The sequence below is a fragment of the Chiloscyllium punctatum genome, chromosome 11, assembly GCF_047496795.1.
Source record: "Chiloscyllium punctatum isolate Juve2018m chromosome 11, sChiPun1.3, whole genome shotgun sequence".
NCBI lineage: Eukaryota > Metazoa > Chordata > Chondrichthyes > Orectolobiformes > Hemiscylliidae > Chiloscyllium > Chiloscyllium punctatum.
Genome location: NC_092749.1, coordinates 42,443,442 through 42,515,530, shown reverse-complemented (window position 1 = coordinate 42,515,530; position 72,089 = coordinate 42,443,442). Strand labels below are relative to the sequence as shown.

The 72,089-nt window shown below is 39.9% G+C and overlaps 1 long non-coding RNA gene across 1 annotated transcript; it reads right to left on the bottom strand.

Moving 5' to 3' along the window:
* Positions 1–27,241: 27,241 nt before the first annotated feature.
* Positions 27,242–70,861, bottom strand: LOC140482932 (uncharacterized). Its single transcript, XR_011961827.1, has 3 exons — positions 70,672–70,861; positions 54,952–55,099; positions 27,242–30,008 (listed from the first exon to the last, which is right to left on the bottom strand). It is a non-coding gene; the product is annotated as an uncharacterized lncRNA (long non-coding RNA).
* Between the last annotated feature and the right edge of the window lie 1,228 nt (positions 70,862–72,089).

Genomic DNA, 72,089 nt, shown 5'->3' with positions numbered 1-72,089 from the left:
AATACTGGTCTTGCTAGCGATGTCCACACCATAAAAGAATTGCGAAAAGGATAGCTGTGATCTTATTGAATGATGGAGAAGGGTTGATGGGCCATATAGCCTGCTTATGCTGCTATTATCTATTGTCCCTGGCTTTTTAAATTTGCCTCCCCCCTTCACAAAACACCTCCAAAAATTACCTCTTCAATCAAGCCATTGATTATTTATTATCTCCTTTAGTAACTCAGAGCCATACTTGTTTTTATAATGTTCCTGTGAAACACCTTGTCATGTTTTATTGCATTAAAATTGTCATTGATCTAAAGGCGATGGAAAAGATCAAGTTTACAGTGCTCACCATGAGATGCACCCATCCAGTGCAATTAAGATTTTCTGACATATTGGTCCACATCCTTCGAAATTCTGAGGCAGCAATTCCCTTCCCTGCCTCTGGTTTAAAAGATCACTTGGGCTTAATGTGTAGAGGTTAAATGAGTAGGGAACAATGGCATTTAAAAGGTGGCCCATTCTCCTCAAAGTGTTGTGCCCAGGCTTACCAATTCAACCGGTCACAATGATGGGATAGTTGTCTAGAATTCACCACACTAGCCCACTTTGTAATGCACATCTGTTTCTCATTTTTCCAATACATAGGGAGCTAAAAGGAATTCCTTCTCTAATGCTCATTTTATAGTTCTCAAAAATCTTTACGGAGATCCGATTCTTTTTTTTAAAAACCTACAGCTCCTCGGAACCTGTTATAAAGCAGTCTGACATTAAGCTGCAATACACCCAAGTTCAAAAGTACATTGATCCAATCCCTGCAGCTGCAGAGGACATCATCAAACAACAACAAACAAACAACAGTCAATGTGCAACGGTGACAAACTGGCACATCGCACTCGAATCACCGAGGACTCAAACCTACAACTGTCTGATGCGTTATCCATTATGCCACTGGCCCAACAGGCCAGAGAGCCTATTCTACTTGGATGGTAATAAACAAACTGCAGCTGTATCCTTTTAAGGATAATTGCAGTCTACAGAATAATTAAACTCATTAAATTATTAACTAGCTGTTCTTACTCCAACCAAATTTAGAATAGCAAGACTAAACTGATGTCACCATTTCTGTGTTGCCTTTAAATTGTTGCTGCAATCATTTTGAAGTAAAAAGTAAAGGCACACAGGAGACGGCTTCACCCTCTGTCATGAGGTAGTTTGGCTAATGAAAGTGAGACCACTTTCCTTGCATGGATTCTTATAATCATCTTAACTGTCTTACAGTACTACAGTTTTCAAGGATCTAATCATCTGGCTGTGACATTGCACCAGGCTTCAATATATCACCTCTGGCTATTGCAAAATTAATTTTTGGCAAGTGTCAATTTTTATATTAGCATTTTATTGCTTTCCTGGTAAATTACATCTTACTTATGCAAGTAGAGATTTATCAATGTCATCTCAGGAGATAATAAAGATGATTTTATATTTTGCCAGGAATGGGCATAACATTGGCAAACCATCTGCTTAAAGTTGTTGTCAGGAGGCTGGTGCCAGTGTGGGGATCAGACTTCATTTAGATGCTGCCAGACGTGCTGCACGTAGTGTATGTATTGAGATATCAGCTGGTTCTAAAACTTAGCTGAAAGGCAGGCCTTGGGTCTTAATGCTGATGTCCCTGATGGTAGAGTCTGTGCATGGATCAGTTGGGGTTGGAGGTACTTTCTGGGCTTGGAAGGAAAACTCTACCTTTAAAATACTTTGGTTGATTGGATTGACCACGAGATGCCTCTTTAAGAACCACAGGTGACATTGATGCATGCCTAATACACATGAGTGGAATGAACATGTTATACATTCCTTGCATTTTGATTTTCATTTTATTGTCACGTACCCAAGTATAAAAGTATGAAAGTACAAAAGTACAGTGAAAAGTATATAACGCCGCTACACAAGGAGCTATCTGAGGTACCAGGTACCTAGACACAGAACCTTAAGAACAAGGTAGAAAGAAAAAACAAAGTGAAAAGTTAAACATTGCAGTGATACCTTCAATGATACCTTCTTAGCTTTAAGTGGAAAATAAAGAAATAAAGCTGAAAGTTCAAACATTACAGTCTTTCTTAAGTGCTTAGCCACGGTGGAACTGCACTTCGAGGAATCACCTCGAGACCGCGGGTCCACGCTGAGGTCACGCTGGGCCGAGAGGCCATCACACTGGGCCACTGAGAGCTGATCACACTGGGCCGCTAGTCTGCCACGCCAGGCCAGGAAATTACCATGCTGGACTGAGAGGTCATCACGCCAGGCTGAGGGGTTTCTGCACCGGGCTGGCAGATCACTACGACAGGCCGGGGATCACCATGCCAGGCCAAGAGGTCACCACTCCGGGACAGGGGATCAACATGCCAGGTCAAGGGGTCACCACGCCAGCCGAGAGATTACCACGCCGGGCTGAGAGGTCACTACGCCAGGCCAGGAGATCATCATGCCGGGCCAAGAGTTCACCATGCCAAGCCAAGAGGTCACCACGCTGGGCTGAGAGGTCACTACACAAACCAAGAGGTCACCACACCAGATCAGGGGATCACCACACCGGGCCAGGGGATCACCAAGCTAACTGAGAAGACCCCACACCAGGCTGGGGGATCACCATGTCGGGCCGGGCGATTGCCACACCAGGTCGTGAGATCCCCACACCAGGCCGAGAAGTTCCCACACACTGGGCTAGAATATCACCACACCGGGCTGGGAGATCACCACACCAGGCCAGGAGATCACCACACCGGGCCGAGAAGTCCCCACACCAGGCCGGGAGATCACGACGCCGGGCTGGGAGATCACCACACTGGGCCGAGAAATCTCCACACCAGACCGGGAGATTGCCACATCAGGCTGGGAAATCGCCACACCGGGCCAGGAGATTGCCACACCAGGCAGGAGATTGCCACATCATGCCGAGAAGTCACCAGGGGATCACCACCCTAAAAATAAACACATTCTACTAAATACGTCAATTTTCTGAGAAGGTACCAATACAATGGTTCCTCTGGAAAAATGGTGCACTGACTGAACTCAGTTCCTTGTATTTATCAGAGCTCTTTCTTTCTTGTTGATTATATTACCTTCTACACCATGATTAAATTCCCATTGGAAAGACAAGCAGCAATTGAATCACTGCAGGCTCAAAAAGAGTGAATTCAATAGCATCTAGACAAGTAATGTAGACCTCTCAGCCTGAGAGAAACAAATCAAAACCTGATCACCATTCACTCAGCGTGATCTAGCTTTCTTCTGTTACAAGTATTTTGTATTACTAATAATATTCAAGCCACATACAACAAGTAAAACAAGATCTGATGAAGGAAATACTATCCCGACATGGCTGATCCTACTTATCGTAATTAATAACGTCAATCCTTGCACTACCACGTGGGGGCGAATTGGAAAACATGTGGGACAAGCAGGTTTTTTTTTCTGAACTTTGCATCATAGAGTCAGTGCAATTCCAATCGGTGTGAAAAAGAAATTGTTCAGGCTTACTCCAGATGGGATACCCCAAACATCACCTCCCAAGTGAGGAGGGATTGAGCTGGCTCCCTTCTTCATTTCATGGTTGGTCACAAGAAGGTTATCCCTTCCTTATGGATACCTTCAAGAAGCCAATTTAAATAGATTTTCTTGGGTTAACAAAATAAGGAGTTTATTAATTAATAAATGCAAAATTAAATAATGCAACACATATACAAATAGATAAGAAACGAGAAGTGCATCCAAAACCTTCTGCAAGTTAATATATGTATGAATCAGTCTCTGGGTCATTCATTAAGAGCAGTTATTGGAACGTTGATAAGTGAATAGTCAATTTTGAGATCCTTAGCTTTGCATGTTGAATGAAAATCTTTTATCCTGGTCCTTTTGACTGGCTTACGAGCTATTTGGCTTCAAAATAGTGAAGATAGTTGCAGATAGTGACTTATCTACAAGACACGGTATGATTGTTCAAGTGTGATCTTCACAGCACACTAATGCACAAACCCAAATTAGTACTCATGAGTACCTCAGCTTGCCAGCATACTTCCTTCCACTGGTACACACAGACCAGGGTTAAACTGACTTTTGAAACTTGTTCTTCTGTAGTCTGGAATAAAGAAGACAAAAGTCATGTTTCATGCCCAGACTGCTGTATTTTCTCCCATCATGTTCACATGAATAACCTAGAAGATTGGAGTTTGGGTTCTCCCTTGTAAGTCCAGCCTTTTGAAGCTTCTTTGAAACCTCATCAAGCATAATATTTAGGGTTTCTTTCTCCAGACAGCCACTGAGTTTATATTGTTGTCATCTTTTGCTTGTACGTCTTCTTTTAAGAAAAATAAAGTTTGGTATGTGTGTAAGTGATCCAGGGTTATAATCCATGGTCATGCCAAGTGCCAGACTTTCCAGAGATGGCTGATAACAGGAGAGATCAGATCCAGCAGGCCACTAAGATCATGCATACTTCTGACTGGCAGCCAGAGCACAGGATCTCTTTGTGAGAGGAATTTCAGGCCTAATATGCCATTTGCATTATTGAGGGACAGCAGATACATCAGTGATTATATGTTGCTCTCTTTTTATAATTTGTAAATTAAACATTTGTAATAGGAACCGGGCATTAACATAAAGTCATTATACACTGCAGTCATAATCCATGTTGAAGTGTAATGATGAGTATGCTTTGAAATACAGCTGAGCAATAAATTTTCAGAGAATACATAATATTTGGGTCAAACAGCAGATAGTCAATGCTAATTCAGCACATAGATCACTCCTCCAGAAATATTATATGTGCATCACCATCAGGCACTTCACATTCTTATTTGAAATTGGGAGTACTGCATCTTAATGAAATTTAGTTCCCTAAGGTATGGTATAATTTAATTAGTTATGCAAACACAGAAGGAAACTTTCAGTGACCCAAATGTTACATGTCCCTGTCCCCATTTCTGTTTGGATTCCAAGCACTGTTATATTTCCCAAGAACAAGGCTGGGCAGCCTAATCACCTACTTAAATTGGGAATTTCAATATTGTGTGAAAATCATGGTTTTATGGCTTACATATTCCCCTAATGCAATCTTGAGGGACAGCTGAATAGAACATGCACTGGATGCTGAAGCATTAAAGGCCTGTGATGATAAAATCTATTATTTTTGTGGGTTTAAGCGTGCAGGTTTATTCTGCCTCCCTCCAGATTTACCAGCCTGTTTATCCTCTAGTCTACTGAAAAGTGCACTATCCCAGACATGGGAAGCTATAGCCGAGTGCCCAATGGAGTGAGAAGTCTGCCATCAGCATGGTAATGTGGCTCAGTCCTCCTCAGTGGCAGGAAAGAACACACATTCCATCTGCTTCCTGCTTCCTGCCAGTTTCATGCATGGAGTCTACTCCATTGATATTTGATAACATTATAGGTTAAAACATATTTGCAACACTCTTTCTGTTCCTCAGAGATACAAGCTGAAATTAGGTTAGAATACTGGCAGAAATATGACAGTGTAAATTCATATTAGATTTACGACAGCTGGACGTTTGAGGCATCAGTGTTTACAAAGTTTCTGTGTTTTTCCAAGTCTTCTTGTGCATGCTCAACTTCTTTTACCCCACCAGTGATTTATTCAGTACTTGTATTCAGTTTCCTAACTCCTAAACTCACGTAATTTCTTTCCCAAATATGCCTGCCTTACTACCTACCCTTGTTTAAGGCAATCTTTAAGATTTACATTTTCAACCAAGCTTTACCTCGCCCAATATCTCATTATAACGTGACATGGTGACAAATTGTGTTTGATAATAACACCTGTGAAACACACCAGGCTGTTCTGCGACATTACAGGTGCTACACAAGTACACATTATAGTGGTAGAACTCATTCTCACTTATCGCTAAGAATAAACGTGACGTACTTCATTGAGCTGCATTCTAGAACAGCTGGGCACTCTGTACCTGCATTAACACATTTTGACTTTTTATGTTTCAGTCTCTCATTAGTTGCTGAGCAACATTAAAGGATTATTACGGCAGTTTCATCATGACTGTCTGAATTTCTCCCTTGCTACCTATGGAATCACTTTCTTGTGTTTCAGATATCACTGGAATTTCGGTGACACTTTATTCATTCTGGCAGAAAGAGCATTTGCCATTTCTTAGAGAAAATAGAGATGTCAGCTTCTATGGGCCTATAAACTACTTCCAGGGATGCAATTAGGAGCTCAAATAGAAAATCCCTTTGGAATGGAATATTGTTACTATTCTTCGATATGCCATCATGCAGAAGCTGCTCTTTTGGGGGTTTGAGGAATTTAGCAAGTTTAAAGATTGCTAAAACAAAAAGTAAGTACATCACATGTGGTGAAACTGGCTTTGTGTCAGATCAAACTATGTTGGCGACTTATTAACCTCCCTTTAAATCACAACGCGAAGCAAATTAGGTAGCTTTTCCAATGCAGTTGTAATTTACCTCTCTGTAGTTATTAAGTGGTGTAACACTTAGTTCAAGTGAAGGTTGCCTTTTGCATACAATGTTACCTCAATGGAGGACATACAATTCCGTTTCAGATTTGGATTTGTGCGTGGGGAGCAACCAATTAGATGCAGGTGAAATTCAGAGAGGCATCATTGACAATATCTCCCAATGCCAATATCTTAGCTTGTCTGTGTTTCTGGCCTCTCTGACCCATATTAACCTTTGGCCCAGCAATTTCCTGAAGTTAAAATTCCAGTCCCTGTAATCACCTTCAGCCCTCCAATCCTCTGAGGTTTTTCTGCCTTTCCATTTGTTCGTCCACAATTTCTTTCGGCAACAATTGGCAACCACACCTTCAGATACCTACACCCTAATTTCTGCAACTATTTATCTTTAGTTCATTGTTTCCCAAACTCTCTTTTCTAACACGTAACATGTCCTTTATAATCTAAATTTTTGTCGTGATGTTTCTTTTTGTGATTCATGTCAACTTTTCTTTGATACATTGTGTTTGTTTAGTCATCCAACATGGGCGTTGTTGACTGCGCCAGTTTTTATTGCCCAGCTCTGGTTGCCCTTGAGAAGGTGATGGTGAGCTCTCTTATTAAACCACTGAGGTTTGTATGCTGTAAGTAGACCCACAATTCCACTAAGGAGGGAATTCCAGGAATTTGAACCAGCAACAATGAAGGAATGGCAATATATTTCTGAGTCAGGATGGTGAGTGGCTTTGAGAGAACCTTCTAGGTGGTGCTGTTCCCATGTATTTGCTGCCCTTGTTCTTCTAGAATGAAGTGGTTGTGAGTTTAGAAAGTGCTGTCTCAAGAGCGTTGTTAAATTCCTGAAGTGCACGTTGTAGATATTGCTCACTGCTGTTACTGAGCATCAGTCATGGTGGGAGTGGATGTGGCACCAATCAAGTGGGCAGCTTTGTGATGGATCGTGTCAAGCTTCTTGAGTGTTGTTGGAGCCACACCCATTCAGGCAAGTGGGAAGTTTTCCATCACACTGCTGACTTGTGCCTTGTAGATGGTGGACAGGCTTTGGAGAATAATGAGGTGAGTTACTCACTGCAGTATTCCTGGCCTTTGACCTGCTCTTAAAACCACTGTGTTTTTAAGGTGAGTCCAGTTGAGTTTTTAGTCAATGGTAACCCAGATGATATTGATAATGGGGAATTCAGTGATGGCAATGCCTTTGAATCTCAAGAGGTGTTGGTTTGATTGTCTCTCATTGGAGATGGTTATTGCCTGGCATTTATGTGGTGCAAATTGTTACTTGGAACTTTTCAGACCAAGCCTGGATATTCTCCAGATCTTGTTGCATTTAAACATGGACTGCTTCAGTATTTGAAGAGCCATGAGTGGTGCTGAACATTGTGCAATCATCGGGGAGCATCCCACTTCTGATTTTATGATGGAGGGAAGATCATTGACAATAGAGCTGAAGATGGTCAGGCCTAGGACATTACCTGAGGAACTCTCACAGAGATAATCTGGGAGCTGAGATGATTGACTGCTAACAAACAAAACCATCTTCCGATGTGCCAGGTATGACTCCAATCAACAGAGTTTTCTCTTCATTTGCAAAAACTTAGTATGTGAAGGATGTTATATAAGTTCTGGTTGAATAAGGTAATGATTCTGAAAGCATTCATGCTGGGGATTATATCAAACTAATGATGCCAAGTAGTAAGCTGTAAGAATACCTCTAGATCTTGGAAGGGAAAGATGGCCCATTCATGTCTTCTAATAGTCTTTAGTAACAGTGTCGAACTAGCTAACACAACTTGTTGCTAGCATGGAATAAACTATCTTAGATTAAGAGCATCTTCTTGTTAAGACTCCCTAATTACTGCTCCTCTACCACTGAAAGCCTATGCAATATGTTTAAATTGCAATCACTACTGTGGTGTCAAAATTGTGGCAATCTATTTGAGCACAGTAAGGTTCCACAGCAATATGAAAATAACCAAATAATCTGTTCTTGTTGTTTGAGGAAAGCTGATCTGCACTTCTTCAGTCTAACACCATCTTACTTTCCATGTGTGGATACAGCAAAGAATCCAAGTTGAGATCACCTGTCATTCTTCGACATTTTAGAGAATGTAGACACAATTTACTCAGTTTTTCCTTTTAGCCAGTGTCTGCTGACACCCAACGTCACGTGTGGAGTCAATTCTGGAAATGTTACGTCACCATGTCGAATTCTGAAAGGAACTGCCCACGTACGGAAACCTAACTCATTATTGAAACGGAGTTCAGTGGAAGGAACGAGGGAATGAGAGAGGAGTGAAGATTGGGGAAAGAGGAGAGACAGGACAGGAATGGGGAAGGATAATGGTGAGGGGAATGAAGACAGTGGAAGGGGATAGTAGTGATGGGGGAGGAGGGGAATAAGGATGGAGGAAAGGGGCGTTACGATGAGAGGGGTGTGTGAGTATGAGAATGTGAGAAGACAGAGTGAGGATGGAGAGGGAGGAGTGAGGAAGGGAGGTGTGTTTAAACTTAAATACCAGGTTTAAAGCCTAATGTCCTTCCATGCACATGAGCAAATTCCAGCAGTGCATACATGTGATGACAATAGACACAGCCATTTTTAGGTATTTTTCATGTTAATGTGATTGAATGTCAAAGTTTTGTGAGGTGCAAATGAGATAGTAAAGAGCAGCAGTGAGCTGTGCGGCCACAGGTGACAGATCTCTGAGTTAGATAAAAGGAAAAGTGAGTAATGCAACTCACTTTGTTCATGATGCAGGAAGGCAAGCTGTGGAGAGGGCACAAAGAAGGATGCATAGACATTTACACTTTGTTATAGATGAGTGGGAAACAAGGTGACAGATGGACAAGGATGTGAAGAAAATAGGAGAATCACCTCATAGCGGGGACCAATCTAGTGAACCTTCATGCATTGGCACAAAAGCAAGGATATCCTTAAATGTAAATGTTTAAATATGGAGATGAAAGCTGCACATAATATTCCAAATATGGTTTCACTAACGCCTTATCATGACCAGACGTTTTATTCCTCTACTCCAATCCTCTTGCAATAAAGACCAACATATCATTTTCCTTCCTAATTTATTGCTGTATCTGCAGACTAACATTTGGTGTTCCTTCTAACAAGTCCACACAAGTTTTTATGAACATAAACATTTACAAGTTGTAAGCCTTTTAAGAGTATTCCAGTTTTCTATACATTGTATCAAAGTAAATAACGTTGTACTTCCCCAAAGTATATTCGATCTATGCAGCCTGCAGCTCCAACAAGTTGCTTCGTGCCACTTCCCCAATGACTATAGTGTTCATTTTCTGAGTTTCTCATTCCTTTCTACTTCTTGACTCCCATCTGGAATATTTCTTGCATCCTCTACAGTGAAGGTCAATGCAAAATTCCTGTTCAAATTATCTGATATTTCTTCATTTTCAACTATTAATTGCCAGACTCACTTTCTATGGGACCAACAATTACTTTGTAAACTCTTTTCTTTTAAAATATCTAAAGAAACATTTACTATCTATTTTTCCCTGCTTAGCTAGTTTTCTTTCATACTCAGAAATTTCCCTCATTTTTAGTCATCTTGTAATATTCAGTCCAATATTTTGGCCTGCCAGTCACTTTTGTATGATGATACACTTTTTCTTTTAAGTTTTTATGACATTTAATTTGTTTTTTGTTTAACCACAGATGGTGGGTCCTGCCTTTAACATTTTCCTTTGCCCTGGCATGTATTCTGTATACATATTCTATATACATATTCTGTGTACATATTCTGCGTACATATTCTGCATACATATTCTGCGTACATATTCTGCGTACATATTCTGTATACATATTCTGTATACATATTCTGTATACATATTCTGCGTACATATTCTGCGTACATATTCTGCATACATATTCTGTGTACATATTCTGTATACATATTCTGTGTACATATTCTGCGTACATATTCTGTATACATATTCTGCGTACATATTCTGCGTACATATTCTGTGTATACATATTCTGTATACATATTCTGCGTACATATTCTGTGTACATATTCTGTATACATATTCTGTGTATACATATTCTGTATACATATTCTGCGTACATATTCTGCGTACATATTCTGTGTACATATTCTGGATACATATTCTGTGTATACATATTCTGTGTATACATATTCTGTGTACATATTCTGTATACATATTCTGTGTATACATATTCTGTGTATACATATTCTGTGTACATATTCTGTATACATATTCTGCATACATGTTCTGCATACTTATTCTGCGTACATATTCTGCGTACATATTCTGTGTACATATTCTGTATACATATTCTGTATACATATTCCGTATACATATTCCGTATACATATTCTGCGTACATATTCTGCGTACATATTCTGTGTACATATTCTGCGTACATATTCTGTGTACATATTCTGTGTACATATTCTGTGTACATATTCTGTGTACATATTCTGTATACATATTCTGTGTATTTATTCTGTGTATTTATTCTGTGTACATATTCTGTATACATATTCTGTATACATATTCTGTATATATATTCTGTATACATATTCTGAAATATCCATTTCAATGTCTGCCACTGTATTGCCACTTTCTTAAATGTAAAGTAAGTCTTCTCTCCTTCAAACTGAACGCAAAATTCAAATATATTGTGCCTACTGTATCCTAGAGATTCCTTCTCTATGAGGCAATTAGTTAATAAACCCAATAGGTATGGTAAAGTCCCAGAGGACCATTGGTCTGCTCTCTCATTACAGAGAAACAACCAGTGGTGGTTTAACCTGAAGGTCGCCAATGCTTCAAGTGAGGGACAAGGTTGCAAAGGTTTGATTTTTGATGAAACTTCAGCTAGGACAGGTATGGAACCCACACTCTTGGTGTCAATTTGCATGACAATCCAGCCTAATGATCTAATGAGGCCCCCAGTTGAGATTAAGTTTTCTCTTTGTAGATGCAGGTTATTTCTTTATCACACCATCAGGATGGAGTTCCAGATTTCATCTTAATTAATAACCCACTAATAAAATCATAGAAATTCAAGCATCTGTTTTCTGAAAATACGGTTTTATGAACAACGATGAATTTAAAACAAAGTCACAATATCCATGCAATAGTCACCCGTCATGTTCTCAACAGCTAATGAATGAGTTAAATGGTACAAACCTACAAGATTCTTTCATATAGAGCTGTGGTAAGTGGAACCTTTGTGGATATTGACTGAATACCAATTGAGAAAAGTTTGCTTTCCTAATTCGGTTCCTTGGTCTGTTGCTCCTCTGCTATACAGAAGTGCAACCAAATCGTTGGTGGTGGAAAACGAGAACTAAATGTCTAAGAAAGCCCGAAGCATAGTAACATGTCACTGAAGGATTCAATAAGTTGTCAATTAAATGGAAGCATAGCTGGAATTCTGGGAAATTGCCTAACAAAGAGTCACACATGAATATTATCACTAAATAGCATGGATCAACCTGCATTGTGGAAGGAATTTTGGCTCATTTTATCAATATAAATTGACATACTCTAATCATAATAGTGTCCAAATATGATGAATTCAATTATGCCAGGTCTCTACTCATTAAGTACTAAGGGTTTCCAGTGGTAAGAGATGCCATCTTTCAGATAAGACTTAAAGCAACACTCAGGTCAAGGTAAAAGATTCCATACCACTATATTGAACAAGAACAGTTCAGTTCACTGCAGCTTCAGGGCAATAAAACATGTTATCTGACCATTTCACAATACTGAGGAATCTTGCAGTGTGCAAGTTATAACCACCTTGGTTATTACAACAATGGCCAAACTTATAAAATACTTAATTGATTGTAAAGCAGTTTAGAATTAGAATTAGAATTAGAACCCCTACAGTATGGAAACAAGCCCTTTGGCTCAACAAGTCCATATCGACCCTCCGAAGAGTAACCCAACCAGACCCATTTCCCAACCCTATCACTCTACATTTCCCCCTGACTAATGCACCTAACCTACACATCCCTGAACTCTATGGACAATTTAGCATGGCCAATTCACCCTAGCCTGCACATTGGATTGTGGAAGGAAACCCACGTTGTCACATTTTCAGGTGCTGAGGTCAGTAGCTCTGGAATTCCCTCCTTAAATCTCTCTAACCTCCTTTAAGACATGCAAGATAAAAGTGACCTCTGCAATCGATCATCTGTGAGCACCTTGAGGGGGTTTAATATGTGCAAGCTTCCACATAACTGTAAGTTGCTATTAATGTCTTAAATTGAGAGAAGCAGTAATGTCACATGAACAATTTAAATCCTCATGTTAAAACGATAGTAGTCATTATCAGACAGAAAACTTAAACCTGCCCTTTCACTTTCAGCCAGGAACACATCCAAGTTTGACTCCAATCTCTGATTGCAGCATTCCCCGTTGATCTTATTGACTCTAACTGACCCCATTTGCAAAGAAGCTTGTGTCCCATGTCTAGGAACTCTGAACCATTGGGATATTATAAAACATCCCTTATAAATACAATTTTTTTTCATATTACACACTGCTAATTGGTATCCTGAATGGTTTTGTCAAAATGTTGCTTTAAGGAATATGATGCCATTTAATGCAACATTTTTGCAGTTCTGAATTTATTAATGAAAACAGTTAGTCACATCTGCTGTCTAGGATTGTACAGGAATGTTTAGAGGAAATTTGCAATTTCACACCCATCAATGTTTGTGTTCGCTTCATTATCTGATGGTCATTGTTCAGCTGACAAGCAGACTGAAAGCAAAATACTGCTGATGCTGCAAATCTGAACCAAATACGGAGAATAGGGTTTGTTGGTCCATTTTGATAGGTAACACTTTATGCCATAAATATATAAGTTGTTAAATTTTGCAAAGTTTGGAGTGGAGCCTCTTTCACCTTTCTCTCAGGTTTGATTCTTTCTTCAATTTATCAATCTCAGGAAATATTTTTAACTAACGATAGTGATAGTACAAGATGTTCAAGAGGTTGTCTATGTTGGGTTGATAGGCCATGAGTGCTCTTATGTCTTATGGCCTAATGAGAAAAGTCTCAATGTCAACACTCTACAAGTTACAAGTGAAAAAGTGATTGAAGATATGCGTGCATTTAGCAGGATGTGGCTTCATTCTCAACACAGTGTCGAAGGAAGTGTCAGCAAGTTTGAAAAGAGGGCAGAGGGCAGAGAGCAGTAAGGGGTTACATTATGAACACAGTGCTGAGAAAGGGAGAACCAAGATTGTAAAAAGCGTGGAGTTTAGGGAGTGAATTCATTCTGAACACAGCTCTGAGAGAAGGGGCAACAACTTGAAAAAGACTGCAGTGAGTGGGGAATCTGAACACAGAGCAGAGACAGTCTGAGTGTGATGTCACAGAAAACCTCTAACTTTATTCATTGGTGAGAAGTTGCTGTTTTGGAGTCAGTCCAAAACTAAAAGTTGTGTCAATAATTATGGAGAGAGATACAAGGATTTCAGGAAGGACCACTAGAGAAAAAAAAGTAAAACTAAATTAAATCAAAGTACAATAAAATAAGTAGAAAAGCAGGAAAAAATGTTATTGTAAGTGAAGTAATGTTGAATTACCAGTATGAGGGGTTTATAATAATGCTAAAGGCAATAAATAGATTTCTGAATGAAGGGATGCTGTATTAACAAAGGCAAGTGAGGTGTCCATCCACCATTATGTGTGAAGAAATGCATCTAAATGTCCTAAATGAACCCATCTGCAGGAAGTGTCACCAGCTGCACAAGCTTGAGGTCCAGGTTTCCGGAATCTGAGCAGTGGCTGGGATCACTGCTGTGCATCCACAAAGCTGACCTCTGTGTGATAGCACATACAGAACAGTGGTCACACTGCAGGTTAGAAGCTAACTGTCAGAAAGGGAATGATTAACTATCAGGCAGTCGATGAAAACTAGGCAGGTAAGGCAGGAGTGCCCTGAGACAATTGAGCTTGACACTTGGAATTCCATTTTGGAAACCAGTGAAAGGCAATGGTTCTTTGGAGAGTGGATCCTGTGCATTGTGAGGTAAATCCATGGCATCAAGGGCATCTCATGTATGTGGAGAGGAGAGGGGGTTGGAGTGGGATGGGGGGGGGGGGGGTGGTGGTGGGAATCGGTGGTGGGCAGGGGGATAAGAAAGAAGAATGGAAGTGCAATGATCTTGGGGTATTCTATGGTCAGGAAATGCAGCAGGCATTTCTGTGGCATGAAACGTGACCCCAGGATAGGATGATGCCTCCCTGATGCCAGGGGAGATCAAGGAGCCACATGGTGCCAACAATGTAGGCTGGAAGAGGTTATGAAAGCATAAACGAGGGAGTTAGGATGGAAATTAAAAAGCAAAATCTGACAAGAAATAATCTCTGGATTACTCCCAGCTTCACACATGAGTGACCATAAGAACAGGAGGATTCATACAATTGAACATTTGGATGTAGACTTGGTTTAGTGGGGATGGCAGCAGATTTTAGAGGCAGTTGGACCAGTCCTAGCTCAGGTGAGACCTGTACAAGCTAAACAGGTTATATCTTAACAGTACTAGGACTGATATCCTCACAAGGAGGTTTATTCTTTCCGTAGGAGTTAGTTTGAATGAACATGCCAGGAGGATGGAAACCTGAGGAAGGGAATTAAACTGGTTACAGAAAGTAGAACAGCTGTGAGGGAGACAAGGAAATAGGAAAACCTAAGCTGAGAATCAGTTATGACCTGCATATGCGTATTCCCAAAAACACGCAGACAAGTTCACAGCATCTGAATGCATGCAGCATTTACAATAAGATCAATGATCTAAAGTCATGAATAGATATCATGAATAGGTTGAATTTGAATGCAGAATACAGGGTTAAAGGCGGGATTCTTGGCGGTGTGGAGGAACTGAGGGAGTTTGGGGTCCACGTCCATAGATCCCTCAAAGTTGCGACCCAAGTTGATAGGGTTGTTAAGAAAGCATATGGTGTGTTGACTTTCATTAGCTGGGGGATTGAGTTTAAGAGCTGCGAAGTTATACTACAGCTCTATAAAGCCCTGGTTAGACTACACTTAGAATACTGTGTTCAGTTCTGGTTGCCTCATTATAGGAAGGATGTGGAAACTTCAGATAAGGTGCAGAGGAGATTTACTAGGATGCTGTCTGAACTGGAATAAAGGTTTTATGAAGAAAGATTGAGGGAGCTAGGGCTTTTCTCATTGGAGCAAAGAAGGATGAGAGGGAACTTGATAGATGTGTACAAGATGATGAAAGGCATAGATGAGGTGGATAGCCAGAGACTTTTTCCCAAAGTAGAAATGGCTATCATGAGGGGGCATTATTTTAAGGTGATTGGAGGAAGGTTTAGGGGAGATGTCAGAGGTAGGTTCTTTACACAGAAATGGTGGGTGCGTGGAATGCACTGCCAGCAGTGGTTGTAGAGTCAGATACATTTGAGACATTTAAGCAACTCTTGGATAGGCACATGAATGATAGTTAAATGTAGGATATGTACATTAGTTTGGTCTTAGAGTAGGATAAAAGGTTAGCACAACATCGAGGACCAAAGGGCCTATATTGTGCCGTTCTACATTCTATGTTCTATGTTCTAAATGGTTATGGTACAATTGCCATTGCAGAAACATCCAGGATTGAGAACTGTATATTTCAGGATATATGATATTTGGGAAGGATAGATGAGAAGGAAAGGAGGTGGAGTTGAACTGATAAAAAAGGTGCAATTGATACATTAGAAGGGGAGGATCTCAGATTGGAAGAACAATGTGTGGGATCTCTTTGGGCTAAACTAAGAAAAAGGAAAGGGTGGAAGACATTGTTTGGAGTTATTTATAGGCCACAAAATAGTAGTCATTGTGTGAGCGTGGTGTGAGGTAAGATGAGGAGATCATGTCCTGTACAGGCACAGAGGGAAACTTGTTCAAGTCAGTAATTTATGTATAGACTGGATTAACCAATTGAGCATTAAACTGTGGAGGACTAGTTTCTATATTGCCTTGGGGTGGTTTTCTAGAGTAGCATGTGAAGACTGATTAGAGGACAGGATGAAGTATTATGTAAGAAAAAGGGCTAATTAATAACCTACTTGTAAAAGAATCTTCAGGGATGAGTGATCATGATATAATAGAGATTTTCATTTTGTTTGAAAGTAACATAGTTCAATCTGAAGCAAAAATGTTAAATTTGAAAAGGAGAAATAGTGAAAGCTTAAGCTGGGTCCACTATTTTTCATCATTTATATAAATGATTTAGATGTGAGCATAAGAGGTACAGTTAGTAAGTTTGCAGATGACACCAAAATGGGAGGTGTAGTGGACAGCGACGAAGGTTACCTCAGATTACAACAGGATCTTGATTAGATAGGCCAATGAGCCGAGAAGTGGCAGATGGAGTTTAATTCAGATAAATGTGAGGTGCTGCATTTTGGGAAAGCAAATCTTAGCAGGACTCATACACTTAATGGTAAGGTCCTCGGGAGTGTTGCTGAACAAAGAGACTTTGGAGTGCATGTTCATAGCTTCTTGAAAGTGGAGTTGCAGGTAGATAAGATAGTGAAAAAGGCATTTGATATGTTTCCTTTATTGGTCAGAGTATTGAATACAGGAGTTGGGAGGTCATGTTGCAGCTGTACAAGACATTGGTTCGGCCACTTTTGGAATATTGCATGCAGTTTTGGTCTCCTTCCTATTGGAAGAATGTTGTGAAACTTAAAAGGGTTCAAACATGATTTACAAGGATGTTGCCAGGGTTGGAGGATTTGAGGTATAGGGGGAGGTTGAACAAGTTGGGCTGTTTTCCCTGGAGCGTCGCAAGCTGAGGGGTAACCTTATAGAGGTTTATAAAATCATGAGGGGCATGGATAGGATAAATAGACAAAGTCTCTTCCCTGGTGTGGGGGAAGTCCAGAACTAAAGGGCATAGGGTGAGAGGGAAAAGACATAAAAGAGACCTAAGGGGCAACTTTTTCATGCAGAAGGTGGTACATGTATGGAATGAGCTGCCAGAGAAAGTGGTGGAGCTTAGTACAATTGCAACATTAAAAGGCATCTGGATGGGTATATGAATATGAAAGGTTTGGAGAGATGTGGACTGGGTGCTGGTAGGTGGGACTCGATTGGGTTGGGATATCTGGTTGGCATGGACAAATTGGATAGAAGGGTGTGTTCCATGCTGTATGACACTAAAACTATAACTCTATAAGTTGGCTGAGTTGGATTGGGAAAATACATTAAAAAGCATGACTATACATTGGCAGCAGACAGATAGTGTTTAAAGAACTATTACATGGCTAACAACAACTGTGCACTCCTTCAAGGAAAGTTACTCAAAAAATGTCAACTAACCAAGGCTGACAAAGGAAGTTGAGGATTATATCAGATTTTTTTAAAAAGCCAATAAAGTGGCCAGAAATAGTAATAAATCTGAAGATTAGGATTTTTTGTTTAGAATATAGTAAAGAAGGTTCAAGAAACTAAAAGGGAAAGAAAAAGTAGAATACAAATACAGTCTGGCAAAAAAACCCATAAAAACATACTGTAACATCTTTCACAGGGTCATGGAAAGAACACAATTGGCTAAGATGTATGTGGATCCATTAAAATTATAATCAGAAGAATTTATAATGGGGAATAGAAAAATAGTGGAGAATCTAAATGATTGCGTTGTATTGGTTTTTATCGAGGAAGAGACAAGAAATCTCCCATAATTAGAGATCCAAGTGATTAGGGGAAATTAGGAGTTGAAGAAAGTTAGCAATAGTAAGAAAGTTGTGTTGGAGAAATTAATGGGTTTGGGAGTTCCTGGGACCTTTATTAAATTTAAATTTAATTCCCTACAGTGTGAAAACAGGCCCTTTGGCCCAACTACTCCACAGCAACCCTTCAAAGAGTAACCCACCCAGACGCATTCCTCCTAACTAATGCACCTAACCCAACAGGCAATTTTAGCATGACCAATTCACCTGACCAGGACATCTTTGGAAACCAGAGCACCCAGAGGAAACCTACACAGATGCAGGGGCATTGTGACAGTCACCCGAGGCTGGGATCAAACCTGGGTCCCTGGTGCTGTGAGGCAGCAGTGCTAACCACTGAGCCACTGTGCCACCCTGTTAGAACAAATTCCAGAGTGTTGAAGGAAGTGGCTAGTTGATGCATTGCTAATCACCTTCCAAATTCCTTAGATGCTGCAGTAATTCCTTCAGATTGCAATAAAGCAAATATTACATCATTACTTAAAAAAAGGAGGAGCAACAGAAAAAAATAGACCTGAGTGTGCATGGAGAAGAGAAGACCTCAATTGTTTCCCCAAAAGATCATTGGGTTGGCTTTAAGGCAAGATAGCAGGCAGGAAAACAACAGAGCTGAACAGCTGCTATGAAGGAAAAGAAATCCTTGAACAGAAAATGCCTGAAATAATTATATATCTGAGTAGTTGTACATCTAAATAAAAGCCTAAACAGTCTATATAGGGAAACAAGCCCCCAAAAGCAGCAAGAGCATTAAAAGCCTAATACTGGCCAAGGAAATAAATCTGGATTCAGCACCCATGAAGAGGCTGATTACTTTTGCCCAAAACAGATATGATCTATTGACCATAATAAAAAAAATGTTTCAACTTGGAAGTTAGGCTGGGAAACAGAGTAAAGACTCCAACAAGTGTTTTAATGATTACTGAACTGTTTACTTGATGACAAAGTTAACAACCAACAAGTAAGAAACATGTTTCAAAACAGACTTAAAGTAAATCAAGTGAAAAGATCAGGAAGAAAAATCATTTATTGGAATTATTTTGACAAATTGAGAAAAACGCAACTTTTATAGAGCAACTAAGGAGCTTGATTGATTTTAATAGTTTTACAAATATCAGAAATAAAGAAAATCAGCATGAATCTGATTAAGCAGTGTCAAATTTGGCCTGAGAACACCTCATAAAAAAATAATTTGAATGACATCATTGTAGCCCATCTTTGACACGGTAAATCAATAATGACATTTTGAGAATATTTCTAACCACAGATCATTTAGAAACCCCTAAGTCATCTTGGAAAAGAACCATCTTCAATCATCTCCATGTAGATACCATATTGGCAAAGGAATACCAAATTTAGCTTTGAAAACAGCATTTAGAATAGCAAGGACTTTAACAACTTTCAGTTTTAGCAGTACAACATTAATTTTTACAACACCAGAAATTCAGCAACTTTAATCAACTGTGAATGCCACAAGGCAACTAAACAACCATGATGTAAGGAGATCAAGATCCTAACAAGGATCATCGAGATCAAGACAACAATCAAAAAATTTCAAATGCCTATCAACCATCAGCCAAAGGCAACAAACTTTCCACCAAAAAATTCAAACTATCAAATCCATTTCATAGTTCAATAAATTAGCAAATTTGGGAAGCACAATTCCTAATATTTTGCACAACTTCAGGGTTGGATATTAAATCAGATTAGAACAACCTAGCGCACGTCTCAACTACATGGGAAGAGCATTAGATCATGGGCTATATAGATATTAGCTCAAGAAACAAACTGCATTTTACAACCTCTTAACTCTTTCACTTTAAGGACAACTGGACACTAGTGAAATCCTGCTTCAATAACTTACCAAGCCCAAAAGAGTGTCTGTGGATAGCTTAATTAACTATCTATATATACACTAGGAACTGAGCAACTTGATTTCAATACCAATCCCCTCTTTTAGAGGCAACTCAAGCTCTTACCTGTTGCAACTACTAGCACTTTATCTCAGTGTTCCAACCTACTCATTTATCATCTTTGCCACAGGAATCTCCCATTCAACTGAACAAAATTAAGCACCAATCGTATGCTACAAAGTACCACTGCCTTTTACCAATTGCCTTGGTTCGTAATACCTGTCTAAGTGTGTGGTTAAACATTGCTAGATCTTTGATTTAACAGAATTCAGTAGACAGTAAAAAAAACTGACTAACTTGACATCTCTGAGCAGATTGAAAAGAAAATATATAACTACTCATTGTTAGTATGAGTAAATGAGTCAGTATTTCTATGATTCCTAGCCATTATTTCATCTGATCTGCAGCAAGTCTCTTCCTCAGTCCCCAACTAGTTTCTCTCTGTTCTCTAGATGAGTCTGTCACCACATTCCCTGCCGGTCTTTTCCCTTCAACTCACCAAGTCTGTCTCTGATCTTCAGCCAGTTTCTACACCAGATCACCAGTCTAATCCCCAATCTCAGGGCTTTCCCTCATCACCTATCCCATCCCCTCTCAGTCCCTTCCCTTGATCACCAGCCAGTATCTCCACCTGAATCCCAGCAGGGCAATGCAGGGCAGGGATGAGGTAAAAACAATGACTGCAGATGCTGGAAACTAGATTCTGGATTAGTGGTGCTGGAAGAGCACAGCAGTTCAGGCAGCATCCAAGTAGCTTCGAAATCGACGTTACCCAGGGCAGGGATGAGACAATGTACTTGATGAGAGCAGAGGGAAAATGGGACAAGAGTGAGCAACGAATAGAGTAGGAGCAGAAGGGAAGGGGGTGTGGGAGTGAGGCAGTAAACAGCATGGGAGTAAACTTGAAATATGAGTGAGGCAGTGAGAAGGGTGGGAGTAGATTGGAAGCTGCAATGAGCCAACAAGGAGGTCAAAAGCACAGCAGAAAAGGGGCAAGAGTGAGGCAGTAAGCAGAACAGGAAGGAAGCAGAGCTGAAAGAAAGTGGCAGTTAGCAGGGCAAGGGCAGAATGGAAGCAGGAGTAAGGTATGCATGGAATGGATGCAGGGCTGATTTGGGAATCTCTTGAACCAATCCCTAAGGATACAGAAAAACTTTCCTGACCCACCTACCAACACAGATGACTTGGGGAGGAGCTGGAGATGGAAGGAAAATAAATATGGTAAATGTTGTAAAAAGAAGCAATATATGCAACTCTCTGAGACCATGGATAAATGTTAATCAATATTCATGAAGATGGAGGAGTGGGGTTGGGGAAGGATGTTGTGTAAGGGCTTTAGAAATCCTGAAGAAACCTTGTGATGATGTCACAGAGCTGCTTCTCACCAGGCATAATTAGTACAGTGTGGGTGGAGTTAAAAGAAGGGGAAACAGGAAAAATAGGGAGAGCTGAAGTCAAGCCATGTGAGAACATGCACAGAGAGAGTAGACCAACTAACATTTGGTGATCGAGCTTATGGAATGGTCTTTCAAAAATTGCAGCAGTAAGATTAGATCTTGGTATATCTTTGAATATGATGCACGGTCGTATTTAGCTTTAACAGTAAGACGCTATTTATAAATGAGTCCGAAATGTAGGGCAGATATTGACCTTGCCTTCTCCTCAGCTATTCTGTCTTGAGCCCAAACTCACAGGCATAAAACTGCACCATAAAATAGTTGAGTGATTAGTATTCCACAGCTGGAATGAAAACTGAACTAATGATAAGAACAATATCCTGCAAAAATAATTATCAAATACTGTTGAGCATTTTTCGCAGTAATGAACTGTCTGGCTATAGTACGCACAGCATTGATGGGAAAGATAACAAGTCAATTGCTTTCAGATTTTCAAAGAAAGCTAATCAATGACTATTAGCCATTTCTCTTCAGGGTCAGGTTATATCTATTCTGAAGCCAAGAGGCTTTTCCTTTGAAATAATTTGGAGCTACTGAAATAAAATGTCTCAAGATCATTGTGATCCCATCTTACAATCAAGACCAGTAATAGTGGTCAGACAATATATTCTTGATCTTAAGTCTGTTAGCTATTACAGCACCTAACTTTCAGACTCAAGAATATCTATATTCAAATATCTTATTTTGAGGGGTTATTTATCAAATCCCTGGACATGCCAACTTTGCCATTAATGGTAAATTTCTTGGTTGACAAGTCATCTATAATCAAAATCTTTTTGTTGAATACTTCAAGCCCTTGAATGAAAATTGCAAGACTGAAAATGAAAGATAGACAACTACAATCAGAAATGGTTTTGTTGATGATTAAACATGCAGATATGTGGGGTTAGATGGGATAAGTGCTGAGCACATTTGGGAAAACTCAATGAGCCCAATCGTGCCTTTAGCTGAAAGCTACATGTGTGCACATTGCAGCAGGCACTGAATAATAACTAGCATTTCCAAGATCATTATGTAGTTCGGTATCAATACCATCAGACAGAATGACCCAATGCAGCATTAACCAGGGATCAAAAGCAGGAATTTCCTGCCAGTGTGGACAAGTAATACATTACATGGAATATTGTATTTACTGATCATTGCTAATATAATTACCCACATCTGGCCTAGGAGTACTAGCCTCTTGCACATTTGCATTAGGGAGCTTATAATGTTAATTGCTTGCTAGCAAACTGTTGGAAATAACATCTAAGGGGTATTTGAAGGCACTATTCTAACTAATTCAGCTTCCCATACCGAATGTTCTTTTCATGTAATGTGTACGTGCAAAGAACCTAGCCTCCTCCTGTTGTCTGCGTGATGAGCCAAGGGAACCATTACTATTTGACTGCTGGCCAAGTTCATAGATTCACATTGATTTGAACAGTTAAGTGAAAATATTCTGGTTATTTTCCTTTGCTAAAATTGCAACAATGTACAGCAATTACTGTTCACAAATGACAGGACACAGTGTGTACACATAATGAAGTAAAGTTTAATTAAATCAAACTTGAAACTAAACCAACAAATAAATAAACAACAGTGTATAATTGCCTAAATTAACTAAACTCTGTGAAAAGGCCACAGAGAGGAACCCATTTACTTTTATAGTTTGCCCCCAGGAGATATTTGCAATTGTTGATGTTTGTTGTAAACACAGGAATATTCTTCAACCTTAAATGGTAAACAGAGCCCATGAGACATTAATTTTGTTTTCCCTGTCTACAAGATGAATTGGGAAAAATTTCACTCACGTAAATCATTTGTCACCTATAAGGAAATACAAATGGGTAAATACAGGTTTTGCAACCTCTACAATGGGTTAAGGAGTTGGTTAAAAAGCAGTTGGGATCCTTGTGAGATTATTGGAAGCTAAATGGAGTGAAATCCTCCATGAAACATGCCAAAATGACACAATTTCTGGTAGGATTTAACTTAATGTTATGACTGGACAAGTCAAATCCCAGAATGAAATCTGGCTTGATAGATCATATCATATATAACGTCTTTTGTCTAAAGTGGTGGTCATTCATTGAAACATCGGCCCACAGAAATACAGATTTTCCTTAATAATAAAACAAATGTACATCAAAGAAAAACAAGAGAAAAAGCAAGTCAAACTGGTAAAATATGGAGCTTGATGGATCTTAAAGTGCACCTTAAAACAAAGCCATACATGTTCTCCAAAGAAATTATCCTTCTATTTTAGATCTCTAGGTTTGTCTTAACTGCTTTTCTCCAGTTGTTCCCTGGAAATGTTGCCAGGAATGGAGTGTTTGAGTTATAAAGGAGAGGCTGGATAGACTGGGGCTTTTCTCATTCGAGTGTAAGAGGTTGAGGGGTGACCTTATAGAGGTTTATAAAATCAGGAGAGACATGGAGAAGGTGAAAACAGGGGTCTTTTCCCTTGGGTGGGTGAGTTCAAAACTAGGGGGCATATTTTTTAAGTGAGTGGAGCAAGTTTTAAAAAGGATATGAGGGGCAATCGTTTTTACACAGTAAGTGGTTCATGTGTGGAATGAACTGCCAGAGAAAGTGGTGGATGCAGGTACTGTTACGACATTTAAAAGACATTTGGGTAAGTATTTAATAGTAAATATTCAGAGGGACATGGGCCAAACACAAGCCAGAGATACTAGTTTAGTTTGAGATTATGGTCGGCATGGACTGGTTGAACTGAAGGTCTATATTAAGCTGTGTTGATAATTGGATCTTGTGTTCAATTAATCAAAGAAGTCAAAAGTTTATTCAGTCTCTGAGGTGAAAGTGAGGACTATGGATGCTGGAGATCAGAGTAAGAATGTGATGCTGGGAAAGCACAGCAGGTCAGGCTGCATCTGAGGAGCAGGAGAGTCAATGTTTCAGGCCTAAGCCCTTCATCTATTTTCTCTGGGCCTTCTTCTCAGCCAACTGATCTTTTCATCTCTGCTTGCCTGTCCTGATACCCTTCCAGTCAGCCTCCAGAGGGAGGGCAGAGGTACAAATTAATGGCATGTTCTGAATTTGGGCAATACTGCTGATAGTGTGAAAACAAATTGCAGTACCTTGTCCTCCTTCCTCCTATCTTCACTAAGTCTGTCAAGATCAATTTCCAATTAAACAATCCCAAGTGTAGTTCACTCCATTGAACCACTGTGGGCGGAGATCCCGTTGTGGAAAAATATCTATTGTAGTTGCAAGGTTTGTAGCTCAGGTTGAGATTTAGGGTATAGGTTTGCTACTGAGCTGTAGGTTTGATATCCCATCGTTTCATTATCTGGCTAGGTAACATCATCAGAAGCGACCTCCAAGTGAAGCGAAGCTGTTGTCTCCTGCTTTCTATTAGCTACAGTTCAGCGAGCAAACTTACACCCTAAATCTATTGTAGTCCATGGATTTGTTGATTTCAATGGAAAATGAATCGTAAATTGCAATATGTATTTGCTTATATACATCCATATATGCATCTCAACATATAGCAGGAAAATGTATGAGGAAAAAATCTCACCTGGGAGCTCTAAGTAAATATATTTAGAAAGAGCAGAATTACAATTTTATGGCAGTACGTAGTCCACACTGAAAACATTTTCCCATATCATAATAATTTATACAAATTTAAAAGCATAGGCTTGAGAGTTATGTTTTATGCTTCTGAAAAGTCACCCAAATTCCTGCTAAGTTATCCAGTTCTGCAAAGCTGCAAAAGATGTTTACATTTCCTTTATGATTTCTTTCATTGGAAATTTCTTACAATGTTTCTTTACTATCCAGTTTTACATTAATTCACTGAAAAAATTGTGGAGTGTTTTAATATTGCATTGATTTCTCACCCACGTGTTTAATCCCTTCTAGGCTTCCCTTTGGCTTCATTCAAGATTAATGCCATTAGATGCAGTATTTAATTGAACTTCACAGTTGTCTCATCTATTAAAGCTTTTAATCAAGTAACACCCAATGGCACAAATGTTTGTTTCTGATCGCCCACTTGAGAATGCGAATAATTCTTCACTGATTTTGCAAAAATATTGTTATGAATATTCACATTGAGTGTTTTTAAAATGTTATTCCAGGTAGATCTCAAGATCAAAACGTGTTCTAACAAAACAAAAGCCCTTTTACATCGTCAAAATGAAGCTGAGAATAAATACTGATCTCCCATCATGAACTGAAGTTAGAAACGCACATGGCCTGACTGTTCTGGCAATAGCAAGACTCACATTTCCCTGGATAATGGAAACTGCCAAATCTCCTCGATGAAGAATGGCAATGGGGACAAAGGTTAATCTGTGACAATATGCAAGCGCTGAGAGTAGAACTTGGGGGTTTTGCGAAATTGAGAGTTTAATTTCTAACCTCTTACCTTAAAATCCAGTACTAATTGCTGATAGTTCATTCGTATAATCAACTGTTTAATTGGGGTTAACTTGAGGGTAAACATTTAATTGTCTTTCAGGCCTAAGGAAAGTAAAAACAAGTTCTTCTAGTGGGTGGGGCTGCTGTAGCTTGGTTAGAAAGTTGGGCTGTTAATTAATGGTTGGATTATACTGGTTCCTGAAACAGGAAAAGTAAATAAGTAAATACAGGATAGGTAGACATAGAGTGGATGGTTCCCTTTATAGGGCAATCTAGAATGAGAGGTCAGAGTTTGAGGATAAGGAGTGGCAGATTTAAAACAGATGAGGAGGAATTAGTTCCCTCAAAGTTTCATGAATCTGTGGAATTCACTACTCCAGACTGCAGTAAAGACTGGGACAGAGATAGACAGGTTTTTAGTTAGTAATGGGTTGAAGGGTTATGGGAGCAGGCAGGAAAGTAGAGTTGAGGTTGAGTTGAGATCAGCCACAATCATATTGAATGGTGAACAGAGCAGCCGCAAGGAGCCAAATTACCTAGGCCTGTCTGGTTCCTTTATTCCTCTAACGGTGGGGAAAGAGGCCACATTAGTAATGGGCTCTGCAAATACAGGGCTGACTTTTTCTAAAACCAATAATTAGATTACACTTGACGAAGTCTGAGTGCAAATCAATATAATACAAGTCAGGGATGAAGTGAGGAAAGGAAACAATCAATATAATGTGAGTAGATTTGTGTAGAAGTTAGAACAAAAGATGCCTCCAATTAGGATACAGGGTCAGCTGGCAATTTAAGCACAGAATAGTAATACCTGTCTTTTTTCCTTATTTAACTTATCTTTCCTAATCACACTGTTCAGAGATGTTATTACACACCTCTGAAGCAGGTAGGACTTGAACCCAGGCCTCTCAGTCCAAGAGTAGTGACACTGCCACTCCTTCACAAGAAGGCTCCAAATTGATAAGGGTAGACTCTTGTCGGTATTGGATAAGCCTGCACAGAATGATACTGGTCTTACATTCACAGAATTATGTGTAGCCGCACTAAAGGGCATTAGTGAACCTGTTGGTTTTTCTACCATTTGACAATGGGCAATGTATTATGATCATCATGAAATTCAATTCCAAATTTTTATTGAATTCAAAATCATATGGCAGGATTTGAACGTTGTCGCCAAAACAACTGTGAGAAACAAAGCCCACTCACTTCAATAATTTCAGTCCGAGACAAGATCTGAAGCAATCAGTATGTTTATTATACGCTTGCAAGCGTGGTGCCTAAAATAGACACGCAGAGTTTATCTTATATAGGATTTGTTTCTCTTTCCCTCCTCCCACTACTCCAAACCTGGTTCCCATTACTATTGTTTATCTCCTGCCTTACCGGCCTTGTGCATAACAAAGTACAAGTTTTACTTGGCCATTTCACCACATCCTGCTGTGGTCCATTGTTAGGTATAACCTCCTTCACTGACGTCTATTTCCCCCACTTGTGACATTTCCTCCCATTCCTCAACCATATTGAACCTTATGGCCTTTTAATGAGGTTTTTTTTTTGTTTTTGCAGAAGTGGGAAACAGATACTTATAACTACCGTTGGTACAAGCATATGTGGCTTAACATACTTCGTCACAGCACCTTGTCTATTTGTCTGTAACATCTACCATTGTTTGCAGGCACGTCTCATTCTTGTATGCACATTTTAGCTAATACAAAAACAATTATATATTTCCATCACATAGTTTTCATTCTTGTTGACCCAGCTCTTGGTTGAAACAATTATACACTAGTGTGAGTTTATTTACCTTGCATAAGTAATTATGATTGCAGAAGTAACACTACTTTACCTATATCCCACAATTTCCCCTTTTTCTTTAATTATCATTTGGTATCTTCTGCATTTTTCTTTTAAGCATCACCCCCAAAATTCGCAAGCATCATTCCAGAGATTTCATCCATTTTGGTCTCACTCATCCCCTCATTATTTAATCGATAAAGTTCCTCTGCCTGATTCCCTTTTAGGGGCATCTGTTTCATTAAGGCTGTCTCAATCAGTCTTTGGGTCAGCCCTCGTATACAGGGTATGATGCAATTGCCAATGGCTACCAATACACCGGCTACTACTATCAGGGAAGTAAGGATGGAAATCACCACCCCCTTCCATTTTCCAAACCATAATTCAAGCCATCCCGTGAGAGATGTGTCTGCTCCTGAATTCTCAGCCAGTTTTTCTGCTAAGGTAGTCAATCCCGTTAAGGCCTGAGTAATTGAACCATCAGGCGCAGTGTTATTAGCAATAAAGGTACAACAGCTTCCTCCTAGCATCACACACACACACCCTTTTACCGCGAAAATCATATCAAGAGCCATTCTGTTATCCCATGCCATCCTACTTGTCGCATCAAGCTGTTCTAATATTCCTTTGACCGCATCTCTTGTATAATTTATAAATCGCTGTTGATTATAGAAAATGTAATTTATCCAATCTACATTTTTATTAATTGTTACCCACCAAAAGAGAGCTGACTCAAAGCCTGCTGCAATCTGGTTACAAGCCTTGAACTCATCAAGTACCCCCCTAGGGACTCCTACAGAATCGAGATAAATCCTGTCATCGAAATAAGTGTCTAACAGTGATCTCTTACTCCTTCCCTTTTTCCCTACTATCTTTTCCTTCTCAAATGCCAGGGTAAATGGAATTACCAATTGTACAATTGCACATATCCCTCTCCAATCCGAAGGTAGGGTGGGTCTCAATATTTTGCCTCCACAGTCCCACCATAGATCCACTCGGGGAACCTTTAGTGCTGAGTAGTTCCCTCCCTTGTCCGTTTCGGTAACATTCTTAATCTCTGTACATAATTTCAGCTCCCCCCAAATCGCTAGACCGATTTGTACCTCATCTACGCACACATGACGTGTGATTTCTGACTGCGGCTGAAAACGTCAGGGGGGCTTTTGAATCTTTCTTCTCCAAGGGAGGGAACATCAGAAATAGGGAGGTACAGTTCCTATCATTCCATGCAGTCTCATCCTGGCACAGGGCTATCATACATCTCATACCCTTCTTATCTCACTTCCACCCGAGCGGAAAGGGAACCACCTGGGCCACTGGCCGACCGGAGGCACATGCATAGCAATTGCTCTTATTCAGACTTTTTACAGTATACTTTACCCATTCAACCCAGGCATTTGCATCCCTGTACCCATTTTCTATTTCAATAATCTGTTTTAAGTCCTTTACCTCTATAATTTTTACTACTTTAAGGTCATCGGGAGGGGTGAAAGGTTGTACCTCATTATCCAGTAGTTCTGCCCGTTTTTCCCTGTCCTACGCTAATTTGAAAACAACAGCCCGAGAAATCATTCCTGTTCGTTTTCATTTCTATCCCAAATGTTTCATTTAATTGTACCTGATAGATGCCCCCCACCCCCTACCATCCCCAGAATCGCCATGTGGTTTTCTTTATCGTTAGGTATATTGGGTTACGCTCTTTATCGGGACAATCGAGAGCTGGTCGGAAGGGGGCCCGGTGTACTGTGATGAGACCATTATACCAAGTACATGCCCGTGGCCATCTCCATAGAACTTAAGCTGTATCTCTGAGCTGCGGTACTGTCTCTGATTATCTACATCCCCACAATTTACTAAGCTGTATGCATCAGCGTCTATTACTTGTGGATTATCAGACTCAGGAGCCGTTAATAACACATATGAAAATGATATTTGACAAAATCCCAATACTAAGAGGGCTGGTATCATAACTCTAAGCATCCCCAGCATTCTAAAAATTGTGCTGAAGCACAAAAAGACTTAATATACAATCCTACAGAAATAATCCAGTGCTCGGGTTGCCACTGTATAATCAGTTACTCAAAGTCGCTTTAGTCTGAGTCTTAGCGGTTCTTGCGTTGATTCGGCTGTCCAGACTTCTTCCTCAGCTGAAGATTCCACTGGCCCTTTGATCCGAGTGTAGTGAGTCCAGCCTTTCTCCGCCCTCCTTATTGCCATTTCGGTTTCCTGAGGAAAGACAAAGAGGAGGACATGCCCAACATATAGTTCTTTAAGAACAAGTCTTTAGTTTCGGGAATTGGCACTTCTCCATTCATTCCCAGATAAGGTAAGATTCCCAAATAAGGTTACATAGGGGAATAGTCCCAAATCTTTCCTTAGGTAAACATTTGATCCAAGGGAGTCTGGTTTCTATTATCAATTTAGAGAGCTGGTATTTGAGTGTTTGGTTCATTCTTTCAATCCTTCCTGATGCTGGTGAGTGTTATGGAGTATGGAACTCCCAGGAAATTCCCAACCCTTTCATTACTCCCTGTAACACTTTAGAGGTAAAATGAGTTCCTTGGTCGGAATCTATATGGTTCACTAGCCCATATCGGGGAATTATGTGCTCTAATATTGTTTTAGACACCACCCCACTTGCAGTGGCAGTAGCTAGGGGGTATGCCTCAACCCAACCAGATAGATGATCTACTATGACCAGTATATATTTTAGTCTTCCTACTCTGGGTAGTTCAGCATAATCTACTTGTATACTCTGGAAGGGTCTCAATCCCGGGTCTCTTCCTCCTGGGGTCTGTTTTCTCAAGACTTTCTTATTTAGCTTTCTACATATTATACATCCCTCACATATTTGTTTAGCAATTGTATATATTCCTTTACATCCATATTCCCTAAGAACTAAATCACACATTGCTTGTACTCCCCAATGGCTGCCTTGATGTAGGACAGCCATAATTTCTCACATCATCATTTTGTTTAACACTTCAGTTCCATCAGGTAACATCCAATGCCTGTCTGCTGTTTTTGCAGCCCCTAAATCTTTCAATTCTTTTTCCTCTCTTTCAGTAAATATAGGAGCTTCCCAAGGACCTGGGACAGGAGGTATTAGGGAATGAATCACCACTTCTTGTGGGTTCAGGGCTGCTTCCTTAGTACTTCATCAGCTAATCTATTCCCCTTAACTTCTGGTTCATTTCCTTTCTGATGACCATTTACATGCACTACCGCTATTTCTCAGGGGAGTAATAGGGATTCCAAGACCCGTTTAATCAACTCCTCATGTGCTAATTCCTTCCCCCGGCTATTGATCAGTCCTCTTTCCTGCCATATCTTTCCGAAAGTGTGTACAACACCAAATGCATATTTATACTGTTCCCTCTTTATTTTCTAACACCCTAAGGACTCTTTTCAATGCATAGAGTTCGCAGGTCTGAGCTGACCACCCATTTGGCAACCTTCCTGCCTCTACCACACTACCTTTCGTCCCGTCTATGACTGCATACCCATTACGTCTTTTCCTTTCAGTCACCTGGGATGATCCGTCTATAAAAGGTCGGGCTCCTGCATGAAGCGGAACATCTCTCAGGTCCATGCGGACCTTAGTTTGGTATTCTACAATGTCAAGGCAGTCGTGCTCTGGATTCTGAGGAGATTCTCCTTCCCCTTTCCAAAGAAAGGCAGCTGGATTTAAACAATTGTCTGTGACCAACACTAGATCATCCTTTTCTATTAATATTGCCTCATATTTCAGAATCCGCGAGTCTATTGACCATCGCCCAGCTTTTTGGTTTAGAATCGTTCTCACTTGGTGTGGAGTGCTTACTATTAGGGCTCCCCTAAATGTAAGCTTTCTGCTTTCCTCCACCAACAGTGCAGTGGCAGCCATGGCCTGCACACACTCAGGCCACCCCCGGGATACTGGATCCAATAGCTTTGAAAGGTATGCTACTGGCTGTTTCATTCCTCCCCACCTCTGGGTTAATACACCCAAAGCCGCTCCCTTATCTACGGTAGCAAAGAGGTGGAAAGGTTTATCTAGAGAAGGTAAGGCTACGGGGGCATGGATCAGATCTCTTTTGAGTTCCTCAACTAGTTCTTTTTCCTCATCATCCCAACTTAGACACTTTGGTTCCTCCTCTAATAGTTTGAGATATAATTTCTTAGTCTTTTGAGTATAAGAATCAATCCATAATCTGCAATATCCCGTTAGACCCAAAAATTTACGTAACTCCCATTTAGTCCTGGGCAGCGGCATCCCCACTATTCCCTCTATCTGTTCCGGGCTTATCTTTTGCTTTCCCTCACTAACTAAATGTCCCAAGTATTTCATTTCTCGCTCCACATATTGTAGTTTGTTTTTAGATACTTGCAGTTCCTGCTGACCCAGGAAATTCAATAATTTGTTAGTGGCTTCTACTATTCTTTCTCTTCTTTTTCCTGTTACTAAGTGGTTGTCTACATACTGCAACAGGGTAGTTCCCTTGGGGTTGCTAAATTTCTCCAATATTTGTCCTAATATTTGTCCAAATAAATTTGGGGAATCTGTAAACCCCTGGGGGAACACTGTCCACTGGTATTGCTGTTTCTGTCCTGTCTTGGGATCTTCCCATTCAAAGGCAAACAAATTCCTACTTTCCTCCACCAAGGGACAAGCCCAAAAGGTATCCTTTAAATCTATCACACCAAACCATTTGTGGTCATGAGGGATCTTACTTAATAACGTATAGGGATTTGGCACCACTGGGTGCCTGATCTGTACTGTTCGATTCAATGTTCTCAAATCCTGCACCAATCGATAAGTTCCATCGGATTTCTGCGCTGGTAGAATTGGGGTATTATAAGGAGACATACATGGCTCCAACAGTCCATCTCTAATCAGTCCCTCAATTACTAGCTGCACTCCTCGTTTACTTTCTATGGAAATGGGATAATGTCACTCACAGACAACATCCCCTTTCCTTTTTAAATTTATTTCTATGGAAGGGATCTGTAGTTTTCCACGATTCCCTTCTCTAGCCCATACAATAGGCTCTACCTCTCTCTCCACATTCCTCTGTCAATATTACCATTTGTACAACTATTTCTTTATCATAAATTCCAACCTCCAGTCCTGAGAGGATAATTAAATCTCTCCCAAGTAAGTTACTTCCTATACCAGGGATATACAACAGTTCCCCGTGACTCTATCCTTAGGACCTTCTATCATCATAGGTTCAAATACTAGAACAGTAAATCCTTCCCCTTTTACCCCCGAAACAGTAATTGACCGTGTTGACATTCCTACTTTCTTTGGTTTAAAATTCAGCGATGACCGTGCTGCCCCCGTATCTACTCGGAAGATCTTCCCTATAGGGTCCCACCTTCAAGTTTATCAAGGGTTCCTGGTGGGTCCCTGAGGGCAGGAACCCCTGACACCCCTATTCTTCATCAAAATTCATAAGCGGAATTGCCCTCTCTTCCCTTTGTAGATCAGGACACTCCTGCTTAAAATGCCCTATCTTTCCGCAATAATAGCATCCTACCTGTGGAGACTTCCATCTCTGCCCCTGTTGCCCGAACCCTCTATAAAATGTTCCCCCTTGTCGTCTCCCTCTCCCTCTCCCTCTCTGTCCTACATGCTGCCACCCACCGCTCCAGTTGCTTACTATTGGTTCCATTCTTTTCTTAACGAACTCTTCAACCGTAGCTACCATCATTTTTGCCTTCTGTTTTTGTCTCTCATCCTCTCTCTTTACAAACACTTTCTGTGCCTCTCTTAACAACTCATCTAATGGTTTTTCGCTCCACCCTTCTATCTTCTGTATCTTTCTCTGTATGTCTGGCCATGTCTTTGTCACAAAATGTACTTTCAAAAGACCCTGTGCCACTGGGTCCTCAGGGTTCATTCCAGAGTATTTCCACATTGAGTCTCTTAATCTTTGCAAGAAAGCTGAGGGAGTCTCATCTTTCTCCTGTCTAACTTCAAAGGCTTTAGTCAAATTCTGCGACTTTGGAACTGCCTCTCTTATTCCTTTTAGAACCAGGTCTTTCAATTCCTTCACTTCTTCTCTATGCTCCGGGTTTTGATTTTCCCACTGGGGCTCTCTAAGGAGAAACTTCACCTCTCCCTGTCCAGCATCCCCATCTCCAATGGGATGTTCCCTGTCCCATATTTTAATGGCTGCTCCTCGTATAAGTTCCCTTTCTTCCCTAGTAAATAGTATATTCAAATTAGACATGAACTCAGTCCATGTATGGGCCCCAAAAATTCATCAATTTGTTCAGACAACCCTACCGGATCCTCAACCAGGACCTTCGTCTCCTTTTTAAATGTTCTGACCTCCCCAATGGTGAGGGGGGCACTTACAAACCCAATCTCTTTGTCCCCTATTGGTACCTCCCGAAGGGGATAAGTCTTTACATTCTTCCCCATTTTTTTGTTTTTGTTTATCCCTGTTAGGCTTTGGTTTAGATACTCCAGAGGCCTCCTCTATATCTACTTTATCTTCCCTTTGTTTTGTTGAGGATTGAGGGTCGGGGACAACAACATCCCTGTCCACCGCCCCTTCATCCTCCTCTTGTGGGTCATCTGTTCCCTGTCCCTGTCTGTCTGTTTCTCCTCCTCCCCCATTTTCACCTAATCTGATTTTATGGTACGGGGGTGGGGGAGAGGTAAGCAGCCGAGAGGATCTCAGGGACTGGGTGGGGCAGATGGGGAATCCCTTGTCTTTACTACCATCATTCCCAAACTGCCCTTCCAACAGGACGCATAGTCCACCTCTTCTTGACTAAAAGGTTGTTTTTCATTCACATACAAATCTAAATACTGACATACCCAATCCTCGTCCGAACCATACTTTGGCCAGAAGACAGCTGGACGAAGGATTGGTTCTTTGGTCCATACTAAACAACAATATTTAATCACTTTCTTTTGCTCTTTTTCCCTTGTACAAGTGTTACTTGTCCATTCCTGCAACATCCTCCCCAACGGACCTTTAGTAGAGATGTTACCAGGGACTCTTTCTTCCTTTACTTCATTGCAGTTCGACTTACTCTGCCTACCCCCCATTTCTCAGGGCCCTCACCAGCCCCTCAGTGATTAAATACCCCTTTTCCGGCCACCAAGGCAATATTTAAAAGTTAGTTTTCTTATCTTGGTCTGTGCACAGAGTTGCCTGGCCCCTTTTTGCCGTATTTTCTATCGACCTCCTTTCACTGTCTGATTCAGATGTCTCTCTTGTGGGATTCGTACCAGTCACCCAAGGGAGTGGACCAAACCGGGACACGAGACCGCTCCTCAATTGGGAACGGGATGTGTCTTCCCAGTGTCCAGGGCCAGCCACTCCCCCCGACGATGGAAGAATATCCCAGACAGCCCCCAATTGTGAGAAGTGAAGCTCACTCACTTCAATAATTTCAGTCCGAGACAAGATCTGAAGCAATCAGTATGGTTATTATATGCTTGCAAGTGTGGTGCCTGGAATTGGGCACGCAGAGTTTCGCAAGTACATATCTTATATAGGATTCACTACTCCAAACCTGGTTCCCATTACTATTGTTTATCTCCTGCCTTATCCGGCTTTGTGCATAACAAAGTACAAGTTTTACTTGGCCATTTCACCACATCCTGCTGTGGTCCATTGTTAGGTATATCCTCCTTCACTGCCGTCTATTTCCCCCACTTGTGACATTTCCTCCCATTCCTCAACCATATTGAACCTTATGGCCTTTTAATTGGGGTTTGTTTTTTGTTTTTGCAGAAGTGGGAAACAGATGCTTATAACTACTGTTTATACAGGCATATGTGGCTTAACATACATCCTCACAGCACCTTATCTATTTGTCTGTAACATCTACCATTGTTTGCAGGCACATTTATTTCTTGTATGCACATTTTAGCTAATACAAAAACAATTATATATTTCCTTCACATAGCTTTCATTCTTGTTGACTCAGCTCTTGGTTGAAACAATTACACACTGGTGTGAGTTCATTTACCTTGCATAAGTAATTATGATTGCAGAAGCAACACTACTTTACCTATATCCCACACAGATTCACAACACTTTGAGAAAAGTAACTGTTCCTCAACTGTTTTAAATCTGCCACCCCTTATCCTACAACTATGACCTCCTATTCTAGATTGCCCTACAAAGGGAAACAACTGCTCTATGTCTACCTTGTCAATCCTCTTTAGCATCTAATATACTCCAGTTAGATCTCCTTTCATCCTTCTAAGCACCCTCGAGTATGGGCCTAAACTGCTCAATCTCTCCTCATAAAATAAGCCTTTCATCTCTGCAACTAATCTAGTGAACCTTCTATGAACTGCCTCCAAAGCAATTATATTCTTCATCAAGTAGCCCGACCAAAATTATATGCAGTATTCCAGGTGCGGTTTCTCCAATGCCTTATACTGTTGCAATTTCCCTACTTTGATACTCCATTCCTTTAGCAATAAATGGGTCTCTGGATTAATAGCATAGCAATAATGCCACTAGGCTATCACTTCAGTTTATGTTTCCCTCCCCACACCCACTTATAAACTGTCATCCACTCTTTCCTCAGCCTGGAACACCCAATCCCCACAAATAAATTCCTGAGTTCAGTTCCCACCGCAGCAGCCCTCTCTTTGACCCAAATCCCCTTAGTTTCTGTGAATAGACCCTATGGACTGACCACGAGCAACACCCTTAAATAGTATAACTAGACAACTATGGATGAGTCATGCCCAAACTCGTGACCAGTGGCTCTACATTTCCCTCATTCATTAGCTCTAGCCTCTGGACTGGCTGCTATGGAACTAGAGGATTGACCTTAGCTCACTCCCCAGATTGCAGATGCATGGACCCTTGACTGAGAACATCCCAACTGGATGCCTCACTGCAGCCCATGCCCTGGACTGGGTTCAGAGCTGCCCTTGATGCACTGTGTTGAGATCCCATGAATGACCGATGTCACCATACTTGCTTGGGAGGACTATTCCCGTAGGACTGAGGCTTGGCTACCTGCATGCTGCACATGCAGTGTTTTTATCATATAAACTGCTGGCATGTGGTGGTGGTGAGAAATCGACTTTGCAGAATGCCGTAGAGAAAGATGGACACCCCCTTCATTAGTGAACAGCAAGGCAAGCTGCCTGGTCATGTGACTGTGTTAATAGGCAAGGGAGGGATACAATGTCGATCCAAGAAAGCTCTACGTGAGCCAAATGTACAGCTCTGAGAGGCAGGCTGGTTCAGTCTGTGAGCTGAGTGTCTGTCCCTGTGCCTTTCTTTGTCTCATTGCCAACACACCCTGGCGTGCAGGCTTCTACATCCTTAGTGTTCTGCTAATTGATTGGACAGGTACCATTTGAACACTGAGGTGTTGGAAATTATTCGATGCCAATATCCATGAATTGAGGGGTGCATGTCACTGGTGTTCATGGATCATACCCTGAGACACCCTGACAAACATGGTGGCTTTTTGTATCCAGTGGTGAGTAACCAGGTAACCACACGTCCCCCCCACCACTTCACTCCCCCAACATCCATGTCAAGAATTCTCAGCATCTCATTTGCTCACTACAATAGAAAGTTGCATATTACTGAGGTGAGAGGTGCAGTTAATAAGGTTGTTAACAAGCAATAATCTCCCTTAACAGTCAACACACCACTTCCTAGTGAGAATTTCATCCCAACACCTGGACCTCAGTTAAAAGATGTAACTAGCTGTCCAGGGATGTGGGGGTCTGCGCAGTCACCAGAGGATGCCCTGGGATTCCAATATTGAGTGCCCAAGATGGATGTCTCCCAGAGCAAATAACAAGCCAAAGTCACCCAGTGATCATTCTGTCTTCACGTCAGCACTTCCTGGTGTTTAATTTCTATCCAGCAGGTGGTTGAATGGGCGACTACACATTAATGAGGCAAGATAAAGTAATCAGTAGACTGTTAATGAGTGATAATCCATGCTAATGGGCCTCTTGTCACTTGCCAGCAGGAATCTTATCTCGATGAAAAACACTTCATTGAAAAATGGGACACTTTGGTCTGAACATCAAGAATAACCTCTCTGGACACCTCATCCGATTTTCCCAAATTTCTCACTATGGCCCACATCATTCGGAGGCTGGGAAGAATCTAACTAATGTGAATGTGAGGTAAGCCAAGAAGTGCTCCAAGCCCCTAAATTCCCTTGTGATGTCAATGAGAAAAAGTTGCATAGCATATTGTGGCATGCTTAATACAGCAGTAGCTAGAACATGTGGGTGATAATCCCTGAATGAACCAGTGCCAAAGATGTTAAGGGTATGGGTGACAACATAGAGCCCAGATCCCTGCAAAGTGAATGCAACAATGTATGGTATGCAAATGTAAACAGAAGAAAGTAATAAGCTGTTATCCCTAGTCCTGACTATTCCAAAGACCTTTTAGATTATGGACGCCAAGTCCATCATCTCTATGCACAAGGTCTATGTTGACCCTGGGTCAAGCAATGATTTTAATTTTAGCATTGTCATTCCATGCCTTGTTCCTGTCTATCTCTAGTCTCTTCTAATCAACAACAGATAGGAGCAGGAGTAATTCTAGGATAAACTCCCAAAGTTAGCATCACTCAGATCCTGTGATGGGAGAATAGCAGGATTGCTATTCTGGAGGGAAGCAAAATAATAAGGCCTTCCTCATTAAGAATGATCGTCTGCGCTAGTTAAGTACACTGAAGTGTTCTAAACACCCACAGACTAATCATATCCATAAAGAAACCCTTTCCAATCTCACAGGTCATCTTAAGGGATTGAACAGAAATATTTTATAAGTTTAAAATGAAATAATTGACTTATGGAGAAATTAGCCCTCCACATTGGCAGTGATTATGAAACTCATTAATCATAAACTTTTAAATCATACAAATATTGCGATTAATTTACTCTTGAGTGTTGAGTGGAGAAGTAAGAATCAAATGGGCTATGTTTTTGTCTATACTACATGGGAGTAATTTGGCCATATGGATCATTAACCTGTTACAGAACACAATGTATTTCCCCCCATTCATTTTAAGAGAATATATGTTGGGCAGGTTCTATAACAAGTAGGCAACTTGCTCGCTCAAATTATCACCGATCTTGTAAAGGTGAAAATCTAACCCAAATTATATTTTCCAAACCTCAATCAATATAATGTCTGTTTCAGGAACCTCCTTCCAAAGCAGGTTGGTTAGATTAAGTTGATTTACCCTCCTTATTCGTCTTTGAGGAGCTGGTGGTGAACTGCCTTTTTAAACCTCTGCAGTCCATGTAAGGTAAATATATCCTTTTTGAAGGATTTGCAGAATTTTGACCCAGTGCTCATGAAGAAACAATTACATGGTTTCAAGTTCGGATGGTATGTTGTCCCATTGTTGGTGAGAGCTATAATAAGAAACCAAATCTTACACTGCTGTTGAAACTTGTAGGAGTGATCTTAACCTAATCTGTGCAGCAAGAATGTGGCAGCTATGTAGTTAAACTCACTGTGTAGTGCTGATAACAACTTATATTGATTTGGTATGTTTAACATAAGCAAATATCTAAAGATACTTCAAGGGCATCATAATGCAAAATTAAATATTGGACCACATAGGGTGATATCAGGGAAGATGCCTAATACTTGATCATCCAGATAGGTTTTCAGAAACATTCTAAAGGGAGAAAAAGAGACAAAAGTTTAAAAAGGATTAGGAAGGGAGTCACGGAGTTTAGCAATTGAAGGCACATCTAACAGACTAATGCCCAAGGTGCCAGTATTAGATGAACACATATTTTGAAGAGTTGTGGAATCAAAGTGAATCTGTGCCCTTTTGTGATGCTGATTGTCAGATTTGAAAATAATATTCATATTAGAATTTTAAAAGGGCCTTTATGTAAAAGCAGATTAAACTGAATGCAGTGCCATTCAGCCTGACTAGAATATTTATATCCGGGGATTAAAAAAACACTTATTATATAGCATTCCATTTCTTTTATTTATAACGACCTCACAACGTGTGAGTGATATTACAAACAAATTAGAAAGATTCCTTCCTCCATTCCTTCTGGCAGAATCTTGATTTTGAAAAAGGATGTTTATGGTTTTGTTAGTAATTGCAATCGGGAAATATTTCTGTTTTCAATGTAATCACCACAACTCAAAATTTTCCAACTTTCCCATAGCAAGTGTTATAACTGAGGTTTAGCCAAACTTTATATTTTGTTATTTTATATTTTGATAACCATCTTCCATAGTTAACTAAAATTGTTAAATGTAAGATCAAAGTAAAAGAAAAAGTATTATTATTATTATTGTGATATACTTATGCAAAGATGAGTGGCAGGTCAGAAGATGTGACAGAATATTAAAAAAAACTAGCAATGAGTGGCTAAAACGTGAATGAGGAGAGAAAAATTAAGCTAGCTAGAAAATTTAAAACAGATGGTAGGAGTTTCTATAGATAATGTAACACAGTAAGCATTTGTCCTTTAGAAAGTATTTCTGGAGAATTCATAGCATTCATTAATTAATAAGAAAATGGCAGGTATTTTACATTGGTCTTCACAGTTAAGGACACAAGTAACATCCCATCAATTGCTGTAAATCAGGAAATGGAAGAGAGGAAAGAATTCAAGAAAATTGTAGCTGCCAGGGAAGGGGAACTGAGCAAACTATTGGAACTGCAGGTTAACCAGTCCTTGGATCCTGTTGGACTTCACCCCAGGATCTTAAAACAAATGGCCAGCGAGATATTTAATGCTCTTACCTTTAGTTTTCTAAAATTTCTTAGATTTGGGAAAGGTTCCCTTGGATCAGAAAATAGTGAATGTCACTCCTTTACTTAAGAAGACAATGATTCAGAAAGCAGGAAACCACAGACCAATTAGTTTAACATCTGACATTGGGAAGATATTAGAAGTTATTATTAAAGGCAGTGTAGCAAGCATTTAGAAAAGTTTAATTAAGTGATGTCAACACAGTTTCATGAAAGGAGATTATATGTAATCAACTTAGTGGAGTTTTTCAGGAAGTAACATGTATTGTAGATAAAGGGGAAGTGTTAAATGTGCTTAGATTTCCAGAAGATATTTGGTAAGGTATCATATCAAAGATTATTGCAAAAAATAAAAGCTAATGGCATAGGAAGCAACATGTCGAGTGAATGGAAGATTGACTAGCTAATAGGAAACAGATTTTGGATGTAAATGGGTCATTTTTAAATTGTCAAGTCATAATGAGTGGTGAGCTACAGGTATCAATACTGGGTCTTCAACTTTTTACCATTTATATAAATGATTTGAAAGAAGGGACAGAACGTAAGGTTGCTAAATATATTGATGTCACAAGGATAGAGTTGGAAAATAAGTTGCAAAATGGGCATAAGGGGGCTTCAAAGGTGACAAATAGATTAAATGAATGGGCAAAAATCTGGCAAATAAAATACAATGTGGAAAAACATGAAGTTGTCCATTTTGGTACAAACACTAAAGAAAAGCTTATTATTTAGATAGTGAGCTATTTCAGAGCTTTGAGATGCAGAGGGATCTGTGTAGCCTAGCACATAAATCATGAAAGTTTTGAATACCGTTACAACAAGTAATTAGCAAAGCTAACAGAATGTTATCATTTATTTTGAGGGAAATTGAATACAAAAACAGGGAGGTTGGACAGCTTTGACTCGTATCCACCGGAGTTTTGAACAGGAAGAGGTGACTTAATTGAAGCTGAGGAGTCTGGATAGGTTAGATTTGGAAAGGAAATATCCTCTCTGAGAATCTAGAGCTAATGATCACTGTTTAAGTAAGGGGTCAACCAATTAGAACAGAGATGATGAGAAATATGTGTTCATGGAGAATCATAGGTTTTTTTGAATCCTCCTCAAAAGGCGTAGGAAGTACACCTTCCTTAAAAATACTTAAGGAAAGATTCTTGAAACGAATTTGGTGAAGGGATACTGGGGATAGATCAAAGAACAAAGAAAGTTACAGCACAGGAACAGGCCATTCAGCCCTCCAAGCCTGTGTCAAACCAAATCCTCTATCTAAACCTGTTGCCAATTTTCTAAGAATCTGTATCCCTCTGCTCCCTGCCCATTCATGTGTCTCTCTATATACATCTTAAATTACGCTATCGTGCTCACCTCTACTACCGCTGCTGGCCACATGTTCCAGGCCCCCACCACCGTCTGCATAAAGAACTTTACATGCATATCTCCCTTAAACTCTTCCCTTCTTGCCTTGAACTTGTGACCCCTAGTAATTGAGTCCCCTACTCTGGGAAAAAGCTTCTTACTATCCACTCTGTCTATACATCTCATGATATTGTAGACCTCTATCAAGTTCCCCCTCAACCTCCATCTTTCTAATGAAAATAATCCTAATGTACTCAATCACTCTTCATAGCTAACACCCTCCATACCAGGCAACATCCTGGTGAACCTCCTCTGCACCCTGTCAAAAGCATCCACATCCTTTTGGTAATGTGGCAACCAGAACGTACACAGTATTCCAAATGTGGCCGAACCAAAGTCCAATACAACTGTAACATGACCTGCCAACTCTTGTACTCAATACCCCGTCAGATGAAGGAAAGCATGCCTTATACCTTCTTGAACACTCTATTGACCTGCGCTGTCTTCAGGGTACAATGGACCTGAACACCTAGATCTCTCTGTAGGTCACTTTTCCCCAGGACTTTTCCATTTGCCGTATAGTTTGCTCTTGATTTGGATCTTCCAAAATGCATCACCTCCTATTTGCCTGGATCGAATTCCATCTGCCATTTCTGTGCTGACTCTCCAATCTATCTATATTCTGGGATGGGCAGGACTGTGAAGTTACCAGAACATTCATTATCTTCTGAACAGCAGAGCAGGCTTAAGGGTCCATGTGACCTATTCCTGCTCTAACTCATATGAACATATATTTGTGAGTATGCTGCTACTGTGCCTTACATTTCGGATGAAATTACGATAAATGTAAGACAGTTCTGAAGTTTGCCTGCCAACAGTTCTGAGTGATGGACTATTATTGATAAAAAGAATGCCTAGATTGTTTGATTGGAAAGTAAGTGGAGGGTATTCAGATTTCCATACTATGGCAAATGTAGCTGTTGAAAGGACTCTAGGTCTTCAATTCCCAGGCAAATATTAAAAATGCCCAAATATCAAAAGGCATGCTTTCAATTATCAATTTTCTTCCAAGATAAGAGAGTTGGGGTGTTGGAGTTATCTAATCTGCACCTCTATCTGGATACAACACCCATGAGATTTCCATTGTCCACATCAATGATGGGGAAAGTTACAGAGGAAGCCATTGTGATATTGGTTAGAAGTTTTCCTGAAGGATCTGACACAATTGGTTAACCAGAGTCCGAGAGAGAAAATGCAGCTGGAGGTTGAAAGCTTTTATGGTTTACTACGTTGGAATGTGAGTGGAAGTTTGCACTTCATTTGAAAAGACCTAATTTGTGAGAAATTAAAACAAAGCTGGGTGATATGTCTATTTTTAGTTAGAAGCAATAGTCTAGAGGAAAACATGCACCATGAAATTCAGTTCTGGAATAAAATGTTTCCTGTCAAGTGGTGAATAATTATTGACACTGAAGGGTTTATGCAAAATATATCACAACAGAATGCATTGAAAGGTTCTGAAATAATTCCACAGAGGCCAGTATCCCATCAGCAAGTCCCACTTTATTTTCCAGAGCACAGCCAGCTGAGAGCCAGTCCCCTGAGTAGATTCTAATCTCATAGTTACATTGGTCAGCCACAGCTTTCTGGATTGACCAAGGTTAACAAGCCCAATCAAAAATCTCACAGTCAACAAGATCCAGCTGGTTCCAATCACTACAGGTTCACAACATTTTCAGGAATGAAATTTGTCACCTTAGTCCAAAATGTCTTCCAATTCTGGGACTTCTTGGACTAAACTCCACAATATGGAGAAACATTCCTTTAGCATCAATCCTATTGAGTCCCTGAGAAATTTTATATGTTTCAATGACAGAAGCTCTCTATCATCTAAATGCCAAAGAATATAGACTTCCCCAAAGAACAAGCCCACCATCACGGGAATCCAGTTGGTGAACCTCCTTTATTGGCCCCTTCTCACATGTATCTTCCAGCATAAGTTGAATAGCTGTCTCTGAATTCAAATCCTTTCTGGTCTATAATAATAGAGCTGACAAAGACTCAAAGATTCTGTCTCTTATGAATTCTAATTTCAAAGTGATCTAGTCACAGATTTGCACTAATCTATCGAGATCATCAATGAAATAAAGTATAATACAAACAGGAAATGGCAGGACCCTTTAGGAGCACTGATATTCAGAGAGTTCTTGGGGCCCGAGTCCATAACTCCCTGAAATTGGCAACACAAGTGGGATAAGGTGGTAAAGAAGGTATACGGCATGCTTGCCTTCATCAGTCAGGGAATATATATTGAGTATAAAATTCAGCAAGTCATGTTGCAACTGTATAAAACTTCTGTTAGACCACATTTGGAGTATTGTGTGCAGTTCTGGTCACCACTTATGGGAAGAATGTGAAGGCTTTGGAGAGGGTGCAGAAGAGGTTTACCAGGATTTTGTCTGGATTGGAGTGTTTTAGCCATAAGGAGTGGTTAGACAAACTTGGATTGTTTTTGCTGGAGTATCGGAGGCTAAAGGGTGACCTGATAAACATATAAAGTTATGAAAGGAATGGATAAGGTGGATAGTTGGAGTCTTTTTTTCCCAGGGTAGAAATGTCAAACTAGATTTAGAGAGATTTGAAAAAAGAGGGTAAAGTTTAACTGAGATGTGGGAGGCAAGGTTTTAATGAAGAGTGTAGTAGGTGCCTGGAACGTGTTGCCTGGGGAGGTGGTAGAAGCAGAAACAATAGCAATGCTTAAGAGGCATTTTGACAGATGCATGAACTGGCAAGAATAGAAGGATATGGACCATGTACTGGCAGATGGGATTAGTTCAGAATGGCATCATGGTCAGCATAGACATGGTGGAACTGAAGGACATGTTCCTATGATGCACTGTTCTATGTTTTATGAAATTATCTGCAAGTTCTCAGAATGTTGAAACCTTCTATTAAATTTTGCTCTTTCATGATGTTTATTGTTCTCATATCAAAGTAATTGTCAAAAGCCAGAAAAGCATTTTCAAATGTATTCTATCTTTTTTTATTTTTCAATTATATATATATATGTTCTGACACAGGTCTTTAGAATGTTCTGTTTGGGTGTATTTTATTGTTTGGTTTGACTTAATTTTGAAGCAATTATGTACCTTAAATTGTTTTTTCAAGATGTCCTATCAGGTATTCTGTTTCTGACATTAAAGTTTTGTGACACATTATTTCTTCTCCTGTGTCTTCTTGATGCAAGTATTCTTCTTTCACTCAAGTCATTTTAAATTCCCAATATCTAAATGTTGCTGTTCCCTCTCGCTGCCAAGTAGATTTTAAATTCTAAACAAAAGCAATGTTATTTTCTCATCTTTGTTTTACAAACTTTTGAAGTGTTCAGGATACCAAATATGAAAGATAGTATTTTCTTCTAATGAAGCTTCAAATTATATGAAAGAACAATGTTGTATGCCTGTACTGTTATTGTAGCTTGTCCGACCTTTCTGTAGTCAAAATGGTAGCTTCCCCTATTTTGTGAGTAAATTGGAGGTTTTCTTGCCTTCTGCAACCATGATGAAATTTTTCCACTTTTTATGGCCAAAGCAGACACATTCCTCCCTTTGCATTTTAAAACACCATTCATGTCCCTCTCCAAACTTTTCTGAATCAAGATTTGTAGCTGTGTTTCTAATAAACTTACCTGCCAAAGTTGCAGTTTAAATGATCAATGTCTCACTCAAATCACAGTTTTAAAACACTTCTATCTCCTCTTAGACTGTGCTTTCTTTTTCAGTTGACCTTTTGTAGCAGTAAATCTGCTCCATGATAGTCCCAATGCTGTGTCGTCTATGATCCTTGACTTCATCACTATCTCTATACCTTCTAGTGTGCATTCATTTTGGTGATGGTGCTAATTGTGAATAGTCAGTTGTTCTAAATTCTATCTATTCCTGCTTGCTCCTTTGCATGTTTATTTAAAGTTTGTTTTCCCCACTTGCCCAACAGGGATCTTGACTTTACTCACACAATGAGTTCTGCTGACTGCTTTGTTTGTTCATGTGCTTGCAGCTGCCTACTGCCTGGGTTGAACCTTAACAGAAGTCTGCCAGGTATCATTTCTAGCGAGTTTCCTGAAGGTTTCCTCCCCACAAGAGCTAGTAAGTTTTCTCACTCAGTCATCTCAAAGTCACCTCATTAGCAATGCACCATGCCCTTAAGGCATCTCTCTTGTCCAATTCTTCCACTTGCGATTAGTGGAAGTATGCACTATGCTGGGATCTCCCAGGATTCCTGGCACCAATGTCATATTTAAAGCGCCATCGTGCCTCCAATCAAACAGTGTCATTGGGAGTAATTCTGCACATGGCAGATAAGGGAAAATTAGCATCCACATCTCCAGCAGGTACAGGGAGGTTCTGGGTGGATGAGATGGTGCAGAGGAGGGGCTGTCCTCTTTACCCAGGAACACCAGAGGAGGCAACTCTCTCAACCCTGCAAGCATGGTCTGCGTTTACCACTTGGGTCAGTGCTGACACAACGGAGGAACATCCAGAAGTCTATGAAGAAGGTCAATGGCCATTTCCATTCTGCCCAGGAAAGTACCATTACCTTTCCGCTGCTGTTAGACCCACCTGCCACCAAGACTCACTCGCACTATTGCATGCAACATATTCCCTCACTCATACTCTCCCTTCCACGTCCCAGACTACTAACACTACATGGCTCTGGAAATACCTATTCATTCACTTAGAACAGCTCACCACCTTACCCCCTCTGCAATATTAGTAATAGTTTTTCCAGGCACTTTAATCTCACTCAGTCCCATCCTTTGAATCTACAGTCTGATTATTCTTGAAATGGTTAAGTATTTAAAGCTGGAAACTCACTTGTCTACTGATTTTCTTTTTCTATGTCCCATGGATTTGTTTCCCCATTGTTATCTTGTGTTATTAAATAAACAATCCCACTTTGAATCTCCTGGCAGTAAGTGTTGTGGAGTTAACTGCTACCAGCTAATGGCTCAGAGAGGATGCTGTCACCAAACCTGCTTTCTACTGTTATAAAGAAACCTTACTAATTAATCAGCCTCTGGTAATATCAAAAATCAAACAGTCAAGGGAAGCATACAGAAGTGAACCAGAAAGCTACAAAAATTAGATTAACATGTTATCTCCAGAACTAATGATGGACCCCTGCCCCAGCAGTAACCACTGCCCTCAGAATGAAATGTTCCTTTCTATGCTAGATGCAAAGTCCTATTGGGTTAATAGTGATGGAGCATGAACTATTAGTGAGTCTTAACAAGAAAAGGCATTTGTCTTTAAAGTATAGTTCATAGTATAATAATAAATGTTTTAGACATAATAAACAAAACAATCATGAGACAATGATGACACATCTTTCCTAATTGGGATCATGCTAGACTTATCTTTAACTCACACAAGACTATTATATCATCAGATTAGGTGGAACTCAATGAAATCTCCAACATCAATCCTTTCAAAACCGATTCCATTCCCTTGGTACGATGGGTAAATTCTTGAAACTAAGTCAGAAACTTGTGGGCTAAAGACCCTTTCCTAATATGAGTACAAAAGTCTAGGCAGTTACCCCAATGCAGTCCTGAAGTCATTCTGGAAATGTAGAGGTACAGGTTAATTATTACATTGAGGCCCTGCCTGTGGCTATAAGAGGATTTCAAATTTTCGAAGAAGAGTAGCAGTGCTAACATCGATACTAAGCCAATACTCATCCTTCAATCAACATCCCATTGGTGACTGCCTAGTTGTTGTTCTCGGGAGATGATCGGAGATTAACTGCAATTCCATGAACCCCTAGCAGCTAGGACCTAGCTTATATCAAGACCTCTTGTATTGCACAATAACATAACTCAGGAATGTAATAATATCCCCTTCAATCTGATCAGGATAATTATGTGGACTTCTTGATTCTCTTCAAATCCAGATGCAATTTCATGCTGTTTTTGAGAAGTTTTATTTAGCGTCCTAAGGAGATTTATGTCATTTGACACATGAAGCAACATATGATTGATTATTTTGCCTAATTGGTACAACCTATGCTCTTGCATCAGAGACAAAATAAAGATAACATGAGGCAGGATAATATTTCTGTATTCTGTGCTATATCCATGTGAAAACCTTTGCCCAGCTTCAGTCATTTTGAACATTCCTCCAACATTGCACTACACAATAGCCTGTCCAGTGTTCTGGTTTTAAAACCCCACTGCCTTGTTCTTCAAAGTAATGAAAAAATGCTTTGGTCGTCTCACATAGTAATAGATACAGACCTTTCACTGAGTGGTGTCTGAGTTCTGAAGAAGAGCCAGATCAGACTTGAAACGTTAACTTTGCTTCTCTCACAACAGATGCTGCAGGCCTGTTGAGATACTCCAGAACTTATTTTTCTGTCAGATTTTGTATAAGAGATAGGGGAAATCAAAACTCTCTCTCTTAAAATGACAGGACAATTAATTGAAAATCTCAGAATTGAGAATGATAGCATTGTCTATCTAAAGGTACTAAGGGTTATAGGCGAAAATAGGTAGATCGAGTTGAGATTAAGCTCAGGCATCTGACCTAGTTGAATGGCGGCAAAAGTAGGAGAGTCTACTTCTGTTTCTATATTTCTGTCTGTGCTGGCTTCTCCTTTAATAAGGATGTTCTTTTTTTTAAAAAAGAAAGATAATGCACTAGCACAGAAATGGTGTCTCACTCTATTTCATCTTAACTTCCTTTACAGTTATCATCTCTACCATCTTTTTGTAACTGTAAGTTGCTATTTTTCTTTAAAATCCACATTATCCCTGAGAGCCACTCTTTGTAAAAACGTATGCAGTGTGTTTGTAATTGTCTGAGGAATGTATTAATACCCCTTGTTGGAACGTAACAATGGGAGTTAGATATATCATTACAGGAATAAAATAAATCTAAAGGAATTTCCAGTCCTGATTATTCTTATCCTAGAGGTAATTTCCTTTGGCTGACTTCTCAATTGTAGGTTTAGGTAAGAGTTGTAATGAAAGAACAAAGGGATGCTGATCCTCCTTTTCTTGAGAAAAATTTTTCATGTAAACATTTTCACGGCTTTGCTGGTGTCTGTACCTCCAAAGAGTTCAACAATGTAACTTTCAAGTAAATGACAAAGCAGGTGCTTGCATTTTCCATTACCTCATGACACCCAAAAGCACTTTTATGCTATTGAATTATGTGACTGGATCTTACAGCCTCCTGCTGGCATATTTTAAGGCATGAGACCTGTAAAGTAAAAAGCATGACCTTTCCAACTTTCCAGCTCATTCCCATGCACCACTACCTCTGGCTCCTGTGTCCTGCACAATATTGGTCAAGAAGATGGTCAAGAGGGCACCTGCCTGTGGGTGTATTGAGGCCTAACATGGCCAATAATAACACAAAACAGTATGACAGTCTGATGGTGCTCTTAAATGGCACCATCTAATAGCTGTCAAAAGATGTGGCACTGGAAAAACACAGCAGGTCAGGCAGCATCCGAGGAGTAGGAGGGTCAATGTTTCGGGCGTAAGCTTAAGTCTGAAATGTCGACTCTCCTGCTCTTCGGATGGTGCCTGACTTGCTGTGCTTTTTCAGTGCCACACTTTTCAACTCTGATCCCCAGCATCTGTAGTCCTCACTTTCTCTGACCATCTAACAACTGTCTCCAAGTAAATAACCACCAGCTACAGAAAAAACAAATCAAAGCACTATCTATTTTTTGATTGGATTTCTTAATTGTTCCACTTGAACCCTAGTATACGCCAGATAAACCAATTAGATACAATTGCTTTCTTCAACTGATTAAAATTTATTTTTCCTTCTGGGAGGGATTTTATGAATTGACTGCACCTTGGTTAAAAGATAGCACCTCTAAATATGCAGCATCTCCTCGGAAATAGCGCTGAAGTATCAGTCTGAATAATTAAACTCTAAAATGGCATTAGGATCTGCTACCTACTTTTTGAGAACTTGGCAAGTGTTCTATAATGAATCTACAACTGATACTGAATAGTGAAACAAAGATTTGGTCCACACATTGCCCGTATGTGTAGCTGAACTGAGTGTGCACCATGTCATACATAAGTTTGCTGCCACCATCCTCTAAGTGTAGGGATCTCCAGGGCCTTCTTGGCTGAGTGTGATAGAGGAAAACCACGTACTGGTTTATCAGAAGAGGCTTTTTTTTATAAAACAAGAGATAGTTTATTGCATGTTCACAACTAATTCGAGATTACATTGATATTATTGTCATTGTTATAGAGACAGTGGAGACTGAAAATTTGATGGGTGGAAGATCATTGTATTTACAGTCAGAGAGTCCTAGAAGTATACAGCACGGAAACAAGTCTTTTGGCCCAACTCGTCCAAGCTGATCAGGCTTCCAAAACTGAACCAGTCCTAGCTGCTTGTGTTTGGCCCACATCCCTCTAAACCGTTCCTATCCATGAACCTGTTCAAATGTCTTTTGTTGTAAATGTACCCACCCTTACTACTTCCTCTGGCAGCTTGTCCATAAGACCATAAGACCATAAGACATAGGAGTGGAAGTAAGGCCATTCGGCCCATCGAGTCCACTCCGCCATTCAATCATGGCTGATGCGCATTTCAGCTCCACTTGCCAGCGTTCTCCCCGTAGCCCTTAATTCCTCTAGACAACAAGAACCTATCAATCTCGGCCTTGAAGACATTTAGCGTCCCGGCTTCCACTGCACTCCGTGGCAATGAATTCCACAGGCCCACCACTCTCTGGCTGAAGAAATGTCTCCACATTTCCGTTCTGAAATGACCCCCTCTAATTCTAAGGCTGTGTCCACGGGTCCTAGTCTCCTCGCCTAACAGAAACAATTTTCTAGCATCCACCTTTTCAAAGCCATGTATTATTTTGTACGTCTCTATTAGATCTCCCCTTAATCTTCTAAACTCCAACGAATACAATCCCAGTATCCTCAGCCGTTCCTCATATGCTAGACCTGTCATTCCAGGGATCATCCGTGTGAATCTCCGCTGGACACGTTCCAGTGCCAGTATGTCCTTCCTGAGGTGTGGGGACCAAAACTGGACACAGTACCCCAAATGGGGCCTAACCAGAGCTTTATAAAGTCTTAGTAGTACATCTCTGCTTTTATATTCCAACCCTCTTGAGATAAGAGACAACATTGCATTCGCTTTCTTAATCACAGACTCAACCTGCATGTTTACCTTTAGAGAATCCTCGACTAGCACTTTGTGCTTTGGCTTTATTAAGTTTCTCACCATTCAGAAAGTAGTCCATTCCTATATTCTTTTTGCCAAAGTGCAAGACCTCGCACTTGCTCACGTTAAATTCCATCAGCCATTTCCTGGACCACTCTCCCAACCTGTCTAGATCCTTCTGTAGCCTCCCCACTTCCTCAGTACTACCTGCCTGTCTACCTAACTTTGTATCATCGGCAAACTTCGCTAGAATGCCCCCGGTTCCCTCATCCAAATCATTAATATATAATGCGAACAGCTGTGGCCCCAGCACCGAACCCTGCGGGACACCGCTCGTCACCGGCTGCCATTCTGAAAAAGAACCTTTTATCCCAACTCTCTGCCTTCTGTTAGATAGCCAATCCTCAATCCATCCCAGCAGCTCACCTCGAACACCATGGGCCCTCACCTTGCTCAGCAGTCTCCCGTGTGGCACCTTATCAAAGGCCTTTTGAAAGTCCAGATAGACCACATCCACTGGGTTCCCCTGGTCTAACCTACTTGTTACCTCTTCAAAAAATTCCAACAGGTTTGTCAGGCATGACCTCCCTTTACTAAATCCATGTTGACTTGTTCTAATCAGACTCTGCTCTTCCAAGAATTTAGAAACCTCATCCTTAATGATGGATTCTAGAATTTTACCAACAACCGAGGTTAAGCTGATTGGCCTATAATTTTCCATCTTTTGCCTTGATCCTTTCTTGAACAAGGGGGTTACTACAGCCATCTTCCAATCATCCGGGACCTTTCCTAACTCCAGTGACTCTTGAAAGATCTCAACCAATGCCTCTGCTATTTCCTCAGCAACCTCTCTCAGAACTCTAGGGTGTATCCCATCGGGGCCAGGAGATTTATCAATTTTAAGACTTTTTAACTTTTCTAGCACTATCTCTTTCGTAATGGCAACCATACTCAACTCAGCCCCGTGACACCCTTTAATTTTTGGGATATTACTCATGTCTTCCACTGTGAAAACTGACGCAAAGTACTTGTTAAGTTCTCCTGCTATTTCCTTATCTCCCATCACTAGGCTCCCTGCATCAGTTTGAAGTGGCCCAATGTCTACTTTTGCCTGTCGTTTGTTTCTTATGTACTGAAAGAAACTTTTACTATTATTTCTAATATTACTGGCTAGCCTACCTTCATATTTGATCCTCTCATTTCTTATTACACTCTTTGTTATCCTCTGTTTGCTTTTGTATCCTTCCCAATCTTCTGATTTCCCACTGTTCTTAGCCACTTTATAGGATCTCTCTTTTTCTTTAATACATTTCCTGACTTCCTTTGTCAGCCAAGGTTGTCTAATCCCTCCCCGGTTAATCTTTCTTTTCTTGGGAATGAACCTCTGTACAGTGTCCTCAATTATACCTACAAACTCCTGCCATTTTTGCTCTAGTGTCTTCCCGGTTAGCCTCTGCTTCCAGTCTATTTTAGTCAGTTCCTCTCTCATGCCCTCATAATTACCTTTATTCAACTGTAACACCATTACATCAGATTTTGCCTTCTCCCTTTCAAACTCCAGACTGAACTCTACCATATTATGGTCGCTACTTCCTAAGGGTTCCCTTACTTTAAGATCTTTTATAGAGTCTGGTTCATTGCAAAGCACTAGGTCCAGAATAGCCTGCTCTCTTGTGGGCTCCATGACAAGCTGTTCCAAAAAGCCATCCTGTAAGCATTCCATGAATTCCCTTTCTTTAGATCCACTAGCAACATTATTTACCCAGTCCACCTGCATATTGAAGTCACCCATGATCAATGTAACCTTGCCTTTCTGACATGCCTTCTCTATTTCCCGGTACATGTTGTGTCCCTGGTCCTGACCACTGTTAGGAGGTCTGTACACAACTCCAATTATGGTTTTTTTGCCTTTGTGGTTCCTCAATTCCACCCACACAGACTCCACATCATCCGACGCTATGTCATTCAATACCATAGATTTAATTTTGTTCTTAACTAACAAGGCAACCCCACCCCCTCTGCCCACCTCTCTGTCTTTTCGATAAGTTGAAAAACCATGGAGGTTTAACTGCCAGTCCTGACCCCCCTGTAACCAAGTCTCTGTGATGCCTACTACATCATAATCATTCACTATTATCTGTGCCATTAATTCATCGGCTTTGTTATGAATGCTACGAGCATTCAGGTAAAGTGCCTTAATGCTAACTTCCTTATTAGAGATGTTGTAAGTCATATGTCCTAAGTTATCCTTGCTTTTTCTGCATTCTCAGTCTGCCTCAATTTTAAATCCGCCTGGAAACATGCTATCCTGCTGCTTATCTTTCCATTTACCTCCATACTCCCTGTCGCTTTCACTTTCCCTTCCCCCCAACTCAGAAGTTTAAAGTTCTGAGTTTACTTTAAACTGACCACCCTATTTATCCTCTTCGCCAGAACATTGGTACCTGATCGGTTCAGGTGGAGACCGTCCCAACGGTACAGATCCCCCCTGTTCCAAAACTGATGCCAGTGCCCCATGAAGTGGAATCCCTCTTTCCCACACCAATCCCTTAGCCACGTGTTTACTTGCCTAATTTTCTTGTCCCTATGCCAATTGGCACGTGGCTCGGGCAGTAATCCGGAGATTATGACCCTTGAGGACCTGTCCTGATTCTCTTCCTCACAGTTTGTTGGTCAGTGTTAAAAATAATGAAAAAACTGGTCGTCCTGCATAATTTAATTACACCTCCCTGATTCATGTGAGCAGAAATCATCAGATAGCCAAAGCCTTGACAAGCTTTTCTGATATTAACCTAAAATAACCACAAAATGTAAAAACAAAAACCACACTTATCGTAACTGCCACTGGCATGCCCATTTGGGTATTGTTCACCCTACAGAATATTCTTGAAATCTCAACTTCCCTGCCAAAGCTCAGCGTCTTTAGTTACATTTTTACTGTCATTATCAGTGCCTACAGGACAGGAGGCACACAAAGATTTGACAATGTACTCTCTTCCAATTTTTTTCTATTTTCTCAGGACCTATTGTGCCAAGTGCTGTACTGCTGGAGCACTGGAGACAATGTTCCAAATAGTAACTAAAAAGGTAGAATTTTGGAGTGGGAGGGAATTAATATCTATTTACCTCTAAATAAATATTTCTTTTTTCACTACAATTCCCCCGTAACTGTTGCATAAGAACAACACATTTGACCATTAATTTCAAGCTCCTACATTATTTGCCAATCTTGCAAAAGAAAATTTTCAAATCAAAAAATGACACTGCATTTCTGTCATGTGTCATACTCCTGGAATGGCAGTTTCTAATCACTTCATTGCGTTTGCAGTTAGTTCTGAGCTCAATAAATTATTTGAAATTTGTTCTTCGCTCTTTAGAATGTCATCTAATTCTTAGCCTGTATGTCATTTTATACATAATGATTTTATTTAGCTTGAATTTTTACTTGTGGAATAGGTTATCAAGTAAGTGTAGCTAATGATGCCCTTGCATCCATTGGCTTGTATTTAAAAAAACGATGCTTCATTAATCAACAACTCCCTCATGTAATATTTCTGCCTGAGAGAAAGCCTAATATTAATGAAGTATCGAATGAAGTATTTTTTGAGCAACGTCAACTGACAGGAACCAGATTACTTTTCTATGCAGTTAAAGCACACTCCAACAATACTCCTTCCTAGCCTGAATGTTAGAAGAATGCCTTTATCCACACTAGTCTGTTTGTAGTCGCTCTCAGTGACATCCAGACTGAGTCTGGATTCTGAGGAATCGCCTCCGATAGACTCTCACTCACTTGAAAGCTGATTGAATGCGCCCAAATTCAGGACTTTCAGTACAAAGATCAGAAGCAAGATCACCTGTTGTGTTACTGATAACTGGCAAAACTTCCCAGTGCAACAATCGTATGGTGTTGAGGAATGCGTAATTCTTCATGGAGGTCGGGCAGCCCCGCCTTGAATTCTGTGCTTTTTTTCTCTGCCAATTATGGATGAAATCCAACATTTCCTGCAAGATAAAGACAAAAAGGACAGACAGAAATCCGGATATAATCGTTCTCTATTGATGAAAGCAATTCTTCCTTTAAGATTTTGATTAACTTTTTGAGTAATGTCAAAATCAGGCTGTCACTTACTGCAGCTGCAGAACTATTATTTTTAAAGGAGGCGGGTTAATGAGGTGTATGGGGCTGTTAGCTCTCTGACAGAGGAGAAAGGGCAGATTCAAAACATAAAAAGGAAGTACATCTGCCGCTAACAAAGCTGTAGATGAATATCAGATGATGAAAGCAATCAGAAATTAAAGCATCTCAGTGCTGTTCTCATAAATGTTATTTGGAATTCACAAAAGAGAAACAGACTTTTAAAGTCATTGAAATGACAAAATATTAAAATTGAAAACTGAGTTTTTTTAAGGAATTGTACAACCAACAGATGAAGGATTACATGTAATCCAAAACCTTTTGTAGGGCATATATTCTTACTGATTACACTCTTTGTGAATGTCAATTGTGACTCAATTGGTAGCACTCTCACTTCTCAGTCAGCAGCAGGTGGTGTATTTAAGTCCCATTCCAGGCCTTAAGCACAAAAATCAATGCTGGCATACTTCACTGCCACATGTATTATGTTTGGATAAGGTACTTAGATTGAAGCCATGTCCCCTCCTTGAAATGAAGACAGGAAGATCCCATGGCACCATTTTAGCCAAGAACCAAAGGGAGATATTCCTCATGTCCTGGTCAATATATATTCAGATAGACATTTGGTAGTACAAAAATTGAGTATTGCTGAAAAAAGGCATGATTTGCCAAAACTGATAGATATACAGTGTCATATGTTGAATCAACCTGGATTGTTAAATCTTTCATCTTTTAGAATGGGTTGCAGGTTTTGGTTCATTAATATGTGAATCCATTCTAAAAGATGAAAGATTTAATAATCCAGGTTTGTTCAATATATCACTGTGTGACACTGTAATCTTTTGCTATAAATTCTGTGTGTTATGATCTTATACTTCACAACAACCTGAGGAAAGAGCAGCGCACCGAAAGCTAGTGTTTCCAATTAAACCTGTTGGACTATAGCCTGGCGTTGTGTGATTTTTAAGTTTGTCCACCCCAATCCAACACCAGCTCCTCCACGTCATGAAAACCAGTGGGAGCAAATTGCCTATGCGTTGTATACCCACCCTAATTAATCTTTTCATTCAGGAATAACTGCTTGCAATGTCTCAGTCCAACTCGTTCATTCTGACCAGATATCCTAAATTAACCTAATCCCATTTGCCAACATTTGGCCTATATCCCTCTAAGCCCGTCCTATTCATATACACATCCCAAATGCCTTTTGAATGCTATAATCATATCAGCCTCCACCACCTCCTCTGGCAGCTCACTTCATACGCACAACACCCATTGTGTGAAAAAGTTGCTGTTTAGGCTCTTTTTAAATCTTTTCTTTCCACCTTAAACCTATGCTGTCTAGTTTTGAACTTCCCTATCTTGGGAAATGACCTTGGCTATTCACCTTATTCATGCCCCTCATGATTTTATAAAACTTTATAAGGCCACCCTTCAGCCTCCAGGGAAAATAGCCTGACCATATTCAGCCTTTCATTATAGCTCAAACCCTCCAACCCTGGCAACATTGTTGTTAATCATTTCTGAACCCTTTCAGGTTTTAGACAATAGACAATAGGTGCAGGAGTAGGCCATTCTGCCCTTCAAGCCTGCAACACCATTCAATATAATCATGGCTGATCATCCTTAATCAGTATCCTGTTCCTGCCTTATCTCCATAACCCTTGACTCCACTATCCTTGAGAGCTCTATCCAACTCTTTCTTAAATGAATCCAGAGACTGGGCCTCCGCTGCCCTCTGGGGCAGAGCATTCCACACAGCCACCACTCTCTGGGTAGAAGAAGTCTCTCCTCATCTCTGTCCTAAATGGTCTATCCCGTATTTTTAAGCTGTGTCCTCTGGTTCGGCACTCACCCATCAGTGGAAACATGATTCCTGCCTCCAGAGTGTCCAATCCTTTAATAATCTTATATGTCTCAATCAGATCCCCTCTCAGTCTTCTAAACTCAAGGGTATACAAGCCCAGTCGCTCCAGTCTTTCAGCGTAAGCTAGTCCCACCATTCCAGGAATTGACCTCATGAACCTATGCTGCACTCCCTCAATAGCCAGAATGTCTTTCCTCAAATTTGGAGACCAGGACTGCATACAGTACTCCAGGTGTTGTCTCACCAGGGCCCTGTATAGCTGCAGAAGAACCTCTTTGCTTCTATCCTCGATCTCTCTTGTTATGAAGGCCAGCATGCTATTAGCCTTCTTCACTACCTGCTGTACCTGCATGCTTATCTTCATTGACTGGTGTACAAGAACACCCAGATCTCTTTGTACTGCCCCTTTACTTAAATTGATTCCATTTAGGTAATAATCTGCCTTCCTGTTCTTGCCACCAAAGTGGATAACCATACATTTATGCACATTAAACTGCATCTACCATGCATCTGACCACTTGCCTAACCTGTCCAGCTCACCCTGTAATCTCCTGACATCCTCCTCACATTTCACCCTGCCATCCAGCTTAGTATCATCAGCAAATTTGCTAATGTTATTACTAATACCATCTTTTATATCATTAATATATATTGTAAAAAGCTGCGGTCCCAGTACTGATCCCTGCAGTACCCCACTGGTCACTGCCTGCCATTCTGAAATGGAGCCATTTATCACTATTCTTTGTTTCCTATCAGCCAACCAACTTTCAATCCAAGTTAGTAGTTTGCCGCCAATACCATGCGCCCTAATATTGCTCACTAACCTCCTATGTGCGACCTTTCTGAAAGTCCAGGAACACTGCATCTACTGGATCTCCCTCGTCCGTCTTCAGAGTTACATCCTCAAAAATTCGAGAAGATTAGTCAAGCATGATTTCCCCTTCATAAATCCATGCTGACTCTGACCTATCCTGTTACTACTATCCAGGGGTGTTGTAATTTCATCCTTTATAATAGACTCCAGCATCTTTCCCACCACTGAGGTCAGACTAACTGGTCTATAATTTCCTGCTTTCTCTCTCCCACCTTTCTTAAAAAGTGGTACAACATTAGCCACCCTCCAATCCGCAGGAATTGATCCTGAATCTATCGAACTCTGGAAAATAATCACCAACACATCCACGATTTCCCGAGCCACCTCCTTCAGTACCCTGGGATGTAGATCATCAGGCCCCGGGGACTTATCAACCTTCAGACCTAACAGTCTCTCCAACACCAATTCCTTGCAAATATAAATTCCCTTAAGTTAAGGTACTTCAGCCACTGTTACCTCAGGGAGATTGCTTGTGTCTTCCCCAGTGAACACAGATCTGCAGTCCAATTCAATTCTTCTGCCATTTTTTTGTTCCCCGTAATATATTCCCCTGTTTCTGTCTTCAAGGGCTCAATTTTAGTCTTAACCATTTTTTTCCCTTTCACATACCTAAAAAAGCTTTTACTATTCTCCTTTATATTTTTGGCCAGTTTACCTTCGTACCTCATTTTTTCTCTGCGTATTTCCTTCTTAGTTATCCTCTGTTGTTCTTTAAAAGCTTCCCAGTCCTCCGTTTTCCCACTTATCTTTGCTATGTTATACTTTTTCTCTTTTACCTTTATACGTTTCTTAACTTCCCTCATCAGCCACGGCCGCTGCTGTGCTCTTCCAGTACTACGAATCCAGAAACACGGCCACTCATGCCTCCTCCTAGGATCTTTCTTCCTTTTTGGAATGAACCGATCCTGCATCTTCTGCATTATACACAGAAATATCTGCCATTGTTCCTCCACTGTCATCCCTGCTAAGGTATTGCATCATTGACCGTTGGCCAGCTCCTCCCTCATAGCTCCATAGTTCCCTTTATTCAACAGAAATATTGTCACTTCTGATTGTACCCTCTCACTCTCAAATTGAAGATTGAAGCTTATTGTATTATGGTCACTACTTCCCAATGGCTCCTTCACTTCAAGGTCCCTGATCAATTCTGGTTCGTTGCACAACACCAGATCCAGAATTGCCTTCTCCCTGGTAGGCTCCAACACCAGCTGTTCTAAGATTCCATCTCGGAGGCACTCCACAAAATCCCTTTCTTGAGGTCCAATACCATCCTGATTCTCCCAGTCTACCTGCATGCTGAAATCCCCCATAACAATATCTTTCCTATTGCTGGGACACCAGAAATGAATGCAGTATTCCAAACATGGCCTAACCAATGTCCTGCACACTTGTAACATGACCTCCTGACTCCTCTATTCAATATATTCAATGCACTGACCAATAAAGGCAAGCGTACCAGACAGGTTCTTCATCACCCTGTCTACCTGACTGATAGACCAAAAGTTTCATTTTAACAATTCAGTTACCTTAGTTGTCAGTCACCAATTATGTTAACAAGAGGCTACAAATGTACTTTAAACAAAAAGGCATACATTTATCACACAATATAAACAACAAAAACACTCAACCATTTCCACCCAGAACCATAATGCTCAAACCTCAATTCTTATGCAACTGATGAGATTACAAGTACTTCCTTCTGCTGAATTTCTGCACAATCACCAGACATTTATTCTTTCCATCTCTCCCAAAGACAAGCAGAAACAGGTTAACTCACTGACATTTCTCAGAAATCTCTAAAATCTCTGAGCCTTTTACAGTTACTATGACAACTTTTGGGCTGCTAAAAAAGCCCAAATGCTGGCATGGATCTTTGCTTCTGAACTGAACCTGCTTCTGGACATGGTCCTGTCTTTCTCAGGTTTATAAGTCTCAAATTAGTATACCCTTCGACAATTATCACTCCAGGTAGCTTGGATATTTATTTGACTTACATTGTGATTTCTTAGAAAGCTGTTTTGGCCTGCTTCTAAAATAATGTGTTTCTGATCTTTAAAAAGTGTCACATTTACAGAACTAAAAATGCAAAGCTCATTTACCTCTACTTTAGACCAAAGATCCCAGATAATAACATATCATAAACCTTTACTATAAGTGGCAACAGAAAATCTTTAAATTCAACATAAATGACTGTGAACAGCATTCTGAATATGTGGAGTCGGAAAGTGTGGTACCGGAAAAGTACAGCAGGTCAGTCAGCATCCGAGGAGCAAGGAAATTGACGTTTCAGGTGTAATGAATATGTGGAGTCAACAAAACAAGCACTTTTTAAAAAGTTACAATTAGCTACAATTGTACAAATAAATGTTGTAAATGGAATACAAATCCATACTCTGGATTTGAAGCTCCATGTTATCTGATCTCCAAATCCATGTTTCAGCTTTGAATCCCTCATTATCTTTCAACTTTGTAGCTTCAAATATTTTAAAGCTATTACATGAACTGCTTATCCAGCTCATACACTGAACAAATGCTAAAGAACAAAGGAATCAACTTCAGACAGAATCAAAAAGATCTGAACTGAATCTGATCCGAGGAGACTTTTAAAAACTATTCCTTAAGAACTGTACTTTTCTCTTCTGATCAATTCCTAAAAGTGTTTTACCAGCATTATGTTATTCAATAAATAGTGTGAGGGTAACTGTCAGTTGAAATGGCAATTAAAATTCACGAGTTATTGTTCTGGCAGTGTTTCAAATTTTAATTAATCCACATGAGATTTTTGGTTTAAAATAAAAGGCAGTCAAGGATTTTCTATTGCATACTAAAAACATGGACATCAAAAACACTGTGCATTGCACAGAATTTTGCAACTTTAACAACACTACTGTGAGCATGAATTTCTTCTGACAGCAATTACTGGTACTTAATGCAAGTTCACTGCAACAGTTCTGACAAAGAGTAGAAGTTCTAATCCAAATGCTCAGAGGCCTGCTGTACCCATCAAGCACTTTCAGCTTTAACTTCAGCATCTACAGATATCTGAATGAGGTCGGTTTAGAAACATCGATGATTTTCCCCATATAAAAACAAATCAGAATTTTACGATTAATTTTATGTTCAATAGCTGCAGTAATGAGAAATCAGATTTAATAACAAGCCTGTAATTAAAACTTTAGGAGAAAATCTGTTTTACCAAAATGGAAATCGCTTATCATTCTATTCCCACAGCTCTTAACAGGCAATTGCATAACTACAGAAAAAAGGATGCTACTGAATGGGATCTCTAGTAGAAATTTCATGCTGCAGTTGTCCTGAGATTAGCTTAAATTTCAACTTGGTTTGGAACCCCTACAAATCATAGTGGTGTAAATTATGTTGCTGCAATTTTAAGTGTCATGAACATACTTCTTAAAGCTATGTGAGGTTTAATATTTCACATTCATTTGGATGAATGCAGCTCCAGTGAGGCAGCACAGTTTAGGACAGGATTCAAATGTTTCAACTTACACCTTTCATAAGTTTCTTTATTAAACATAGACTGGAAACCCTTGGGTTATTCTTAGGTCCACATTGTAATGTTGTACAAGAGATATCTGAGCAGAGTGAACTCACATGATAGCCTGGCTATCATTTGACTTCCACTAAGCTCCTTGGATGTTCCATTGAGATCTAGTTATCTTGAAAGCAAACATACATCCTGCAGAGGATCTATTGACACCTAATTTAAGCAGGCCTCCCAAGGCAATTGTATGAGAGAAATCACTTAACAAATTGACCTCTCTTCTCGTGAAAGCGACATAACAAAATGTTTTACCATTTTGTTTAACTTGCTCTCATCAAACTCCATCCTGACTTGAACATATATCACTAATATAGAGTCAGATTCCTGGATCTACATTTTTAAATGCATTGTGGAAGTAATTTTATCATGCACAGAGAAGGTGGTTAATGATCCCCTCCTCAAGAATAACTTATGATTGCCATTAAACTGCGCTTGCCAGCAATGTCCACATCTTGAAGCTGTTGTGCCACTAAAGTGTGGGCATCTCCCCTGAATATTTAAATAACGGTGTGAAGGGATTTTGGGCAGGACCAGGAGAAGGGAAAAGTGACAAGCAAAAGTTGTGCACAAATCTTTCCTCCACGGTTCAAGAGGGACATTAAAATTCCTTGCATTACAAACCGTTCCGGTGGTTAATTGACGTAGGGGCTGGTTTACAATTTGATTTGATTAGATTTATGTTAGAGGCCTTAGTACTGGGAGACAATCTGTGTTGCATATTCATTGTATTGACAAAGGGACTGATCACAGCCAGTTGGATATATAAACTACCATTCAATTTGTTGTCTATGCTCCACTCGGTATTATAATGGTGATAAATCAAAACCAGCTGTAGTTAAAATGAGAACTGACAAAGTCACAATAGTTCTGTGATCAGTCCATTATGGAACTGAGTTAAAGAGAACAGAATGGTCCCAATACTCAATCATATATTCAAGCTAAGGTTTGGAGGAAATGGTTACAACTTGGCTCAACAGCTCTGATTAGATGGAATAAAAGTCAACGGCAATTCTCCACTCCTGATGAAGTAACTGATTGGCTTGGCTTCCCGCTGCCGTGAGTAAATTAAGATGAGACACTTAGGTAGCTGCCTGAAATCCTGAACAAGGCTGCACAATGTCTCTATCATCTCTCATAAAATGGGAGACAGTTCAGGGCAGTCAGGAAGGCAGCAGGCAGGCAGGCAACTGGCTGCCTTTTACATCTATCCCCTGCCTTCAAACAGGTACATCTACCAAGAACACCTAAGATAACAAAATAAAATCTCCACACTTCAGACAAGGACTTGAGAAAGAGCAAGTAAAGTTTATAATGCAGAATCTGCTGTCTTCATAAAGCCTTGAACTTTCTGAATTCTCCTTAAGATAGAGGTGCATGGGATGAATCTTTAATGGAAAAGTGTACTTCATCATAAAATCCCGTACAGTGTGAAAGCAAGCCATTTAACCCATTGAGTCCACACCGACATTCTGAAGAACATCCCACCTAGACCCACTTCATCCGTGTATGCCTATATCTCTCCTAGTTAATCCACCTAGCCTGCATGTTCCTGGACACTACTGGCAATTTACCACAGTCAATCCACCTAACCTGTACAGCTTTGGACTGTGGGAGGAAACAGGAGCACCCAAAGGAAACCCATACAGACATAGGGAGAATGTGCAGCTTCACACAGTCACCTGAGGATGGAATTAAACCTGGGTCCCTGGAACTATGAGGCAGAAATATTAACCACTGAGCCATCGTGCCACCCTAATCACTATTTATTACCATTGTTTTCCTTCATCACAGTAATTTATATTAAACTCATTGTATTAGGGCAATATTTGAAATAAAATGGCAACAGTTTGAGGAACTACATGATTTTCAACTGGGCTGTTGAAATGGTAATAATAATCAGTATCACTATGCTACACCTTACGTGGATGGATCTCCTCCCATCACTGCAATAACACACAAACAACAAGTGAAGCACAGTCGGCCAAGCACACAAAACACTAAAAGTTCCAAAGAGTAAATTCAGAAACTACAAAAAAGTATGTACTTACCTTTAATGGGGTTGCAATAGTATCTGCTTTATCTTGCTGTTGCTCTGCAAGATTATTATTTGCATAGAAACATGTTTCTTCTTCCATTGAGCCCTAATGATGCGAACTCTTATCATGTCATGCTTATGTAATCTTGGTGAAGCAACAGCAACTTCTACTTTAATATTCATTCAAGGGATGTCGGCATCTCCTGGCTGGGCCAACAATTATTGCCTGTTCATATATTTATATTTATTTAGCACCAGTAACATAGTAAAATATCTCAGGGCACTTCACAGGGGCATTCTAAAACAAAATGTGTCACAGAACAATGTAAAATCGATGTAAGTTCAGGTGACCAACATTTGGGTCAAAGAGGTAGGTTTAAAGGACCGTATTAAATGGGGAAAGTGAGGTGGGAAGGCAAAGTGAAAAGAGGGAATTCCAGTTTCTGAAGGTGCAGCCATCACAAATGGGGCTTTTGCCCAAAACATCGATTTCGCTGCTCCTTGGATGCTGCCTGAACTGCTGTGCTCTTCCAGCACCACTAATCCAGAATCTGGTTTCCAGCATCTGCAGTCATTGTTTTTACCACAAATAGAAAGCCTAAACGTAGTAATGCACAAGAAATAAGAATTCAATGAGAACAGACATCTCAAAGGATTATAAAGAAGGATAGGGCCATGCTGCAATCTGAAAACGAGAATGAGAATTTTAAAGTCAATCAGAGATCCAATAGTGGTCAAATAGCCAAACTTTTCATTATATCATGTTCAATTCCAGAGTTATTTTTCATTTCTTAGCATTTTTAGATCATATTATTTTCATCTGACAACAAAACAGCTGAAATCAGAAATACGATCCACTGAGGAGTTCATTGATTTACAGTAATCAAGCAAAAGCCACAGGCAGAAGGGGAAATGGAGCTAATGGGATTGTTATGTTCACTGCTAGCTTAAATGAAAAAAGCAAGGTGATTTGTTGATGATAACATGCTTGAAACAATGGAGTTCCAAGGAAATATATGGATCCGGAAACATAGGTCTTTACAATGTCACGAACGAGTATATAGAATAATTTAAAATGCAAATGGAATGCTGGCCTTTATACCTAGAGGAATTTGTGGAAGCAGAAATTATATTATAGTGATGGAAATCTAGGTTAGACCATATTTGAAATACCATGAGCAGTTCTGGACATCACATCTAAGAACAGATATGTTAGCCATAGAAGCAGTGCAATGTATATTTATCAGAAAAAGACGTGAAATCCAAGACTGGATTAGAAACCTAGAAACTAGGACCAGGAGTAGGCCATTCAGTCTTTAAACCATCTCTGCCATTGACTGATTGTTAATCTCAACACCATATCCCCTTATTGCCTAAACAAAAATGAATCTCTTTTTTGATATATTCAAATTCTTAGCCTTCACAATGATCTGTGATAGACAATTCCATGTGTTCGCTACCCTTCGAGTGAAGACATTTTTCTCCAGCTCAGTCCTAAATTGCCTGCCTCGCGAGACTGTGACCATTAATATTAGACTCCCCTACCAGGGAGAACTTCACCACTCCCCCAGCACCCCACCCGCACACCTCCCTTCCCCCCACCTCCCATCTCGTCTGTCCAGCCATGAGAATGTTATATACTATAAATGGATCACCTCTCATCTTTCATTTGACAGTCCTGCCATCCACAATATCAGCCCTTTAAACCTGCACTGCACACCCTCTATGGTAAGTATACCTCTTATGGCAGACTAAATTGCAGGCAAAGCTCCAGGTATAGTCTCACCAAGGCCCTATATAACTGCAATAAGACATTTCTACTTCTGAATTCAAATCTTCTTGTAATGAAGGCCAAATGCTATTTGCTGTCCTAATTGTTTGCTGCACCTGCCTGTCTACCTTCATTGACTTGTGTTAGGGGATACCCAGCTTCTTTTGTACATCCACATTTCCAATTATAACACCATTTAAATAATTTTCTGCCTTTCTGGTTTTCAAATCAAAGTGTATAATGTCAGATGTACCATGTTGTGCTGCATCTGTGCATGTGTTTACTCACTCATTCAGCTTGTCTAAATCACCTTTAATCCACCTCATAACTAACAATTCCATGCAGTTTTCTGCCATCAGCAAACTTGAAAATGTTGCATTTGCTTCACCCATCCAGGATATTTATATGTATTGTGATTAATTTTGTCTAAGCACTGATCCTTGCAGTACCCGATTAGTCACTGCCTGCCACCTGGAGAGTGGCAAATAGTCACATTTAGTCACATTTATTCCCACTTCCTGTTTCCTGTTGGGCAACAATTCTCAGTTCATGCCAATATATTACCACTGACCCATGTGTTTTAATTTTGCCCACTAACCTCTTGTATGCAACCTTTCATAATGCCTTTTGAAAACTCAAATACTCCACAGCCACTGGTTCTGCCATTTCTGTTCTTTGAGTTACATCCTCCAGAAGATTTGTTAACATGCTTTGCCTTTCATAACCCTATGCTAGCTTTGCCTGATCCCATTAATGCTTTCCAAGTATTCTTTCATCACCTTTTTTACAATATACTCTATAACTTTTCCCACCATTCATGTTAGGCTAACTGCTTTGAACTTTGCTGTTTTTCACCCCTCTTTCTTTAAATTGCCACCCTCCAATCTGTAGGAACTGCTCCAGAGTCTATGGAATGTTTGCAGTCGACCACCAATGCACCAAATATTTCCAGGGCCACTTCCTTTAGCATTCTGGAATGTAGATTATCAGGCCATGGTAATTTATTAGTCTTTACTGTATTTATTTCCCGAGCACCATTTATGTACTAATATAACTTCCTTTAGTTCCTCCTTCTCACTTGATCTTTGGTTCCCTAACATTGCATGGAGGTTATATGTGCTCACCTTATCAAAGAAAATGTTCAGTTTTTATTCCATTTCTTTGTTTCCCATTATAAGTTCCTTGGCTGCTGGCTGGAAGGGACCTCCATTTGTATTTATTACTCTTTTTCTCTTCACGTATTTATGGAAACTTGTTTGGTCAGTTTTTGTATTCCCTACGATTTTACTCTTATACTCAAATTTTTTTCATTTTTGATCCAGTTTTTGTCATCTTTTGTTGAATTCTAAAACTCTTCTAGTCCTCAGGCTTGCTGCTGTTGTCCAGCAATTTTATCCGTCTTGAGGAAAAATTATGAAAAAGTAATGAAAACACTTCATTACTTTTCTTTTGAGGATTCATGTTTAAAAGATTGTGGACAATGATGCATTTGTGATGCTGAGAAACTGTCTGTTTTTATTTTAAATAGCTCTTTGAAGGGATAGTGATACAAAATATTTCAAACCGTTGATTAGAAATCACATGGTTTAACTAAGTAAACAGCCAAGGTTGAAGACTACTGGATTTAGTGACAGTCATGACTTCATGACATTCATGTGTTTTCAGGTAAAAGCTGAATTAATTGTCTGAATTTGTGGCTGTCAACAATTGTAGCAGTGTTGATATTGTTGGCAGTTCTGGTCAGGTACAGTCTGTTCAGAGAGAGAGTAGCTATCCAACTCATTTTATGCCTTTCTATAAAAAAAACGTTTTGTAGGTCTATTGTGGTAACAGAAACATTGATCCAGATGTTCTATTGAAAAGCCCCAGAATGATCTCTGCTCAAAGATTCCTGAGAGAACTGCAACTACAAAGGTTCCATTGACAACTGCCTGGGTTTAGTAACAGCAATCGATGGGTGACAGAATGCCACTGAAAGCCATTGTGAATATTTCTTTACTTATCCATTCTTCCTTCAAGAAATAACAATTATTGGCCAAAATTTTTTGTTCTTCAATATTAATCTTTGCAGAGAAAGATCTTTTATTTTCTTTAATTGATGTGAATGCACGCATGTGGGAAGGCTTATTTAGAAGGGTAAGTGGTTATTTCATACTGCACGTTAAACAGCCTCACTTTTTATCATAGAGTCATAGCGATGTATAGCATGGAAACAGACCCTTCGGTCCAACTCATCCATGCCGACCAGATATCCCAACCCAATCTAGTCCCACCTGCCAGCACCCAGCCCATATCCCTCTAAACCCTTCCTATTCATATACCCATCCAAATGTTGCATTGGACCAGCCTCCACCACTTCCTCTGGCAGCTCATTCCATACACATACCACCCTCTACGTGAAAAAGTTGCCCCTTAGGTCTCTTTTATATCTTTCCCCTCTCACCCTAAACCTATGTCCTCTCGTGCTGGTCTTCCCCACCCCAGGGAAAAGACTTTGTCTATTTATCCTATCCAAGTCCCTCATGATTTTAAAAACCTCTTTGTCAAGTAAGTTTTATTTTTCTAATTAAATAATAATGTTGTTTGTTGAAGCATAGACCTTTTTATTCTATATCTAAGTGGAAGTACATAATTGGCTACACTGATCATTGGATAAAGCATTTAAATTCGGATTGGAGCCCGTAGTGTGGTAGGATGAGAGACAGTGCATTCTACCAACCTCCTACATAACATAGAACTGGCAGCTTGTGGTAGCACTCAAAGCTAGAAGTGCGATAAAAATTGAAAAGTATAAAGGAAAGCCTCCAGATTTCTTGTGTCTTTGAATAAGTTTATATTTTCAAAGTAGTTACATTTAATATTCAATTAAGTTTGTCTGGCAAAATGAATAGTTTGTAGGAATTGTCCTCTGCATTTGCAGTTAGATATAGACTAAGAGCGAGGAAACAAGAAATTCAGATACAAGCAACCAGAAAGCTGAAGATTAAAGGGATAGAGCCAAAGTGATGAATGGCATCAGGAGAAGATGAGGTTAAGCTGGAGACATTCCATTGAACAGAATAAACTTTGAGCTAGAATTTCAGAGAGCAAAAAAGAAAGAGGAAAGGATTCTTGAAATAAAGGAAGAGCAGGAAAAAAAAGAACACTTAAGAACTTAAAGCCAGGAAATGGGAAGAGAGGCCAGGGACAGAAGGGGATTGTAAAGACTTGCCCAATTTCAAAAGTTGAAACAAGAAAAAAGGATGGTTGTGACTCTAAAAGAAATTCTGCTGAGGATAGCTCTAATTTCATCCCAATATCAATAGGGAGCTGTTTCAATTTGTGCAAGACCTCCCAAGTTTGGTAAAATAGGCATTTTTCATTTTTTTTGAAAAGATGGCTAAACAAACGAGATGGCCAAAAGAAAACTGGACACTGTTCATGCAAAGTAAGCTGACTGTCAGAGATCCTGTTGTTTATGTCATGTTTCTCAGGCTGCTTCTGCAGTTTCTGAAATGGGGAAAATTCACACTTCTTAAGGGTTAATCTCTGAGGCTTAGAGGCAGACATTTCAGAACTTCCAGAGACAGTCAAGCAAATTAACTTTGATTGTTGGTTGCAGGAACTAAAGATAATGGCCATGCATAGAGAAATTAGTTTTCCAGGGAAAAAAATACATTCTCCCAATTAGTAATAACCTACAAAGAGAATCAAGAGTATTTTTAGAGCCAGAAAGGCAGTTGAGATGGTTGATGATTACAAGCTTGTCTGCAAATCCAAACACTTTATTGTCACCACCTCATCTCTGAGAAAGATAAAAGATGGAAGGGCAAGAGAAAGACAAGTGGCCAAGGCAAGAAGAGGCAGCAGAAAATGTCTCCTCCTCAGGCCAGAAAGGAAGATGCTGAGTGCGAAAGTGATACCCATACCTCTCTATTGCTACAAAGTGGGACACACTCATGCAGATCACTAGAAGTTGTAGAGTAAACCTTTGGGTCTTGTGTATTGAGGGTACACAAGGTCAGTGCAGAATAAGAAGCCACAATTAAGAGTGTGACTGACTAAGTTGTAGCTCTGATTGCAGCAGTGAGGTCATGTAGAAAAATCACTGTGGAGGTAGAGTTGGTGAATAACATACCCGAGAGCTGCAAAGCAGTTGTGTTGAAAAGAAATGTAACTCCTCATCCCACAAATGAGGCAGGTAGACCTGTTGTTACACTTAAGGATACAGGATCCAATCAAACTGTTACTGGAGAAGACATAACTTTTCCCCAACAAACATTTGAATGTCTGAGATTGAGCAAATGGTATTGGTATGGGTGGTAACCTTGTATCAGATGCATCTGGATTCAGACTTAAATTCTGGAACGGTAATGGTGGAGATTGTCCATTGTGTTCTTGTAGATGGAGTTGACTTACACCTGAGAAATGAAGTAATAGTTTCTCCAGTAGACATGAAAGGTTAATAAGTGATGTCAAAAAAGGCAGCGTAGTTGCAGGGAAATGTTCCAGAGTTTTTTACTCCATATGCAGTAACCCAAGCAGTAGCTGAACAGTTCCATTGTTGGAGATCAGATTTGTGCCATAGACAGATATGAAACTGTCTTTGGTGATTCGGATAATTCAAATTAACTATTCAAAAAATCTTCTCAAATGAAGGCTGACCAAATCCATCAAGAGTTAAATAAAGTACCACATTCTGGTCAAACTGACCAGAAATTTCTAATTGTTATCTGTGTCTACATGCTTACAGTCTTTATTTTACCTTCATATTTCAAACTGTGTTAATCAATTTTGTATTCTTGTGAAAAAAAAGTCTCACTTTTATTATAAATCAATAATTTTGTTTATTAAAGAAGCCTGGTTGATGAATATTTTACTCTAATTCGTTTGAATTAGAGTGCATAATTAGACATATCAGTAACTGGGAAAAGCATTTAAATTTAAATTTATGTTGTAACCAGTGGAACATGGCCTGCAGAGAGAGAGAGAGAGAGAGCGCATTTTTTTCATCTTTGATAAAGGTGGTAGAAGTTTGGAATTCTCTTCAGAAAATTGAGAGTTATGTCAGATTTACAGATATTTGTTAATCAAAGGTTTTAAGGGATGACGGCCAAAGATAAACAAGAACATTGAGGTGAGAGTTTAGTCAGGATTTCTTTGAATGGCAGTAAAACAGACTTAAGGAGCTAAATGAATCACTCATGTTCCTATGTTCCAATGATTCTTTTTATTATTGGCTCCCAGTTTCTCTGAAACATTCAGCTGGCTCTCCCTATGTTCAGCAGATGGGCCACGAGGACTCAATCCACAATGCAGAATTATCACATCAACCATTCTTAACTTACCTTCTGTCAGATTGTATGGCAGATCACCAGCCATGTGGACGAAATGCTGAGCCCACCTAGGTTTGTTTTCACCAATTCTACGATTTTATAATAACGAAAGCATTTGAAAACACTCTTAGCTCGTCACATTGTCCCCTTTCTAAACCAGAAGCAGTGACCGCTGAATCTGAAGCTTGCTTGCTGTGTGTATCACATCCCTCAGGGATATATTTCCTCTCTCCTTTTAATTAACCTGGATTGAAGTCCTCTGATCCCTGTGACCTCAATCCTGACGATGTGTAACAGCAAGCTCCAGGGCTAAGGCTCTTATTTCTCCTTGCCACATTTAGGATAAAATCCTGGATTAGTCAAGATAAAATGTCAAATGTCATTAAAACAATAAATCACACAAGCCTAGGAATCAATCTATTTTTTTTTTCTGCAATCTCTCTCTAACCCCTTCCACTTGTGTTTTTCTCTGTCTTAGTTCATTTCTATTTCTGTCTCTTACTATAGATTAATCTGCAGTCTGGAGCTTCCACTGAAAACTAGCACTCTCATGGAATGCATCTTGGGAAATCATAGGCAGTGTGCCTATGATTTCCCAGGTTGTATGTCTTGCAAGCAATATTTCCCACTTGGAGCATTAGGTTGCAGAATTATTTCTACTCATTTTTGCTCCTCCTTAGTTCTACAATTTTTTTGCTCTTCTCATTCTTACAAATTAATATCCTATGCAATATTCACAGGTCAGTGATGATATTATAAACCTGAATGTTTCCTCGTTTGTTATTTATACACACCAAAGGTTTAGATTTCCTGGAAAATTAAGGTTGAATACAATTTTTTCACTTTTATGACATCCATAAGAAAGTCCTCTGAGGCTTGAAAAAGTCCATGTGTGCTTTGAACATGTGGCTGGTAAAGAATACTATTGTAAATTGTTACATTGCCAAGTCAATCAGAAGTACAGTTTTTATGTTTGCATTACAATACAGCCGTGGGAGCTCCAACCACATAATAGCTGCTGCAGTTCAAGGAAAGTGCCCATCACCACCACCCACTCAGGCCAACATGGGCTGGACAAAATCTTCAGTTCTGCTGGAGCCACCTACATTATGAGAACAAATTTAACATATTCAGGCTGATAGTGAATCCACAGAAATGACCATCTCCTCCACATCAGCTGACCCTAACAACTACTGCAACAGCATTGCTTCTCAAATATCAGGAGTAACTCATTACTGTAATATTAAACATAAAATCCAAAAATTAACAACTTACTCTTGACACAAATATTTTGCTCTCAACCTTTGGCAGTTTTCACTGAATCAGGAATCATAGAATTCCTACAGTGTGGAAACAGGCCCTTCAGCCCAACAAGTCCACACCAACCCTCCAAAGAGTAACCCACCCAGACCCATTCCCCTACCCTATTA